Below are 72,089 nucleotides of genomic sequence, written 5' to 3' on the forward strand. Positions count from 1 at the left end.
ACAACACCACAAACATCCTCTGATGGGCGTCCTTTCATTTCATCCGTTTGGGGGAACGCAACATCTCTTTGGAGAGAGAACCACAATCCACCATATGCAAAGTGTAAACTGCTGATGGGAAACATACTTGGAGGGTGTAAACTCTTGCTATGGGCACAATGTTTACAGCAGCCAAACAAGTAGAAAAGCACCCTGACATGATATTTCATTTTAGCAGCAAATTAAAATACAGTCTCCCGCATGCATCTACACTGACATGACCAAAAGCAGGTTTGCAGGTTTATGGTTTCAAGCTGAAGACAAGGCTTACCCCTGCATGGTCCTTGTTAATACTGTACACCATATGATATTTGGCAGGTCTCCCACCACAACTCACTCCCAGTTATGAAATGCAGCTAGTCAGGGGAAACAGCTCTGCCATCAACTGACATGCAGAACGCAGACATGACAGACCCGTTGCCCATAAATCACACCAAACGGTTCAAGGGCAAAGCAATGCCACAGTTGTGCAACTGCTGTTTTCATCCACACTGCCGTGGCAGGACACTAAGGTTTGTAGCAGAGATTGCTGCCGGCAGAGATTGTATTTGGATTGGATGTGTTGTGCTCATACTGAATATTTGAATAAAAAATTAATTCTTTATATATTTGTTAAATTAATTAAAAAATTTAATTTGTAAGGCACAATTTTAAATTAAATAAATGCAATGGCTTGGAATTGAATTACTGATTTAAACATTTACCCCTAATTTGACATTGAGTTTGCCCGTTTCAAATACAGATCCACATCCATCCATAAGGGACTTGGCTGAGAAGATGAACCAGGCACAGTGTTTGGATTGTGGTTGGCTAAATGTAGAGCGTCGTTAGCCCACTGTTGGCAGCCTTGCAGGAGGCGACTGCCTTCCAGGCGGCATTCGGGGGAAAAAAGTCCCCTGGTGTCTGGAGGTGCCTGTCAGAGAGCTGAATCTGGATCAAATCTGGATTAGTGTAAAAAAAAAAAAAAAAAATTTGAATTGAGAAAAACCAATTGGTGGGTCAGTGGGTCTAAGGCTTGTGCCATGTGACCACAATGCCCTGGGTTTGAATCCGGCCCAGGACCTTTGTCGCATGTCTCCCCCCACTTCCCCAACCTTTCCTGTCTCTCTCCAGTAGCTAATAAAGGCAAAACAAATTACAAAAACAATATCTACTGTATATATAAAAGTTTTATTGTAATAATAATCACATTCATTTTCAAGCTATTGCATTACATTTCCAATTGTGCCTTGCAAATTGGATTCTTAAATTAATTTATGCAAAAATTCTGTTTTTTTTAAATTCAGCACTTCATATGAGCACGTCAAATTCAAAAGTATGCAATTGAAATACAATGTGTGGTGGCATTAATCTCTGTCCATACTGTACTACATAAGGAGGGCAGCCAATAGAAGAAAAAACAAACTCAAACAAAGTACAGTGATGTTGAAGACTATGCTGAATTTTCACTAAATCTGTTATAATCCCAGTATAAGCAACCGTCACTACGCCAGCCAATGGATGTTCAGCGGTTGGGAAGCCAGTACAAACAGCGGGAGTCGCCAAAACTCCTCCTCCCTCGAACGGACAGCGAGAAATGAATGTGATGATGTAGTGAGTGTAGGTGCTGTCTGTGTCTGGGCCATTAGAGGGGAGCTGAGCTGGGATGAGGAGATGAATACTTATGAGATCTTTGACCTTGTGGGTCCTGACACACAGAAGAAACCGTGAGTCACGGCCAACAGAATACATAATAAGACAGAGAGAGAGAGAGAAACAGAGGAGCTGATATGCCCGAATGATCCTAACTGCGCATTCACAAGCACGCATAAACACAGAGGGAAACACAAGGCAGAGTCTAGACAGCAGAGCATACCTGGCTGTCTCTATGAGGCCCGTGAATGTGGGCTAACTCTAACCAGATATGAAATGAAGAGTCGAATGTTCAAAGATCTACATAAACAAGCAAAATAGATGCTGTTCAAGTCCAACTGCATCTATCCGTCCGCAAGTCATCTCTTGCACTCACAGCAAAATAATTACGATAGCCAAGGCAATTGGTAAACATTAGATTTAGCACATTTACTACACAAGGCAAATTCATTGCGCTGCACAGTAAAACACACAAAATACATAATTTGTGAGGTAAAATATGATATTATCAACTCATGACGAAAGAAACAAAGAAACAAAGAAAGAAAACGTAAGTATATTGCTGACTAAAATAAACAACACCTATGTGGCCATGTTCACATTATAGGCAAATCCGCACTGCCACAAATCTGATTCTCAAGTCGGATCTGTGTGTCCAGACCTAAACAGCCTATCTGCATGGGGTGCTGTGGTAACGACGTGGGCGTCAGTAAATACGTACGTTGGTGACGTGGTTTTCCTGCGCAGAAGCATTTGATGACGAGTTGCGAGTGACGTTCAAATCAGATTTGGTGGATCTGCGCGTCCGCACTGAAGTCACATCAGTCGAAAGCAGATTGGAAACTACCTCCATATGTGGTTTGGGACAAGTGACACAAATCAGACTTGGAGTGTCCAGACTCATAAAATCAATCTGGATAAAGTCATTAATAGGTCACTAAAGTTCACAAATCAGATTTGGCCTCCTAGTCTGAACATGGCCAAAGAGCACTGGACGTTTCAATCAGTGAATATTGAGAGGTATTGGACAATTCAGGCAGTTTGTAGAGTGTGGGTAAATACTGTTTGAAAGGTGACGCAGAGACAGTCAAGTCTGGGCTAGCTGCAACTGGCCTCCTTTGAAGGAATCACTTAAGGTGTGTGTAGATTGTATTCACACACAATAATATCTTCCGACCCCTAGATGCACCTCTGCATGTATATAGCTACTGTAAACCACAGATTACAGTACATTCCTGCTTTATCGTTTCTGTGCATCGTAGCAGCTCCACGTTGCACGACGAGGAGAAGAGGGGAAAACACAAAGCCAGCTTGTAGGAATATGTGCCTTTTGAAGTTGCCTTTCTTCTTGGAAGCAGCTTTGGCGTAACGTGGCGAGCTAAGCACATCATTAAGCGTAATGGCTGCGGAGGATTGCAAAGCTTTATCTCTAATGGCAAGAACAAAGTTCTTGATGTTTGGGGGATTCTGGACTGGGATTTGATGGGAATTCCCCTGCCTGCTGGAACAGTTTCCTTTGCTCAATATCAGTTTTGATGTGTGCTAAACAGACAGGTGCTACCATCAATCTAAAGTGAGGGGAATACTCTGACTCATCTTTGGATACTGAGGGATTGAGGTGTATTGGGGATAAAGGTATCCTAGATAGATTATATCTAGATATCCAAGGTTCTCCCTCGTATTGATGCAAGTGTTATTACTCACTTTGAAATCATTCCAAGTGAATATCAGTGAAATATGGCACAGAATGAATGACTTCAATTATGGAAACCCTTGATACCTGTTGGCCTCTGCCTTGCTGTTGTGAAACACAACAGATGTGAAATACCTAAAGGACTTCTTTGCCTCGGCCAGAACAGTATGGAGTAAAGAGAGGACCACACGGCGCTAGGACATAATGGTGCTATCTGGGATCTGATACTGTAGGACTTAATGGAGGAAAATCACAATGGTTTTCGCTGGCTGACTTCAACTTTGACAAAATAGAGATTATGCAGAACAGAGAGCGGCGACGCAGGTCACCGAAAGAACGAGTTTGTCCTGAAGTGCCGCACTTCTTCAAAGGAAAGCAAACAACAACCAGAACAACAAGGCACAGCTTCATCTTTGCACGCCGTGCAGAGAGGGCCACGGCGGACATCTTTATTCATGAGAGAGAACAGTTGAGCTGTGCAAAAAAGCTCCGTTTTGAAAATGGTTTGTCTTCCTTTCAGTTGAGAAATCAGGGGGGGAGAATTTTGTTTGAGGATTATCGCCACTAAAATGATTTCTCCAGATGAGAACGAGCTTTGAAAATATCTCCCCTCTAGGCAAATAAAAGGCGAACGCTAACATTTCATTATTTATATTCCCTTCTCGCCTCGCTTTTGTCGGCGCCCTGCGCTGCTTTGCATTTGAATGGCTCCAAATCGGGGAAATCGCTTCCACCCAGCTCTCCGTGTTTATGAAAACACTAGTTTCCAAGAGCCTGCAATGAATTTATATTTGGTACAGGCTACGTAGTGCATCTCGACTCCCCTGGCAACGTGCCCCTCCACAAGCTTTCCATGGAGGTTGGTCCCCCCCACCCCCCTGGTTTCCACAGTGGCGACTGATTGATTTGCTCTCTAATGGCTTCCTGTGTTGGGCATGGTCTAGGAGGAACATCTGTAAGGGCGGATTGGGCACTGCCGGGTCTGTCTTGCTCTGCTACGCTCATCTGTGGTGCAGTAAAGTGAGGTATCTGCCTCTTCTGTGGCCTGGCAGAATGACGTGATCCATTCTAAAAAGAACTGACTGCAATGAAAAATGAGCCTTAGGTCCTGCATGACGGCCCGCTGGTCGGTGAGTGGATTACGGTGCCTCGGGGGATATAGTGCGGCCTCTGATGTTGATGCCTGAGAGAGGGGAACACTAGTAGCCGGGCCTGTGAGTGATAAAGTTATAGTGAGTGTTAATGTCAAGAGCAGTTTGTGTTTGGGGAAGAAAAGAGGCTACTTCTATGAATCCTCTGCAGAAGCTGAGGTTCAGTTTTGGGTCAACGTGGACTTAAGTGTGGATTTAGCCTGCTTGACCTGCCAACAGGCACGATACTGAAATGGTTGGTGACGTTGCTCGAGATTTGACTAAATCAAGTGGGTAAAACCTCCCTAAAGTGTTCATCTATGGTACGATTAGTTTACTTTGCTGAAATCTACTCCCGGGGGATTCTCTATCCTAGCTAAACCGATGCCCCCCTTTCATCGCAAGAGGGGGCGTCATCTTACAATGGAGTCATACTGTACGCCAAAGTAGTTGCCATCAGGGGCGGTTCTAGGCCGTTTTTGGGTGGGCTTTAGCCCACCCAAAAATAGTCTCAGCCCACCCAAAAAAATAGAGGCAAAAAAAACTTTTTTTTTTTTTTTTTTTTTTAATCCCTCTCCAAATCCATGGTGGTCATTAGTAGCAGTTTCTGACTACACTCAATGCGCTGTGTGCATGTTCCCCCCCCCCCCCCTATGTTCTTAGGGTGGGCTGAGACAAAAATTTAGGGGGGTTCAGCCCACCCGAAAAGTTTCTAGAACCGCGGCTGCGCAGGCGCTCCCTCCTCCATCTATCTGCCTAATCCCACATCACTTCACACAGGTCACACACAGTACAGCAGCGAAGTGGTCCTCCACAGTCCACACAATCGTTCTCCCCACTCATGATCAATGAAACTGAGGTGAGCATTGAGCAGTCAGAGTCGTTAGTAGTTACTTAATTAGCGCATATTGATATGCAAATTAGCACGTAACGTTGTCGTAGGCTAAACAAAAGAACTTGTCGCTGTGCCTGCCAGACAAACAGGTGGACTGGAGGAAGGTAGGTAGGCTACCATGGCACCAGCCAGCCATGTCATGCTAGCTTGCAGTAAGCGGGTGTAAATGGATGTGATGTTTTTTGAGAAACATATGGGCATAAGTGACAAACATTTTCAAACGGGTCCCTTGTTATCTGAATGAAATTAAGCCCTTCAGAATCGCAAGTGGCTGCTTTACACAGCCTGTCTGATGTGATGATGACGATAGCTTAACATGCGTGCATGGCATCACTTATGTCTTGCTGTGATGTTAGTTCAGTATCTCAATAAAAGTTCTTACAGGCTTGTTATTTCCCTCTAAGGCAGGGATGTCAGAGATATGGCCCGCGGGCCGGATCCGGCCCACGGGCAGGTTTCATCCGGCCCGCGAGATGTTTTGGAATATTAAAAAATATATATATATATATTATTATTATTATTAAATTCGCACCCCATTATCATGAACTACGTGTGGCTAATAAGCAAGCTAAGAGTTCATTCATAAGTTAATTAACCTGCACTACAAGGAAGTATGTCAGTAGGTCATCAGGTGTAAACAAAGCCGCCATGATGCCACGCTGGAATTGAATCGCGCATTCAGCTACCTACCAAAAAACAAAAGAATCAACAAGATCAGGCGCGGACTGCATAATCGGGCACATCGGGCAAATGCCCGGTGGCCTGGCCTGGCCTGGCCTGGCCTGCAAAAAAATAAATAAATTGTGCCCGCAGTCAGGCCACTCACTGAACAGCAAGCCAGGCGCCGCCTACTGGTTTACTAGTGGTTTTATTACTTTATTCAGGATTAAAGTGGGTGCATCTCATTGTAAAATTGGACGTGGCCCAAATTGGGCTTCAAACGGCCCAAATTGGGCTTCAAACGGCCCAAATCTGGCTTTAAACGACCCAAATTGGGCTTCAAACGGTCCACATCTGGCTTCAAACGGCCCAAATTGAGCTTTAAACGGCCCAAATTTTTCTGACGCCGGCACGCGCGTCGGCCCGTATCGGCCTGGCCTGCTTGGTATCTAATGCCCGGCCTGAATTATGATCCCAGTCCGCCCCTGAACAAGATGCTGTCGAAAAAGAGAAAGGTTGACACGGAATGCAGGCAGTTTCAAGAGAAATGGAAAGAGCAGTATTTCTTTTGTGAAGTAAATGGGTACAGTAAATGAGTTGAATTGATTTTAGTAAAAAAAAAATCCGGCCCCCATGAGGTCTCAGTTGAACAAATCCGGCCCTCTACCTAATATGAGTCTGACACCCCTGCTCTAAGGGACTGCAAGGCAGATATTTAAACAGCCTTGTTTGTGTACAGTACCAGTGGCATGGGAGTAATAAAAAGGGATTAAGGACCAGGACCCCTGGTGGTCAGTAAGATGGGCTGGTTGAGCCAATGTTAAAATGATCTTTATTTATTATTTATTTTTGCTTTAAAACTATTTTTTAATTTTCTGCTTAAAGTTCATGAAAAAAGTGGCATTCTTGTTTTTTCACACAATAATTTCATAATACCATTTGTAATGCCACCGTTGTAGTGCTGTTGTTCAAAATTAAAGTACATTTTCTCAGATTTATTGGTGTCTTTCTAGTCACACAATTTAATAGTCAGTGTTTACCATACACTGATGTATTTGTGGTGGTACACCCTACATAGATTTTGACCCCCACAAATACTGCCACATATTAATTTCAACTAGTTGACTGCAAACTCCTGCTTTAGTGCTTACAGTATATAATTATCTTGTCGGAATATTATTCCAGCCAATAAGTTAGGAAGTTCCCTTTTGATTTAATTTTACTTTTGTTTTGCCTACAAAGCAAAATGTTACTTTACTTGAAACTCCCCTGAAGTGATTTTGGTATTATTTATGCAAGCATAATTCTACCATATAGTAACCTGTATGCAGAATATATATAGTATATATAGGGAAACAATTATTTTTTCATTGCTGTAAAACCACAGAACGGTAAAGAAGATATTGATGTGTGTAGTTCTTCATAGATCTAGTCTCTTCATTTTGATCTCAAAGTGCGCCAGTTTGATCCATTTTTACTTGAAACTGTACAAAATTTTCTTCCGGGGGGGCATGCCCCCGGACCCCCCTAGGGGTTCAGTGGTCCATGACCTTTGGGTGGGCTGAGCCCACCCAAAGCTCTGATGCTAAAACCGCCCCTGGTTGCCATGCCACTGAAGTGTTTGCAACGATTAAAAAAATCAAACACAAAAATCTGTGTTGGGGCAAACATTCTAATCCTGAAATCAATCTTCATTCCAAGCCAGGCCTTCAAATTAGGAGTAGACATGCTACTGAACCACGGGGCAAAAACGTATCAAGAGGTGAAAGACAAAGCATACCTGCAAAGCTGGAAACGACATGAAACAAAAAACACACCCAAAACAAAAGCCTGGTCCAAAGCCGCCCCAAAAAGCCTTTCTTCATAATCCAGGGATATAGCACAGATCGCTAACGGGAAAAGTCCCATATGAAAGCAACAAGCTTCCACAGGGCGTATTAGCATTCCGACTTGCGTTTGAGTTTGATTGAGCTAATTACGCTGGCTTGTTGGGATGATAAGCGCGCAAACATCCAGGCTTTAGGACAGGCCCCCGCAGAGATGAAAAACCCTCTACTTTCATCCAGACGCAATTCATCAGCATCTGACGCTGCAAAACGGGCTCCGCGCCTCGCTCCATTGCCTCTCTTGTAAGCACAGACTGACACATGAAAGCAGGGAAATTTGCACCGAGTTAGGAGATTATACAGTCAGTGAGCCAATCTAAGCTGATACTGTAGAAAGACCTCAGACAGCGCGATAGGATACACGCAGGAGGCTTACGTTTCCTTTGTTGGGCCACGCAGGACCTGTTTTTCTGTGTGCCTTTTGCTGTATTACACAACACAGGGCATGTGTGCATGTGTGATCTATTTATTCTCGTAAAGCATGTTCATGTGTTTTTTTTTTTTACGTGAAGAGAGAGAGACCTGAAAGCGCAGCGACAGCAGCAGGCTCTGTCAGTGTGTGCAGGACCTGGTAATGGATACAGCATTGCACAGCTGCTAGTTAGGGACCACTGCAACTTCAAAGCCCCTCAACGTCCAACAGGCCACATTATTTCAATTAGGCCCCACCGGGAATCCCCCCCCCCCCCCCCCCGTCCCCAGCTGGACCCCCACGTATCACTCCCAGGGATCAGCCACACGGGACCATGTCGCTCTGTTCCCCCCCCCTCCCCCTCCCCCTCCAGGGGTTTGTTTTGGAAAGGACGAGTGAGTCAGGGTCAAAGTAGCAGAGAGGACCACGGGGTAACGTGAGAGGACAGGCTGTCCGATGGGGCATGTGGCTGTGCCAGACCACGGCATAACTGCTGGAATGAAGCTGGGATTTTTTTATGCCCCCCCCCTCCTTCCTGGTCTGAACAGTAGTGCATGTGCACACACAGACACACTATGCCACACAGGATAAACACCCGGTTTTCAAAATAAAACTACACAGGATATAAACTTTGAAACAGCGTTTAATTCCCTCATTGAGTCATGACGGAAACATTTAGGGATGTGTTCGATCGACAACCACTGGTTTCCAATGCAGATATCTGAGACACGGGGAAAATAAACACAGGAACACGCATTGACTTAGTGCAAAAGGTGACCTTTAGGTAACATTTTGTGAATTTTGCTGTTCAGTCACTCAGCAAACCCCTTCATTTGACCGAAGGCCCACACAAGGGCTGCATAGGAGTTCAAAGTCTTTCAACCTAAAAAGCATCAGGTTCACTTCACTTTCAACACGAATATGAACACATCTGGTACTATTTTAAACTAAACAGGAGAAGGGAGTGTTGATTGCATCGATGGTATCTCTGTGTAGTATTTACACAATTCTCTCTCTAGCGAAGATGGGACTATCAGTCATGCAAAACATCAAGGGAATATAAAAACACTTGTGGCATTTTTCCGTTAGCTCAATACTCAATACACTCAATCCTCACTATGTGCCATTGACCATGACCTGCAGCTTTTCCAGACTAAATAAGAGGAAAAACCCAAACAACAACAGGAATAAAGCCTAACTGCTGCCTGGGGTTTTCCTGATAAGGTGAAGAGATCAACAGACGACCACCGGCCTAAGGAACAACACAACTTAATGTGGGTTCCAAAAGTTCAGCTCTAAAGACGTTATATTGTCTCCGCACAAATTTGTTGTAGCTATGTGGAAATGCAGGAAAGCAATATCCACAGGCAAACTATAGGCCACATAGGTTTCAGCACAGAGTGTATGGTGTGATCCATAATCCTGAAGGACTTTGATGGTTTAGCAAGTCTGCTCATGAGTGGCCATCTGGTCCAGCTCCTCTTTTCTCTCTCTGAAAATACAGAGAAAATACAGAGAAAAACAACATTAGAAACAAAGAATTCAACTGTATGAACAACCAACTGACAGGCATAAAGCACTCAGTGAATTTTGTCGGTTTTTTACACCAATGATGATGACAAGGATAATGTTAGTTTTATGGGTGGGGGACAGCCATGCCTAACTGTATGTCCTTCTGCTCCATGGGAGTTGAGTAAGTGAACTAATGGAGAAACTTGTTTCATCAAAACAGGAAAACTTTCTTGTGAACTTCCATTAAGAGCAAGGATAAAAAAAACAAAAAACTATACATATTCTTATTTACAATGCCTATAAAACCTAGTTATTAATTTGGTACATTACACTTGCAAAATAGGCAGGTACATGTAACCCTAGTGTTCAGGAAAGCTGCACCATGTTCAATGCTGGATAAATAAAGGTAAAAAAAAAATCCTTCCCATGACATTTGTACTGCTAATGCATTTTATTAGTAGTACAAATTATTATTATTATTATTATTATTATTATTATTATTATTATATTTTGTTTAACCATTACTGTACATCCATTACTTTATAATGAAAATTCCCCAGGTCTTTGCACCTGGGCAAGCAAAGAGCAAGAGTGGACACAACTGAGGCATTGCTAATAAGTACCTGGTCTGCACTGAGGATGGCTGCTTGACCCAAACATCTGCTGCACTGCACTTTGATCTTCATCTTTTTGACACATTGGAAAATGCATCTGTATCTCATCAGAAACATCTCACCCTCGTTCTTTGATCATGCGCAGGTTTCCTACAGCGAATATACTTGTGTCATTTGTGTCGTACTGTATAAACAACTTATGAAACAACGTATGAACTTAAACATCGAATAAGACGCCAATGGGTTTTTATTCTATTCAATGAGTAGAATCAATTGATGAAAAGTGACGAAAAGTTGACAAGAAGTTGTGCAAAACATCTTAGCATAATTCACCATGACAAACTCGTGAACATTTATCGTACTTGCCGATTCGACTTCGGAAACCTTTTATGTGGAAGGCTCGTCATATTCCTTCAGACGTTGAAGAAGCCAACCGTTTCACAACGTTTAGTGTTGAGACGGTTGACATCACTTCGCTAAATGTGCTCTTCTTCCTCACTACTACAATCCATTTTCAACCCCCTGCCAGGTTCAGACAAGCCCCCCACCCCACCTGCCTTTTTGATGTGTCATAGTATAGCAGAGGTGGAGCAGAGATGATGGCACACACACACACACACACACACACACACACACACGCACACACACACACACACACACACACACACACGCACACACACACACGCACACGCACACGCACACACCTCATGGTGTAATGACTTTCTTGCTTCTGTGGTGAGCTGCCAGTAGACTTGTTGAGGCCCGCAGCGTAACCCTAGATGTGGAAAGTACCCCAGCAAGTCTGGGTGTGAGATGGGGGATAGTATCACAGCTTCTCCTCCAGACAGGCAACCCAGACATGATATGAAACACGGTAAGACCCCCGCTACTTCCACCCTGCTATGCTTCTGATGTTGCGGAGGAATCAATGTGTCTGCACTTGTTGCTACGGGCTTGTGAGCCGTGTGTGAGGAGGCAACACACACTCACCCGCAGTCGTATACGATTTCTCCTTACATGTGTAAGCTACCGTATGCACGGCATGTTTACTAGCTGCGTGTGTCCTACGCTAGCATGTGTGCCAGCATGTCCGCGTATGTGTGTGTGAGATCACCCGCCTCACATCTGCCGACCTTTGACACTGCTCATCTCTCATTACACCTGGCCTCCCATGATCAAGGCTTTGAGAGCGGGCAGGTGTGCTCGCTCCCTGCCCTCACGAGTTTGAAACCGTAGCCCGTTCCACCGCCCGCCCCCCCGCCCCAAGTGCCGCTGGGAGCGGGGGGGGGGGGGGGGCGTGGCTCGCGACTCCCTCCTCACACCCATCTTTCTTCTCTCCCTGCCGGAGTTATGGCGGGGGAAGCCCGTGCGAGAGTCTGCGAGTCCATAAAACAGGCCCTTTAATTTGCCGCTGTAGGCCCAGGAGCTAGCTACAGCGCTAGCTTCTCCTCTTTCTGAACTGCCGGGGATGAGTCTGTTCCCACGGGGTGCATGGGTTTATATGGTTTGATCAGATCAGAAAGGGAATTTATGATTTAGGGCTAGGAGGCTGGGGCACGTTGGATATCAAACAGGCAGGTGGGGTTCAGAGGCCTTTGTCTTTGTTGTCTTTGTTGGCGCAGTAAAGAGGACTTCACTATTGGGAGGAAATGGGAGGGGAAGACCTTGAGCTATATTATGGTTTTCACAAAATTCCCAATAGCCTATGTAATTTATCTGTTCAAAGATAGATGGTTCATGCATGAAAGATATATGGAGAGCCATGACTGGAGGCCTATAGAACAAAGACAAGTGTTTATCTGCATGGTAATGTATAGCATCTCTCAAACTGTGCAGTGCTTCCCCTCGACGGTTTGCAGAGAGATAGGGAGCAGGAGAGAGAGAGCACTGCTTCATGAGTCTCACACCTTAAAGTAAATAGTGCTGCAGTGACGTGCTGCTGTGCAAATGTCCAAACGAGATACAAAGGTTTCTGGGGAAATGATGCGAAATTGCTGAAATTGAATCACAACAGGAGACAAATGAACACAATCACAATTCTTAGTGATTAATATTGCCCATGGGTCATATTAGGGCTAGATAGATGCGCTGTGCCTACATCAAGATTCGGAGCTTTCTGGGAACTTGGGAATTGAGGCACCTATAAGAGAGGTCCCAGAATATGGGGAGTATATTTATAATGCAGGTAGCGTCATAATATTTAGAATGCAGACCGGCTCGTCCTTAAACTTCAAGTGAATGTGATCTCTTTTTGGAATTGGTAGAGGAAAAAATGCAATTTTTAGTGGCAATGAAGTGTAAAAAACAATTCAAATCCCCTCTCCTGACTCCTGCTGAGGAAGACAATGTAAGAACTAGCACTTATTAATTATTGCTTCGTGTGTGTGTGTGTGTGTGTGTGTGTGTGCGTGTGTGTGTGCGTGTGTGTGTGTGTGTGTGCGCGCATGTGCATGCGCCCGTGTGTGTGTGTGTGTGTGTGTGTGTGTGTGTGTGTGTGTGTGTGTGTGTCTGTGTGTGTGTGCGTGTGCGTGTGTGGAATATATATCTCAAGTAGCATTTTGCACAGTAGCACCTGTGGGGTAAAATAAAAATAAAAAACTAAAAAAGTGAATAGGGGTGTGTGTGTGTGTGTGTGTGTGCGTGTGCGCGTGTGAACGCACCTTTCTTGTTTCCTGTTGTGTAGCCTGATCATTACTCCCATGGTGATCAGTGCTGAGAAGGCACCGACAGCACCAAGCACAAACCCCAGGTCATCCTCTATGAAAATAACACCAAGACTCAATTAATCACTGCTACCAGCCATTGATTGTTCTGCACAATCCATCTATCCTGCACATCTTTTATAGTTCTGGATCAATATACAGTAAAGGGCAAATGGAGACCAGGATATCCTTGATGTTTGAAAAGCAGGTTTGTGACGGAAAAGTCTAGGAAAATATGGGTGGGGAAACTGGGAAAAGCTTAACCTGGCGGCTGCCAACAGTAGCATGGTTGGTTGTACTGGAAATAGGTGTAAGTGTTTGAGTGTGTAGCAGGGTGTGCCTCAAATCCAGCATGCATGCTCCATCAATGCTGTTTGGGTAAATAAAGGATTTATAAAAACCTGCTAGACCAATAGAAGAACATATCAATCACACACACTCTGGCGGGCACACTGGGGGCAGGGTTGCCAGGTCCATGGTTTTCCTGCCAAATTCGTCGAGTTTTAAAATTGAGGAACGGGTTGAAAAAACATAAATGCTGCAGATGGCAGGTTTTTGGGCACATTCTTAGACATGTGACGACCGCAATAGACAAGCGGTTGGACCAATGCCAGATGCTAACGTGAACCGGCCAGGTAAAGCTCCACAACTTTACTCAATAACGTTACCTGCCAGATAAAGCTCCACAACCTTACTCAATAACGTGACCGGCCAGGTAAAGCTCCACAACTTTACTCAATAACATGACCGGCCAGATAAAGCTCCACAACTTTACTCAGTAACATGACCGGCCAGATAAAGCTCCACAACTTTACTCAATAACATGACCGGCCAGGTAAAGCTCCACAACTTTACTCAGTAACATGACCGGCCAGGTAAAGCTCCATAACTTTACTCAGTAACATGACCGGCCAGATAAAGCTCCACAACTTTACTCAATAACATGACTGGCCAGATAAAGCTCCACAACTTTACTCAGTAACATGACCGGCCAGATAAAGCTCCACAACTTTACTCGGTAACATGACCGGCCAGGTAAAGCTCCACAACTTTACTCAATAACATGACCGGCCAGGTAAAGCTCCACAACTTTACTCAGTAACGTGACCGGCCAGATAAAGCTCCACAACTTTACTCAGTAACATGACCGGCCAGATAAAGCTCCACAACTTTACTCAATAACATGACCGGCCAGATAAAGCTCCACAACTTTACTCAGTAACATGACCGGCCAGGTAAAGCTCCACAACTTTACTCAATAACATGACCGGCCAGGTAAAGCTCCACAACTTTACTCAGTAACGTGACCGGCCAGGTAAAGCTCCACAACTTTACTCAGTAACGTGTCCGGCCAGGTAAAGCTCCACAACTTTACTCAGTAACATGACCGGCCAGGTAAAGCTCCACAACTTTACTCAGTAACGTGACCGGCCAGATAAAGCTCCACAACTTTACTCAGTAACGTGACCGGCCAGGTAAAGCTCCACAACTTTACTCAGTAACATGACCGGCCAGGTAAAGCTCCACAACTTTACTCAATAACATGACCGGCCAGGTAAAGCTCCACAACTTTACTCAGTAACGTGACCGGCCAGGTAAAGCTCCACAACTTTACTCAGTAACATGACCGGCCAGGTAAAGCTCCACAACTTTACTCAGTAACATGACCGGCCAGGTAAAGCTCCACAACTTTACTCAGTAACATGACTGGCCAGGTAAAGCTCCACAACTTTACTCAGTAACGTGACCGGGCAGGTAAAGCTCCACAACTTTACTCGGTAACATGACCGGCCAGATAAAGCTCCACAACTTTACTCAATAACATGACCGGCCAGATAAAGCTCCACAACTTTACTCAATAACATGACCGGCCAGGTAAAGCTCCACAACTTTACTCAGTAACGTGACCGGCCAGATAAAGCTCCACAACTTTACTCAGTAACATGACCGGCCAGATAAAGCTCCACAACTTTACTCAGTAACGTGACCGGCCAGGTAAAGCTCCACAACTTTACTCAGTAACATGACCGGCCAGATAAAGCTCCACAACTTTACTCAGTAACATGACCGGCCAGGTAAAGCTCCACAACTTTACTCAGTAACGTGTCCGGCCAGGTAAAGCTCCACAACTTTACTCAGTCCAAAATCCCCTTTTCTTTTCTAAATATGTTAATGGAGGCTGGAGGCGCCTAGACAGCGAGATAACGTTCTGATAAAGTGTTTGTGCCGTGACACTATTCAAAACATAGGCTATTCATTACAAATGTATTTAAGAATATCTAACATCTAAGAGAACCAAATTAGATTATGAATGCAATTGTGTTTGGTTTGGCAAAAAAATATTCTATTACAATACCAATGGCAAAGAAATTGTATGTCAAACTGACAAAATACAAAAAACATATACGGTATATACATAGACGATATAGATATATATATATATTTGCTAGGTTTTCCAATGCAGATTTGACTAGTATTCTCGATAAGTATCCCTATCTCTCAAAAGGCTGTTTGTTGCACCAGCAACCATCCAATGCATGAATATGTTTTTATAATTGCCAAGGAGATCAAACAAAACAAAACAAAAATCGTTCTACATTGGGTTTAAACAAACACAGATAGGCCGTTACATCCTCCAAGCGCTGGATTTTCCCAACAGTTGCTTGCATATTGTTTGCCCTCGCTTAGGGTCATATTGTGATCAAATTAGGACATCTGAAACTTTCCTTAGGGTGTTGGCAAACTCAGTGAAGCATTCTTGAGTGTATTTATTCTAGTATTCATATACTGAGCCAGGAGTAATTTTGACAAAGGAGGCAAGCATGCAGACGTTATACATAGATGACTATCAAATTGGCAATAATCACTAGCAGTGGTTCCCAAACTGGGGGTGTGCGTACCCCTATGGGTACATGGAGGTACAACAGGGAGTGCTTGAGAGAAAGAGGGAAATGGAAAAATGTCAGAATAAATCATGAAAATAAATGAAATGTTAATAAATCTGCTCAGGACTCTTTCACCCAAATTCTGTAGATTTTTGGGGGGATTTTTTCCTTCATTCGATAGGACAGTATGTGCTCGACAGCGACGGGAAAGCAGGGAGAGAGAAGGGGAGGACATGCAGCAAAGGACCGCAGGTCGGATTCCAGCCTGGGTCACTGCATGAAGGACTAAAAACGTTCTACCAGGTGAGCCACCGGGACACCCCTTTCACCCAAATTCTTATTTTGCAATGTTATATTCTTCAGTTATCATTCATAATATGCTATAGTTTTCCCTCGCAGTTTTCTGAACAAAATATTGTAGTCGGGTAAAGGGGATACTTGGATTCAGAAATCAGGGAAAGGGGGTAGTGAAGCCAAAAAGGTTTGAGAACCACTGCACTAAGGCATGGTTGTATGTGAAGTGTGGCAAATCTTTTTGACCTGTGTTGCAGGTGCACGTTCTCTAGAATATTGGTGTACGTGATATACACACATGCACACTGAAACACACTGAAACACACTGAAACACACACACACACACACACACACACACACACACACACACACACACACACACACATACAAATATTGCCCCAAGTTCCCAATCCAATCAGTGACCATCCCTCGGATGCTGCAGCGCTGGCATCAAACGGCTGTACTTTGAAGCCTTGGGCATCAGTATGACAAGCTGCCCAGACAGGTCCTGGGAGCATGTGGGGGGACTGGCGGGAGTAAACTCATATCCCGATTTCAGAAAGCTGGATAAGCCCTTATCCCGGAAACTGGGATACTGGTGCATGTGTAAGGGATAATGTATATTGAGGCAGTGATTACGGGGGAAATAATGACCGACAGGTGGATTGAGCCCGACGCGTAGCGGAGGGCTTAATCGTTCACCTGAAGGTCATTATTTCCCAGTAATCACCGCCTCAATATACATTACCCCGCTTAGAACACGGCCTACAACTAAATCATTCAATAATCTGACAAAAATAATTATTCAAATATATTTTTTAATAGCGTTTTCAACGACAAAGCGGTTTCATTCGTAATTGGCACACAAGACACCACAGCTGCAACTGGTTGGCCTAATTAGTAGTGGCTTGCTGACAAAAGGCTCTTATCAACTGATTAATCCAGGTGTGGCAGAGCAGCGGTCGGTTGTCGAGAAATAATGACCGGTGAATATTGTTGATTGACCAATCAGAATCGAGTAGGGGTGTCACGATACACTCAGTTCACGATACGATACGTATCACGATACTGGGTTCACGATAACGATACGATACGATACGATTTTAACAATATTTTTTTAAACTTGAATAATGACAATATATGACTGGAAAAGTAGTATTTTATTTGAAATGCACAAATACAAAACATGCTGTTGTGGGAAATTGTTATTACAATAACAACTAGAAAAAACATGAGATTGGAGATAAGGCTTATCTTGAAATAGAATGAGTTACACCGTCACTTAGATTTACTTTGAACTAAAAGGTTTCTCAGCAGTATAAATTCTCATTATGCATCTTCAGTTTTTCTTCAAACTCAAACAACAAGACTTTTCTTAGTCTATTTTTTATGCATCTTCAGTTTTTCCTGTCAAGTAAACAGTTTTGCCAGAAACTCAATTGAATGGTTTCTCTCCTGTATAACTTCTCATGTGTCTCTTCAGAGACTTGTTCAACTGAACTACTTTCCACACATTGAACTTCAACAAACAAAGACGTTTCTTTGTCTACTTTTGAAAAAAAAAAAAAAAAAAAAAAAAAAAATTTTTTTTTTTTTTTCACGATATGAGATTTCATCTCAACGATACATATCGTGACGTTTTACTATCGCGAAATTTCGTGGGACGATATATTGTGACACCCCTAGAATCGAGTATTCAAGAGAGCCGTGTTCTAAATAGTAGTATACACCTTATCCTGGTTTCTGACTGCAGCAGACGTCCTGCGCAGGCGTGGCAGCAGACGTCCTGCGCAGGCGTGGCTTCAGCCAGGTCTCACTTCTGGAGCGACGGGGAAACAGAGTTTTCTCTTTCAGTGATGAAAGAATTAAATATATTTGGCAGCTTAGATAGGAGAAAGAAATGCATCGAAACGCTGACCTATTCAAGTCTGTAGTATAGACAGACTACAGGACGAAGGTGTTGTGACTAAAATGAAAGAAAGAAGCAGCAGCGCGCAAACAGGGACAGACCACCGTGAAGAGGGGATCCAAGGAACCCCACACAGTCTTGGCCCAAAGAAGATGGATGATGTCACCCCGCCCCCCCTCAAAACAAGCGATAATAAAAAATAATAATGATACCGGTTTGTGTTGTAAAGATCACAGGTGCCTGCGCAAATAGCATGCAGTAATCAGTAACCCGGGATACTAGTAGCCTATCATACAGGGATATGAATAACCTGCTTTCTCTGTGTTCCATGTAAACGCCATATGCCGAATATGATCAAAACCAGGATAAGCCTCATAACCGGGATACTCAAGTCCATATAAACGCAGTCAGTGTTAATATTCACATTTGTCCTTCTGCTGGCTAAACCCCAAAGCTCATCTCATTACTCCACTGAGCCCCCCCCCTCCCTTAAAGACCGGCTAAAGTCATGTTTAAAGATGTATAAAATACTCTACTTTGAATAATAATTTGTATCTGATGGTCCCCCAAAAATGTATTAATTAAATTATCTTGTTAAAATCTTTAAAATGACTTCCCCTACTTCTGCCTCGTTAAAAAAATCCAAACCAACCAATCAGGGTGATTGAGAACCTAACTAGCCAATCACAGCATACAACACAGGCTTTCAACACATTCTCACTCCCAACTCGTGACAAAGTGATGACAAGACGGGTTCCTGACTGATCTGCAGTATATGACGATTCGGGAGTGAGAATGTGTTGGTCCTTTAACTGCTGAATACTGGACAGTGATTGGCTCCAGGATTCGTGATGTCACGAATCATGCTTGTTGAAAACGGCCTGAGCTCAGAGAAACTTTCCACTTTCAGCAGACGAATGTGAAAAACAGCTTCTAGTGTCAAACTCTGCACAGACATCACTCTGCACAGTGAAGCTCAGACATCCAACTGAAGGAACAAGAAGAAAAACTATTCTTTTGACTTTAAGGGGTCTTTAATCAAAAACAATAAAACCCCAGGGAGCAATAGCGCACATGGTCTGGACCACATTACATAGCCAGGGTTAAACATGACAGACATTACATACAGTGTAGCCACGGAGAGGGCTTAAACAGCCCTCGATGGGTTCAGAACAGGTGGAGGGAGAAGAGAAAAATGTCTTTCCGATATATTTTCTATCTATTCAAGGACAGCAGTGTCTTTACAGACTTATCATGCGGCTCACTGCCACTGTATGAATGTGTCACTCCGTGTCTACAGATGGAAGTGTACCGCTTTAATTAGAAGTTTATTCCTAAAACTCGTTGTGAATCCCAACTCAAAAACTTGGAAAATTGACATTTCTGAGCTCACCGTTGTTTAAATAGATTCGATCTATTCCAGATCCGTCGACTGTTTATCTCGCAAAGAAACGGCAAACAGATGATCCTAATCAGAAGTCCAAGACTGTTTTCATAAGCCTGCTGGCACACCCATCCGGCCCTGAGCTACGCTCTTATCACACGCAGCATTTCTTTGAGCAAGAGATGAGTTTGATGACAGAGCTGATAGCATCTTTCAAATAATTCTGTTGATTTTTCCTCCCAGGTAACAGTGTGCTTCTCTGTGCCAAGCTACTGTTGTCGTCACATCTATATCTCTGACTCTGATGTATCTGAATGTGTTGCAATTTGAACCTTGTGTCAAACTTCAGACCAAATGCCCCATGTACGTGCTTATACATGGTTGCATTAGTTAAGATACATTGTTAAGTTAAGTTAAGTTAAGTTATCCTTTATTGTCCCCATGGGGAAATTCATCCTCTGCATTTGACCCATGCTCCACTAGGAACCTTCCTAGAACTAGCAGCAGTGGGCAGTCACAGTGCGTGGGGGGACCAACCGCAGTTCGATTGCCAGTGGCTTGGTCAGGGGCACTGACAGAAGGATTAACCCTAACAGACATACCTTTGATGGTGGGAGGAAACAGGAGTACCCGGAGGAAACTCACACAAACATGGGGAGAACATGCAAACTCCACACAGAAAGGAGCTGGGATGGGCCAGGGTTCAAACCCGGGACCTTCTTGCTGTGAGGTGACAGTGCTAACCACTAAGCCACCGAAACTTGAACACAGACACAAACAAACCAGGATTACACTGGTAGAGTACAAGACTGCTAGTCTGCCTCTGACTCACTGTTCTGTAGCCATGCTGTTCTGTAGCCATGCTGTTTTGTAGCCATGCTGTTCTGTAGCCATGCTGTTTTGTAGCCATGCTGTTTTGTAGCCATGCTGTTCTGTAGCCATGCTGTTCTGTAGCCATGCTGTTCTATAGCCATGCTGTTCTATAGCCATGCTGTTTTGTAGCCATGCTGTTCTGTAGCCATGCTGTTCTGTAGCCATGCTGTTCTGTAGCCATGCTGTTCTATAGCCATGCTGTTCTGTAGCCATGCTGTTTTGTAGCCATGCTGTTCTGTAGCCATGCTGTTTTGTAGCCATGCTGTTCTATAGCCATGCTGTTCTATAGCCATGCTGTTTTGTAGCCATGCTGTTCTATAGCCATGCTGTTCTATTATATAGCCATGCTGTTGTGTAGCCATGCTGTTTTGTAGCCATGCTGTTCTATAGCCATGCTGTTCTATTATATAGCCATGCTGTTTTGTAGCCATGCTGTGTTGTAGCCATGCTGTTCTATAGCCATGCTGTTCTATAGCCATGCTGTTCTGTAGCCATGCTGTTTTGTAGCCATGCTGTGTTGTAGCCATGCTGTTCTATAGCCATGCTGTTCTATAGCCATGCTGTTCTGTAGCCATGCTGTTCTATAGCCATGCTGTTCTGTAGCCATGCTGTTCTGTAGCCATGCTGTTTTGTAGCCATGCTGTTTTGTAGCCATGCTGTTCTGTAGCCATGCTGTTCTATAGCCATGCTGTTCTGTAGCCATGCTGTTCTATAGCCATGCTGTTCTATAGCCATGCTGTTTTGTAGCCATGCTGTTCTGTAGCCATGCTGTTCTATAGCCATGCTGTTCTGTAGCCATGCTGTTCTATAGCCATGCTGTTCTGTAGCCATGCTGTTCTGTAGCCATGCTGTTTTGTAGCCATGCTGTTTTGTAGCCATGCTGTTCTGTAGCCATGCTGTTCTGTAGCCATGCTTGCTGTTCTGTAGCCATGCTGTTCTATAGCCATGCTTTCTGTTCTGTAGGTCTGTAGCCATGCTTTCTGTTCTGTAGCCATGCTTGCTGTTCTGTAGCCATGCTGTTCTGTAGCCTTGCTTGCTGTTCTGTAGCCATGCTTGCTGTTCTGTAGCCATGCTTGCTGTCCTGTAGCCATGCTTGCTGTTCTGTAGCCTTGCTTGCTGTTCTGTAGCCATGCTTGCTGTTCTGTAGCCATGCTTGCTGTTCTGTAGCCATGCTGTTCTGTAGCCATGCTTGCTGTTCTGTAGCCATGCTGTTCTGTAGCCATGCTGTTCTGTAGCCATGCTTGCTGTTCTGTAGCCATGCTTGCTCAGAGATGATATCCAGACACTCTCAAAGGAGACTGAGAATATATAGTCTGCTCACGGCAGCAGGAGCAGCTCTGGAAGATAAAGGTGTCCAAAGCAATTACACTCAGCTTCTACAGCCAACCTTTCTTCTGGTCTGGGACCCTGGGGCCATGAGGTGTGTGTGTGTGTGTGTGTGTGTGTGTGTGTGTGTGTGTGTGTGTGTGTGTGTGTGTGTGTGTGTGTGTGTGTGTGTGTGTCTGGCAGTCTACTTAATTAAAGATGCTTCGTGTAGCAGAATAACATCAATACATTATTAGCAAATTAACTGTGATAACTTGGTATATTTAACGTAAACAACTGTATCGGCTCATCATATTATCTATCATATCGTTAGTGCTTGTGTTTGTCAAATTAAGAAAACATTTCCCATAACCCCCCCCCCCCACACACACACACACACACACACACACACACACACACACACACACACACACACCCTCCCTGGTGCCTTTGACTCTTTGACTTTGCTGAAGAGCATCTTGTAAGTTACTTTTCCATCAGCTCTTCCCTCTCACGGCATCCATCTGTGTTGGGAGAGCAGCACCCTCTGTCTGCTTTGTGCGGTAAAACAACCTCCCTTTGTGCCATAAAGCAAACTAGCCGATTTCCTGTGAAAACCGACCAGGTGGAACACAATATAAATGCAGCATGGTAATAATGTTGCCTGGTGGCCAGCCCCCATGAATTGCAGTTTTTAGTTTTTAGTCTGAATTTACATGGTGATTCATAGCGGTCTGGACGTAGAGCCCGAAACGCACAGGGAGCGGTTTGGGGCTTAAGGCTATACACCATCAATTATTTAATGTCACAATGTCTATGACATGAGAAGTTGAGCAATTGTGCGCTGAGTGATGTCACTCGAGCACGCCATGATGTCATCAGTGATGGTCACCCGAGCAACTGTGATGTCACTGATGATGTCACAATGTCTATGGCATGCAAAGTTGAGCAATTGTGCGCTGAGTGATGTCACTCGAGCACTCCATGATGTCATCAGTGGTCACTCGCGCAATTGTGATGTCATCAGTGAGTGATGTCATCAGTGATGCGAGGTGGAGCAATTGTGCACTGCTGAACCGTTTGGTTTGAACAAGTAATGAAACAGCAGGTTAGTAAAGAGTGAACACCTTTTCTAGTCGTCAACACTCTTACAATACAATAAGTTCTGCATAAGCCCCAATGTAACACTCTTTGGAGTGGAGGCCAAAGGCAACAAGGAGCTATAGTTAGGAATAAGAAATGGAGGAAGAGGTAGAAGGTGAGAATGAAGGGAGACAGAGGGAGCGGTGAGGAAGCCTGTTTAGTGGACCTTCTCCAGACAGGGACCTTTGTGCCCAACAGAAACCACAGCATGAAGACACCGGAGTCTGGCGGACATGACTCGTTTAAAGTCTCGGGCTGTCCTCGGTTGGCATTTCAGCAACTCGTTCTCTACGCAACCTGCATTCACCAGCCACCTCGGTCTCTCTTTGTCTCTCCTCTGCTGTTGTATCTCTGGAGAATCTGAGGAGAGCTCCGCAGGCGGAAAATCGAGTGAGACGTTGCCTTTCAACCCCTGTCGCTTTTTCCCTGTGAAAATCACTCTCTCTCTCTCAGCTGTCACCTTTCCTTTAATCACTTTCCTCTCGTCTGCGCGAGGAAATCTATTCATATCGTAACGCCGTGACAATGAGGAGATCCTTTTATTGCTATGCATACTCTGCCAGGGCTGTTGTTTTCCAGAGGATTGTGACAAAGTCAATTCTAGAACCCTTGACTTCTCGAGTCCCCCCCCCCTGTTCCTGTTTGTTACTCGCTCAGATCAAAAACATCCCAAGGACTTTCTCTCCAAACCGCAGCCTCACCTCTCCTCAGCAGCACGGCGCGCATCTTCCCACAGTGCCGACTAGGAAGGCATTCTAATGGATCGTCACAACACAGCGCATCCCCCTATCGAGTGTGAGTTCAAAAGCACATTGACGAGCGCAATCGTTTTTAACGGCGGCCAATTATAAACCGTCTCGGATCGCTCCGGCGCTGATCCAACTTTTGAAGAATGGGGCTTCCTGTCACCTCGGCTGACAGGTGCCATCATGTCAACAGGGACTTATTAAAGTGACTCAGAAGAGGAGTCAAACTGGATGCGCGGTGGACTTTGTTCTTCCAGCGGCACGCCGCTGTCATCTTAACTACGACTATAATTTGCTGGCTGCTGCTTCTGCTGCTGCGGTGACTCATAAAGGGGAGGAGGGGTGTTTCCTGCTAGCTCTGTATTTTTGTTGACATGGCCACAGGTCACAGTATGAATGGCGGGGGTAACAGCTCGTGCAACACCTGCCGGTGAGCACCTGGGGGCGTGTTGACAGTTGTTACTTCTGATTTGTGTCATGAGCGGCAGAGCAAATGCGATCGCCGTCCCGCATCTAAAAAAGGACGAGCTCTGTGTGTGCGTTTGTGCACAATGTGCATGTGTGTGTGAGGCTACACTTCCATCTTAGTTAGGCTACCACACTATGATGCATGTGTGGGCGAGGAGTTATATTAATCTGCAGACACACCCGCATCACTCGGCCACTTCTATAGGATAAACATTCTTTCTCAAACCACCGTCTCGTGTGAAAATGTCCGATCGGTCACTACGCTACGGCCCCGACGACTATAAACAGCAGCGAATGCTTTCCGTGCATTTTCAAGAGCAAGGGTTATACACAGCCGTGTCCCGTACAGCAACCACAGCAATGTCTGACACCAGTGGTGGGATAACGAACACCCTTCGGTCTTTCTTCACATACACGTCACTATAAAGAGGAGGAATGAAAACAAAAAAAAATGCAAAATGTTATAAATCCTCTTCGAATGACTCACAAAAAATGAATTGCCTGGTTTAATAACTAACATGAATCTAAACAGCTATTTAAAACCAGGTTATAAAACATGTTTGCTTTGATGGAGGGGGGTGAGGTCAGGTTTTATTGTGTCCAGCTGTGACCCAGCCAGCGGTTACAGGTACATGCGTCTGAAAATGCGATATATGAAATCTATTCATCTCTGATAGCTATCGAGAGGAAGTCTCTGTTTGCTGCTCTAACAAGAAAAGGATGAGGAGAAGTGGGCTGAAGCCACGAGGAGATCAGCGATCAGCTGGGGGGGGGGGACTAGAGGTAGATCACAAGTCAAGCAGCTTCCTTCCTCCGTCTCCTCTCATTGACTCGAGCTGATGTGTCAGTGAAGCGGAAAACTACACTGATATTCTTGAAATATGAGAGTCTGTGTGTGTGTGTGTGTGTGTGTGTGCATCTCAGCCTACAAGTGTCTTCCCTTGGCGATCTGACTGATCAAAGATCTAATCTCATCCAGTCCCGCTGACATGGCAATGTGAACACTTATCTATCCTGTTACCATCTTTTGTATTCTGTTGTTTGTCAAATCCTTCCAAATGCGGACCTGCTCCACGCTGCACACTGGAACAAAAGCAATGCAACCATTAACGTGTTCTCTCACAAACACATTAATACATTTCAGTGGGAAACATTGCCACCTGATGGCGAGAGCTGAGGACTACAACACTACTCATTCACAGAGATCAGTGCAGGAGCGATGAATTGAATCATTGGAGGGGGGGCCAGGTGGTTCCAATTTGCAAACACAAAGCCAATCCAATCCAGGTTCGTAGCTAATGGTCTGCCTGAGCAACTGAGAGCACAGCTGAATCTCTGCTTTCAAAGAGTCTGAGTAAAAAAAAAAAAAGAGGTTTACCAAAGTCCCTCTTAGATTTTATAGGAGGACGCTGCCAAATATAGTAGTGAATATAAAACATGTGATCCAAGCAGATCAGGATGAATTTATGAATGAATGAATAAAGGCAAGTGAGAAATGAAGCGAAAAAGAAGTTCATTTGTGCATAAAAAGGACACCATACTTATTGTATAGTCTAAGGGATGTTGTCTTAGGTGTTTATAGTATTGGGGCTTTTGTTCGCACATGATCTCTTGGGATTAATCACATGAATGCGTTTACACGTGCACATTAATATTTTCAATATGAGTCTTATATGGCGTTTACATGGAATGATCAGTAACCAGTGTTTTCATGTCGAATTTCTATGTTGAACTCTGCAAGCTGCAAAAGAATAGCTTTACTCTACTCTAAAAACTACTACTACCTCAACATCCCGAATCTACATCCAAAATAGACATGAATTTAGTTGCATATTAGAGCCCACCTGTCATGCAGTAGGGTTGGACTCCAGTCCACGTCCCATCGTCTAGACAAGTGCGCTCTGGTGAACCGTAGAACAGGTAGCCTTCATTACAGGAGAAGCTCACAGTTTCCCCCTCGAGGTAGTGAGTCCCATCCTTCTTGCCATTCCTGGGTGTGGGCAGCCAGCCACAGGACACCACTATGGGACAACCATATGAGACACATTTTAAAAATCATTATCAAAACCAATGTGTTCTCTTGAATAGTGGCAATCAAATAGGGTTGAAAGATATACCAATTCCTGAATTTAGGTAACTTACAAAAATCACGTTTTTTTTGCTTCATTTAATTTGGTGTATGAGTGAATTACCGAGCAGAAAAACACAAGCTTTTGCTGGACCTGTATGCTGCATTTTCAGCTAATGAAAATGTATGCTAATCATTTAGAGATAAATGATGGTAAAACATAAAACACGCCAACAGAACAACATGTCCCCAACAGATACTGCAGCCCCCCTTCTCTGTAACAATTATGTCGCCTTGTTTTGGCCTGTAATTGTAGCGCCCCCCTCTTTGGCCAATCAGTGTAATTTTAAAAATGCCACGATGCCACAGTGACGAGGTAGCTGCAACATCCCACCAAATTTGGTCAACATTTGATCAGTGGTGTCTTGAGACATGGTATTTACTGGACAACACATGAATGGATACCTGGCTCCAAGGCTTGTGTGAGGGACTTGTGACTCCGGTAGGCCCTGAGGGTGGCATTTCCCAGGGCCAGGCTGCGGGTCGTCAAGGTGTCATATTTGCAGAACTGCGCTCCATCCCCAAAGCACACGTTCAACATTTCTGCCACCAGGGGGTCATCGGGTCTCTCCGGTGGCGAGAAGGCGGGAACAAAGGCGGGGTCGTGCGCTGGTGGGTAATAGTACGTTTCCAAAAGATACTTGGAGTCGTACGTGAAAAGGGACGTCTCCTTTGAGATGTTCCCTGCGGACACAAGTGAAACAAAACAACAAAACGCCATTGGGTATTTACTATAGGGAGGCAAAGTGAACGTCACTTCCTGCTTCAGCGCTGTACCCGATATTTTCATCCGCCATTTATTTTCCCATAGACATTTCGTAAAATGCTTATAAAAAGAGTTTTTACTAGTTCAAACCAAACGGTTCAGCTAACGCTATAATCGGGAGAGACCATAGAACATTTCACTCGGACCAAAACTTATATATATATATAAATATTTTCTTCAAACCTGCATTTTTTTACGTTTTGGTCCGTGTGAAATGTTATGTGATCTCCCGTTTCTAAATATATCTGTACCGTTTGGTTTTGAACCAGTAAAACTCTTTTTGTAAGCATTTTACGAAATGTCTATGGGAAAATAAATGGCGGATGAAAATCTCTGGTACAGTGCTGAAGCAGGAAGTGACGTTCCACTTTGGCTCTCTATAATTTGGGGTTCTTGGTTAGAAGAACAAATAACACGTGTGTGTGTGTGGTCCTTCGTTATCGACCAAGCCTTATCCCAAGACGACGGAGATGGAGAAACGGGTAGTGGGAGTTGGGAGCTGACATGTGTAATATATGCATAGTAATACAGATCTTTTTTCTTCTTCTCCTTTATGGGAATAATTTGAACCGTTGGAACATGTCTTCGGCCAATCAGATTGTTTGGCTGAAATTACTCGTTGTATAAAACAGCAAAATCAATGACAGAAATAATACGAGGCACACTATAGTTTGGAAGCGAGAGATCTGTGCAGCATGTATGTTGCATGCAGACATGGCTGTGAGACTTACACAAAAATGGCCCTTTATTAATGCCCATAAATCTATTAGTACCCGCAAGCGTAAATAGACGGCGTGTTTACTGCAATTACATGAACGCAGATTTCAGTCCAAGGTCAAGTGAGGTCAAGTGTATGAGAAGCCAGTGACTCAGTGTGAAGGATATGTAATTACAGCTGGGACGTTATTATCAGGCATGTCTGTGGTCTGGCCCCGACTGGGTTCCAGAGATGTGGTTTCACTTGCACAGTATGGTCACAGCCCTTGATATATCTCTGTAATCTATTCAAGGGCCTGGAACTCTAAAACATGTGTTTGTGTTCTTCCAGTGCACTCTGAAATTATTTGTCACAATTCTAGCCGAATGTGGCTCAAATTAGGTAGCCGCTTATAAAGACACAATGATGATGGGTAACTAATGAATCAGCAAATGGTAGCGGGCCTTCAGGTGATGTCGTGCACCCTCTGGCTGCACATAGAGACACTGCATGAAATAGGCCACGCCCATCACGGGGGAAAGCTCTCCATTCACTTCCATACACCAGCGTCATTTTCCTTGAATTAAACATAGCTAAAAGTGGTGGGCTGCGCAGACAACAAATGTAAAAAAAAAAATCACAAAAAATTGTGTACTCCCGAGCAAAACAAGGAAGCCATTGAGAATTGGGGAGAAGAAAAATCTTGATCTAGCTGTCAAGGAAGTAAGTTGGGGTGTTCATCTTCCGTATATATGATCTTTGTGTGCAACACGTGACATAGGAGAACGCCAGGATTGGGGGGGAGTTTTTGTTCCCCTCCCGTTTTGGCCGTGGTTTCTGAACGATGACGCGCTCCGCAGTGTCTCTATATTGGAGGTCCTCAGCTCTTGGGCACCACTTGCTGTGAACACATGATTGCTTTTCAATTTCTTTACATACAACTTGGCCATCTATACAGAACTGAAAGGGTGTTTCATTTCTGTGCTGTTTCTGACTGAACCTTTTAGATTTGTGCTTAGATAACGTCAGCTTACTAGCCAACTAGCCACAGTATCTGGCCAGCTAGCAATCACTGTCCTGCTGTAAATGCATCTGATCTGCACACAGGCTAACATAACCTAGTAGAAGCTAGCTTTAGTAGTCACATGTTAACATTAACATCAGTTGCTTTGCTAAATTAGCTGCAGATGTTGCTTTTCAAGCTATAATAGTGCTTTGGAGAAGAGACTAGGTCCAAAGGGGCTAGGGCTAACGGCAAGACAGTAGTGTTTCCTATTATTAACCTGGATTTCAAGACAAATCTACTTCAGCAGACTATTCATTTTTACTTACAGTATAAGGTTAATGAATGGACCTATACACAGCACGGTAATCCTTTTTCAGGCATCTCTCTCTCTCTCTCTCTCTCTCTCTTTCTCTCTAGCTTGTTACATATTTAGCCGTTTGAGTACCTTGATGATGGCACCAGATGTGGTTGCTAAGAAATAATTGTTACAAAACTGCATTGAAGCGTCTATTGACACATTCTCTTTGGGAATCTTATCAGGCCATAGCCACCTTGTGACCATGTCAAGACCTTGACTTTTAGACTCACAGCTAGCTCCGAAGGTAAAGATTTCCTCAGCCGTGGTTTTGTCTGAGGGGATGACCTCTCCCAGGGGGGTCTGCAGGTCATCTGAAGGGTCAGAGTTCATCTGGCCGAGGAGACCCTGGGTGTGGTTGTTAAACTCTGGTGGCAGCAGGACGGTCACTGCCATCGTCCCTTCAAGCCTACGCACCTCCACCCCAACACCAGAGGAGAACATCACCGTCACGTTCTGCGGACTGGGGGCGAACACGAATACGCCTACAAAAAAGAGAGCTTATGTTTGTATTTCCAATCACTTTGTCCTTTCCTTGATCATATTAAAGCTATTAATAATCATAATGTAGCCTATCAAAAACCTGAACCTGACACTAAAATCTATGAACCTGCTAGCTTATTACAAAATACACATCACAGTAAGACAAATGAGGCTTAAGGTAGATGTCAGTGCAGTTAAAGCTGCAATAGTGAAGATTTGTATGTAAATATACAGCCATTTAACCAGCCTAAATAATAAACTGGCTCCTCAAGTATGGAAGGGAATATTTTTGGTACAGGAAGTGATAGATCAAAACTTAAGAGTGAAATACTTTCTTCATCCAGACAGAGAAAGATTTTTGTTTTCTCCCCAAAGTCCTTCAAACTTTCCAAAACAGTTAAAGTCGAGCTGAACCCAAAAATGATTTTTCTTTTCTTTTAGTTCAAATACCTGGGTATGCAGTGCACCTATTTAATAATGTATGCAAACAAAATCACAAAAGTCTAATTTCTTTCGTTTTTCACACTTTTTCACATCAAAAGTTCATTTTTCAAGATTTCATTGATAACAATAATATACAGTATAGTATACAACTACTAACTTGGCCAATTGTTAGAAACATGAACAAAAAACAAAAACTATAATCTCTAAGAATGCAAAGAAATGTAACTGGCTCGTTAAAACACGCATTCCAGGAATATTATTTACATTTATAACGATAATGGCGCGCGCCTCCGAGCCTGACAGCCTCCCTGGCTGTCAGGGGTCGTCTCTCGGAGATTCCAGGCGGGCAGGCAGCACCCATGCATCGGATTGTCTGCTCGCTCCGCACGAAGCAGCCTGGCTGCCTGGTACTCCGCGGATCCCACTCGTGTAGCACGACAACACGCTGAATCCCACCCGATTTGGGGGTGGAACACGCCAGGATTGGCTAATGCCAAAGCCAGTCCTCAGAATTGTCAAATCAAATAATCGACACCGTATATGGTCCGCCTCTCAATTTGTTTTCAGTCTGAAACGGACTCAGATGCACGTGAAGAACGGGTTCACCTCGACTTTAACTCTAGCTGCCACTGTGGACCGCCAAAGTGTGATGTTGCAAATGCCTAGTAGTGCATCTTTAATCCGGTCATCATGTGTCTTAACATCTCACCGTGTAGGTCCATCCATCCCTGCTCAGTGAAGGGCAGGACCTTTTGGTTCCTCAGCACTTCAAGGTGGTCCTGACGTTGCGCTAGACGCACCTCGATGACATCAGAAGCCTTCTCCTTCATAGCTACTGACGACAGATGTGTGGCTTTGGCCAAGGTACCTTAGCAGCCAATACAAACATAACGCTGTTGTTGCTGCACCACAGGTGAAGTATTCTGAATTTTCGCGTCGTGCTTTGAATGAAATTCCAACCAATAAACGAAACATCTGTTCTTCATCACCACATTTGGCCCCATGAGATACCGAGTGAGAACAAGGGGGAACTAAGGAAATGTACAGTGCCAAAATGTTTCACTCCCACAAGGATCTCACATCAGACCCACTCAGAACTGTATAAAAGACAACCTTATATGCCTCTTAAGAGAGAAGCGCTGAGCAAAAAGAGGACCAATCAAATCCAAGGTCTAATTACATCTGCACAAAAGCTAGAGGCAAGCATCCACTTTTCTGGCTGGTAAAAAAAACCCAGTAACCAATCAAAAAGAGGGTCTCTTGGAGGGAAGCCTGGAACGATGTACACCTGGACAAAGGGCTGGGGTGAAGAGAGAGAGGACGTTTCCCGGGGGAGGAGCGAGGGGACACAGACAGGGCTTTCACATCAAGTGTGAACTCACCGTTCTCCAGTTTCACCTGTTCTGTTCTGGCCTGAACACTCAGCTCTTTGTGTGCTGAAGACACTAGGTAGTACTCTCCTTTGCCGTTGAAAGTGTAGCGGAGGCCATCAAACGTTATCAAATGCGGGTCCCCGAGGACTGCACCTGTGAGACACCGAGCACAGAAGACTTTGATGCAAATACATATTTGGGGGGGGTAGGGCCGGACCGGGCTCGGGCCTGAAATTCTGACAAGCCGTAGGGCTCACATCGCGCTTGGGCACCGAACATGTAGGGGCCGGGCCGGGCCGGGCCGGGCCGGGCTAGGGCCTAGATTTGAGGCCCGTGCAGGGCTTTAGCTCCAACGGGTATCAAAACTAGTTCAAATTAAGTGACAATTAATTAGCTGTGGCACCATGCAGAATCTGTGCTTGTTTACTATCCTGGTTATAATCTGTTTCTTGTCCTTTGATCTCTGTAAAGCACTTTGTGACAGTCTTGTTTGTTAAAAGCACTCTGTAATCAAACTTGATTTAACTCGACTTGACTTCAAACAGCATGAATCCTCTTACCAGCTCTTGGGGGCTGGTAGGTGCGACACCCGGTGGAGGGCCGATGGCTGAAGTAGACATGGCAGTGATCAGACCACAGGCAGCAGTAGTAGAAGCTCAAGACGTCGTAGAGCCCGTGGGAGAACCCGGGCACCCGCGGGGGCTCCCGGTACGGAGGGGAGCCCCAGTCGTGAGCCCGGTCAGGAGTGCTGCCGCCGATCGAATCCCCCGTCAGAACCTGAGCTCCCGCGCTGTCGTAGCAGCACTGCTGCCCTGAGCCGTGCGTGGGGCTGGGGGAAATGACAGCCAAAATCATGTCAAACAAAAGAACGGGCTTACTGTTTAACAAGTTAAAATCGTGATCTGTCTTTTTCTCACTCCTACCTGGCCTGAATTGCTCTCACACAGTGGACGCTACCGGGGTGATAAGTGCACACACTGCCCTTCTCAATGTCACAGCCGTAGTCAGTCTGAAACAACATAGTGAATAAGAATCAGTCTCAATACAGGAAGGTGAGAAGCTATTCGATGAGTCCTAATAACGCGATTTAGATTCATAGCTCTGTTAATAACCCAAGCTAATACCGCAGCGGATTTAGAATCAACTGTAATAACTGGTGACAGTTTTATTATGTTCAGTGTGGCCCCTGAACTGCTGAGTGGGTCTGGACTCTAATAAAATAATTAGCCTTAACCTTGAACATTTACATCAAGCAATGTCTGTATGGATTTCATTTCTCATAATAGTCTTTATTTCCTTATGTTTACAGGATATGGATGAACTACAATCATTTTTACACATCGTTTTTGGTCATGATGTGCCTGTCAAATAACAGTTCCTTTTATTTTATTTTTTAATATTTTACTTATTTTTTTCTCTCTCTTTGACAAAACCTAGGTACATGGTTATTATTTTTGGAGATTTCAGTGTCCATGTACTGAATGTTGTCTAAACTCGAAATAATACTCTAGGTAACTCAGTTTTTTTTTTTTTTTTGGTGCAACTGGACCTAAAACAGACAGAAACTGCTTCATACAATTCTAAATGTCTCACATTGACTTTTGGCCACAAGTCATTAATTGCTGTAAAAAAACGAGACCATTGTCAAAAAGACTACCAGCCTCAACTCCAACATGCCAGGAAATTTGTTGGATTACTTTATGCAACAAAACAGGAAGAGGGCGCTGTTATCCCAGCGCAAACAGAGGTGAAGCTCTGTCAGATTGACTCACATGAAACCTGCCTGTGTCTGCACGGGCCTGGGCCAGAGTGCAGGGACAGTCGATGATCTCCTCCAGGAAGTTGGGCAGCCTCTTCTCCAGGTCGTCCCACCCTAGACACTTGTTCTCGGCCCAGGCTGCAGAGTCGTCTCTGAAGGCCTGCTCCAGGTGCCAGGCTAATGTATGGGCACTGCTCCAGAGCCCCTGCACATCCCTGCATAAGCAATTAGCATTGTAAGCTCAAATATAGGGTTCTTTTATATAGTCTATGGTACAACCGTGGTTTAACAATTATATATTTATCCATTTTTATGCCAAAGTATTCCAAAATATACCGGTACACAGATCCAGTGTGTAGGCCAGAACTTAATATCGAAAAAAGTGGAGAATTGCCTCTGAAGCAGCATTTAGATCATGTGACACTAACCCACCATACACTGTGACTAAACCATACTACCGTAATTAATAAATTATTTTAGCTTGGTTATCAGCTACTTAAGGCACAGTGAAGCAGGTTTCATCGCAGGTTTTACTGGCTGTCTTCTCTGAGGCCACACTGACTTGCCGATATCCGATTTTTATTAGAAGATTAAAAGTTGGACAAGGAGAAAGTAGATATATGATTAAGCATACCTAGCTCCATCTGGCTTGGAACTGGCGGTGATGCGGATGCTTCCCAGCTCCCACTTCGAGTATTTCTCCGACGGCTCAGGGATGAACCTGAAGGTGCCGGAGTTGGGCAGATCTTTACCGAGAGAGTACAGATAGGCGAACTCTGCCCGCAGAGAGGCTGATCCGTTCCTCTCTGCCTCTGACCTGCTGACCTCTGACCTGCTGACCTCTCTGTAACCCCACAGCTCCACATTGATCTCCTCTGCTCCAATCAAGGAGCTGTTCCATGTCATCTGCAGCGCTCCTGCCGTGTCCGGAGTGCCGTAATACTGCCACTGTGTTGCATTCACCAGAGTGACTCCAAAAGCAGGATCCACTTTACTAGGGTGGACTAAAAGAGTGAAATAGTAAACAATCTTTAAGGGGTCAGTGATGAATGAAGGAATGAATTTATTAAAACAGTTGTTGAAAATACACATGAACATATAAAATCCATACACCGGTATTAAAATTGTCAAGGAATAAAACACAATAAAGTCAATGGCTTGTTTCCATTGTCGTCCTCCCCTGATGTCTAGGCCTATTCCTTGTTTCGTACATTCATTCATTCATTCATTCATACATACCGGTACATACTGTATATATATATATATATATATATATATATATATATATATATATATATATATATATATATATATATATATATATCAAGGGAAAAGTAGGCTACTCGTGCACAATCCAAGCAGGGAGGTGCTGGTCACAGCAAGCAGGATCAAAATAACATAAAAACAGTCTCTACAGGAACAAGTCCATATGAAGTTGACCGCAACACTCCAGAAGAACAGGGTGACCAATGTTATATCAAAAGATCATATTTATTTTAGCAGAACTAAAATTGTTCTGCTAAAATAAATATGATCTTTTGATATAACATTGGTCACCCTGTTCTTCTGGAGTGTTGCGGTCAACTTCATATGGACTTGTTCCTGTAGAGACTGTTTTTATGTTATATATATATATATATATATATATATATATATATATATATATATATATATATATATATATATATATATATATATACATACATACATATATATATATATATATATATATATATATATATATATATATATATATATATATATATACATATATATATATATATATATATATATACATATATATATATACATACATACTGTCAAATTATTCCACAATATCTGCTTCATGACAAGCCACTTTAATTCTCTAGGAATGCAGTTCAGGTTCAGGTATTTCCAAACTCTGTGGTGGAAAATAATCAGGGTAATTGTCCTCACTTGAGCAACTTACCTGAGAAATACTCTCCAGATCGATCAAAGTTAAGTCCATCTGTTGAGACATCAAATGGCACCCACCCAGTCTCATACAGTAAAGGAGAGATACAGTGGGCGCGGCCCTCTGCATCGATGAATCCTTCTGTTTCAATCTCACCTTTGAACCTGCAACACAGACACACTTCCATGTGGAATGTACAACTTTTAAGAATCAATATCAGTTTATTCACCAAGTATAACAATTGTGTAGCAATTTATCTTGGTGCAGGAACACATCGACAAATCAAGGTATTGTTACACTGAGCATTCTAGGATTTGTTTTGTGATGAAGTGTAATTTACTTTTTTAGTGTAGCCACTGGTCTCAACTGCTCTGACTTCAGTTAGTGATTGCCTACATTTCCCAGAAAGGCGTTCACCCTTTACTTAAAACTCTACTTGCATTCTGGTCTATTGAGGCTGCTGTCAGTGAGATATAGTTATCTCTGCCTCTTCTTCTAAGATGGATTTGTCCCTGTGTGATTGTTGAACGTCTCTTGGTGCAAAATGGCGCCATGATGGTTACCATTGATCTTTTAGATCACTGAAAACATTTCTGCTATCAAACTCCATTGTTGCAACACTAGACGTATCTTTGTGCCAGTTATCCACAGGAATAACAAAAATACATGACCAAACAAAACATGGGACAACACCAATAGCTGCTGTTAAAGTGTTTAAAGGTGGATTAAGTGCATCATAATAGTACAAATGTCAGCAGGAGCAGTACCTCATATTTACATATTTAGTGTCAGTGGAGAATGCAGGACATACTGTAGTGTACAATAAACAGTAGACTATACAGTACATATCCATCTACTCTACATACAGTAAATAGAAAAACAATATTGCCATTACTGAATGTGCATTCATGCTCATAAGAGTACACCCCCAAAAGGTAAGGTACAACTCAATATCTTATTTTTCTGACAGAGTAGGTCGTAACCATGAGAGAGTAGCACTGGGTATAGGATGGAAATACATGGAATAAGTCTGTGAAAGTGTTAAAAGCATGACGTGTTACCAAAACAGAGTGTAGGTTTCAAAGGTCACTGTGTGCTGATGAACACAGACCTGCAGCTGAGGCGCTCATCAGGACGAAGGACAACACCGAGGATCATCAGAGCGCGTCCACCCAGCATGCAGCTGGAGTAGGGGCTCACCTGGACACACACCTGGCTGTAGTCTGCACAGCAGCTCAGCAGAGACACACACGTTGCATGGCAAGAGCATCCCTCCAATATGTCACCACACTTCCCCCTGCATGTCTGACCTGGTACAAAAGAGAAAACATGAACTATTTAGTTGATTTGTATTGATCACATTAATTATTGTTATTATTCAATTGTTTTTTTTGTTTTTCAAACATTTACATATTAATTACATATTATACCAACAACACAACATCAACAACATCCCACCCACCGCACCCCCGGGAGACTGGCCAACAAACCAAGAGGATGATGATGATGATGATGATGGTGGTGGTGGTAATAAGATTAATTTTAATAGCCATAAGTACTTAGATTGCAAACAAGGAATTTGACTTAGTCCAAGTATGCAGCGCAGCAGTCACACATCAAAAATAGAAGACTACTAGAAGACAAAGCAATATAGACAGACAGATAATGATGATGATAATGATAATAATAATAATAATAATAATAATAATAATAATAATAATAATAATAATAATAATAATAATAATAATAATAATAGTAGCCTATGTTAAAGTGAAAACAAAACAAACGTGCTAAAATCTGATCTACACAAATGATATCACATTGATGATGCCTCGGAATGTTCTTCTAATCTACAAGTTCATACTGAAATGAATGTCAGAAACATGGCACAGCATTATTGGTCATAATATCCCATGATATAGTGACTTACCAGTTGTTTTAGATAAGCAAATGAGAAAAACTCCATAGAGAAAAACGGTCTCTCTGAATTTGACTCTCATATTTCTCCCTAGAACAAAACACTGACTGCATCTAACCTCACGTCACCAGGCTCTTCTCGGCATCCAGTCTCATTTCTGAACGTCTGCAGTCGAGTCCAAAGGTCTTTCAGATAACAGACTATGGGTAACAGACCTGCTGTAAACGGACTTTTGCTCGTACAGTTGTGATTTAACAGAAGTTTAAGGAGATTTGCATGTCTGTCTATGGTTTACTTGGGTTTAACCATTGACTAACTTAGACTTACTAAACCATTGAGTAACTAAAGTACCGTGATAACATTCCCACGTGACGACACATGACAGTCAAAGCATGCAGTCAAGGAAGAGTAATCAAACACTCTCGCGAGAAGGTGCGGGATCTTCTACACTGTGCATTTGGCGCATGTGCAGATCGATCGATGATGCTCACTCACTCACAATCACATCTGACAGCTCCCGTCTTCTGAGAATGAAGTGGAAGAGACTATTCTCTATGGTGTTGGATTTGCTCTGGATAATATCAGCGAGGATTCCTTCGACTAAAAGCAAACTGGAGGAATAAAATGGGGGGAAATGGCGTTTTTCTGGCCAACTACAAGCTAACAACTTAGCTAACGTTAGCTTCAGCCTCACAGTCAGCACCATAACAAAAGCAGCGAGAGTAGCACTCTAGGGAAATGTATATCTTGTACACTATTATCGCTTCTTTGGTCGCCTTTTTCATTTTGAAATGGATGAAGAAGAGGAGATATTGCACCGACCTGAAAAGACTTGATGGCAAAACAGTTCTCATTACAGGTAAAATGTGTTTGCTGCAGTAAATACAATAATGCAAAGAAAGCTCAATGGTTGGTCAGTGGGCTAGCTTATAGGGTTTGAATTGCATACATCAGCATCGGTTTTTAATACCTACTTTACCTGCTATTACAATAACAATTTGATCACTGCAGGCAATATTATAAAGGCAGTAGAGCCCACCTCATGTACATGTATTTCATTCGTCAAGCTGCATAATTCTCAACAGTAATAAACTCATTGCTGGTTTTGTGTATGTTCTCTCTTACAGGTGGAAATTCTGGCATTGGCAAAGAGACAGCTATCGCTTTAGCACTGCGAGGCGCCCGCGTCATCATCGCCTGCCGAGATGTGGACAAAGCTGAGAAGGCTGTGAGAGAGATCAAGTTCAAGAGTCACAGTCTGAATGTGCTTCACATGGAGCTGGATCTGGCCAACCTGCGCTCCACCAGGGAATTCTGTCAGAGCTTCCTGCAGAAAGAGAAGAGACTTGACATCCTGGTCAACAATGCAGGTGAGTGTCAGTGTGCTGACACCAAGGAGGATATGCCTTCCCCACTAAAGACTATCTTTTCCTCTCCATATACACAACCTAGACATCTGACTTGCGAGAGCACTGCTGAGATAGATAAACAGACAGACAGACAGAGAGACAGACAGACAGACAGACAGACAGACAGACAGACAGACAGACAGACAATTAATGAACTTTATTCATCCCCAAATTGGGTCTAAAAACGTAGATCCCACAGCAGACATAGAAGCCAAATATAAAAGACAGATCACAGTCCATAAAAACACATTGGAAAAACAATACCAAGAAGACATAAATATAAATATTGCTGAGGAACCAGCCAGGACTACAAAAAAAAACTAGTGTGATTATGATACCAGTATAATGCGATGCCAATGATACATAAGACATATAGAGTCCTGCTGTTTCTCAGTCTCATTATCTGACCTCTTCCTTGCCCCTCTGTGGTGTTTCTCCAGGGATGCCCGGTGTCCTTGACTGGACGGATGACGGCTTCAGCATGTGTTTTGGGGTCAACCACTTGGGTCACTTCCTCCTAACCAACCTGCTCCTGCCTCGTCTGAAGGAAAGCGCCCCCAGCCGGGTGGTCACCCTCACCTGCTCCAACTACAAATACCAGAAGCTGGACTTCCAAGACCTCAACTACAACCTGCTGCCGTTCTTCACCTACTGCCGCAGCAAGCTGGCCAACATCTACTTCAGCCATGAGCTGGCCCGCATCACTGAGGGGAAAGGAGTGACGTGCTACGCTGTGCACCCTGGTGAGAGGCTGCGACTGAGTGGCTGCTGTGGAAGAAAGAAATATATCGCGGAGGAGAACACTGCTATAGTTTACATGAACTGCAGGTTATTTATTGATGAAATATTTATAAAAAAAAATCTTTTTTTATAAATAATCATCAGTAATGTGGATATAATGACTACCGTACATGGGTAAAGGCAAATACTAAAACAGCTAGAACAGTCTGGTAAGTTCTGAAAATTAAAAAAAACTCGGACAAGCCCGTCTTTTATTGTCACACGAACACCACAATACATGCATGCGGCCACAACACACTCAATGCTGACGGTGGCCGGTGAAAAGTGTCCTCTGCATTTAACCCATCCAGGCATGTCCTTTCCTCCGAGGGGCAGGCCAGGAGCAGTGGTCGCTTTCTCGTACAGCGCCCGGGGACCAACTTCGGATGTTGTCGTCACTGGTCGGATGACGATGACCATCTGATCTTCTGCATGTTTTTAGTGGGGGGGTTATATACGGAGGAACCCCCTGGGGGAGCACGGGGAGAACATGCAAACTCCACACAGAGAGAAAGGACCTTACGACGAGATAACCCACCTGGGCAGTAGGCACTGAAGATATGGGGGGGAACACAACCACAGCGCCCACAGTGTCCCAGGCGAGAATCGAACTCAGGACCTTCTAACTGTGAGGCGACAGCGCTACCGACTGCGCCACCGTACCGTATTACACCACCTTACTGTAATTTAGCCTTTAAAACCAGGAAAAACAACACTTGTGCCATATCACGATATCCAAAATCTAAGACGATATCTCTAGTCCCATATCACGATATGATATAATATCGCCGTATTGTCCAGCCCTATGGCCAAGATTATTCTGACACTCAATCAAAAAAAACAACAACTTTACTTTGAGGAACCCCCGGCACAAGGTGTAGTGCAAATTGTCATTGCTAGTTTCTAGCACTCAAAATGTATTTTTCCCCCCTTTCAATTACCACTGTGTTGATGTACTGACCCAGTGGTAATTAAAAGAAGAAAAAATACATTTTGAGTGCTAGAAACTAGCAATGACACTTGCACTACACCTTGGGTATATTGCTGATAGTCTGATCCTCCTCACCATGTTTCTTCTGTCATGTGTGCTCCAGGTTTCGTGCGGAGTGGCTGGGCGAGCCACTACTCCATCCTGTTCCGGATGCTGATGCAGGTGGTCATGTGGATGTTCTTCGTGCCGTGTGAGATGGGGGCGCAGACGGTCGTCTACTGTGCCGTGTCAGACGAGGCGGCCGAGCACAGCGGCGGCTACTTCGTGGACTGCCGGCACGCCGCTCTGCGTCCTTTTGCCAGAGACGCTGGCGTGGCAAAGAAGCTGTGGGAGGCCAGTGAGAGACTGGTGAAACTGCCCTGATGCTATCCTCAATTATTATTATTAAGTTATGTATTTATCTTTTTCTACTCACATCTTGTTTTCATGTCTTTTTCCCCTTGAACATTTTTGTGCGTCATGAAGGTGTAAAGATTCAGTGTTCTATCTTCATTTTTGAGTTTGAAATTCTTCTTTCTTTTTTATTATGCATAAATAAAGTTTATGTTCACTTTCACTAACATGTATCAATGCTGTTGGCATGTTAGAAAAACACTTGTCTGAATATAATTTTCGAATACTTTTTTTTTTTTTTTTGATGCATAACAGAATGCTGTTTGCTTGCATACCTGCTGTTGTCAGTCAACCAGTTCACCCTGCAACTTTTGGAAGAAACCAACATGATAGGTAAAGGGGGTGTGTAACTTTTTGAGGTATGATATGACATAAGAATGTTTGATTCAATATAAAATTACAACTATAGCTATTATAAAAAAATAATAGTAATAACATTAAAATATAAAAACATCCAGATATCAAAAATCGATGGGGTCATCCCCCCCCACCACACACACACACACAATTGAATGGGCATGAAGCCTCTGTTTAAACATTTTTGACATTGCTCAACAGGGCAGCAATGCCATTACAGGCTGTGAGATCTACTGAAAAACACATTTGGAGGATTAAGCAAGTTGAAGTGGATGTGATTTGGTGGGTCATGTGATTTGATGAGTCTTGCTGCTGTTGAAAGATATTTTTGATAACAACACAAATGGCGGAGAATACTGCTCTACTTGAAAACTTCCTGAATTGCCATGTGTGTTCAGAGACTTTCAGAGATCCCGTGTCTCTGGGCTGCCACCACAGCTTCTGTTCCAGCTGCCTGAAACAATTCTGGGAAAGAGCTAAAAACAAGAACTGTCCCATTTGTAAAAGAAAATCCTCAAAGGACGGTCCTTATATATATTTTAACTTTACACTGAAGGAACTTGCTGACTCCTATGCTGGGAGACAAAAAACTGGGACATCTGAGACTGCTAAAGCAGCGGAGGAAGTGCAGGTGGTCTGTAGTAAAGATCCAGAAGAGCCTAAATTGTTCTGTAAGGACGAACAAAAGGTGTGTCCTGTCTGTGAGTTCCCTCACCACCAAGGTCACAAGGTGGTTCCTATAGAAGAAGCAGTCTGTGAGCTGAAGGAGCAGCTGAACTTTGACTTAAAGTCTCTACAGGACAAGAGGAACAAACACAAAGAGGTTGAGAAGACATATAAACAAATTGGTTCAATACTCCATGAAACAGCTGTTGGCCTCAGAGAGGCGGATCAGAGCAGAGTTCAACAAGCTCCACCAGTTCCTGAAAGAGGAAGAGGAGGCCAGACTGGCGGCTCTGAGGAAGGAAGAGGAGCAGAAGGGGAAGACCATCACCAGAGAGATTAAGAAAATTCAGGACGAGATCTCTCTCGCACAGTATCTCTGCTGTTGAAGAGGACCTGAAGAAAGACAATGTGCCATTCCTCACCAGTTATAAACCCACTCAGACCACGGCCAGAGCCCAGTGCTTACTGTCAGATCCACAGCTGGTCTCAGGAGTGCTGATAGATGTGGCCAAACACCTGGGCAACCTGTCCTTCAGAGTCTGGGAGAAAATGAAGGAGAAGGTCAAGTTCAGTCCTGTCATTCTGGACCCAAACACCGCTAGCCCCTGGCTCTATCTGTCTGATGATCTGACCCGTGTGAGAAATAAAGGCATAAAGCAGCAGCCCCCTGACAACCCAGAGAGACACACTAACGCTGCCACTGTTCTGGGCTCTGAGGGCTTCAGCTCAGGGAAACACAGCTGGGAGGTGGAGGTGGGAGATCATCCTGACTGGAATGTTGGTTTGGCTAAAGAGTCAGTTAACAGGAAGGGGTGCATAGATGCTACACCAGAAAATGGAATCTGGTGTTTAGAGCATCGCACTGGAAGAGTCCAGCTGGACTACGACAGGGGGGATCTAACCTTCTACGACTCTGAGGACAAGACTCACATCTACACTTACAGAGACACTTTCACTGAGAAACTATATCCATATTTCTATCTTTCAAAGGCTGGTGATGCCAAGACCCATGATATCAGAATCCAAGGCAGAGGCTTCTCTGTGAGTAAGGGATGTTAGTGAGGTGTGTGTGTGCGTGCGTGCGTGCGTAGACCAGTTTTGTTTTGAGTTAAGAGTAGAATCAGGGGTAGCTGTGTAGGGGAGAATGGGGTAAGGTGAGCCTCTGATTGAAGTTGTTGTTCTTTATTTATCCATGGGGAAATTCATCCTCTGCATTTGGCCCATCCTCTAACAGGAGTATTTAGGCAGTTACACACAAAAGTAATAATTAAATTAATACGATTCAGGAATAGTGATTTTTTGTGTGTGGTAAACATCAAAAAATGTTTTAATGTTCATGGATTAGTTTCCCTGAATGTGATAAAGGAGAGCATGTGAGCAAAGAGGTAAATGTTAAAAATGTTTTTATGTCCACGTGTAACGATAGCCAGTGTAGTATAGTGCAGTGGAGTTAGTACACCTCACTCCCTCAGACCTCAAGAGGCACTCGTAGCGACAAACAGGCCCGCCGCACCCCATTACGCAGAGTACGCAGACTGCGTAGGGCATCATGTGACTGAGGGCACCAAAAAAATTCTTTTTTTTTTTTTTTTTTTTTTTTTGGTGCCCTCAGTCAGGCCACTCACTGAACAGCAGGCCAGGCGCTGCCTACTGGTTTACTAGTGGTTTTATTACTTTATTCGGGGTTAAAGTGGGTGCATCTCATTGTAAAATTGGAGTCGGCCCAAATTGGGCTTCAAACGGCCCAAATCTGGCTTCAACCGGCCCAAATCTGGCTTCAACTGGCCCAAATCTGGCTTCAAACGGCCCAAATCGGGCTTCAAACGGCCCAAATCTGGCTTCAAACAGCCCAAATCTGGCTTCAAATTGCCCAAAAAATTTGCCGCCGCCCTTCGGACGCCAGCACACACGTCAGCCCGTATTGGCCTGGCCTGCTTGGTATCTAATGCCTGGCCTGAATTATGATCCCAGTCCGCCCCTGCTTGCATGTACAGTTTAACAATCGCTTGCTGACATGTACAGTAATTCTAACAATTGTTTGTTTGCCACATGTAATGTAATGTGAGATACACTAGTATCGTTCATAATTAATGATTTTGCAGTCTTTCGTTTGACAGTTATTGAAAGTTTTGCGGGGGGGCGGGGGGCACCACAAAACAATTACGCTTAGGGCACCCAAATGGCCAGCAGCGGCCCTGGCGACAGATATAGGGCCCATGAGTGTGTTAGCCTCCTTATCGCATCCGGCTCCCATGCCGGAGGTTCCTGGTTTGATCCCCAGCTGGATGCACATGCAATTATTATTTGAAATCAATCAATACACATTTATTTTAAACCATAATAGCACAAACTATAAAAAGTGTCCCATCTTACCCTGTTCTCCTAACTGTAGATCATTTGCTCTCATGATTTTTCGAATGAAATATTTTTTAAAGTAATATTCTATGTTATGCAGAATGGACCAGATATGGCATGTTGGTGTAATGATCAGTGTTGGGCAAGTTACTTTCAAAATGTAATATACTACATATTACTAGTTACTTTCATTTGAAAGTAATAAGTTACATTACAATATTACTTTCTGTGTAGAGTAACTTGTTACTTATTACACTACTTTTGCATTACTTTCACCAAAACAACAGCAGCAGCAGAATGACATCGCTGCCCTGGAACCATCCCAAAAAATTATTTCAACTGCCTTCAAGTTGCAGTGTAAACAATCCAAAATTCTAAATGTTATTCTTTTCCTTTGTTATTGTCCTCTATAGTGGTTATTTGCATAAAAACACACCGTTTGATTAGGAAATGTTTTCTTTTTTAAATATGTGCTTTGATTTAATAAAATGTAACTCAATTTGTAACTTGAGTTACTTGACACAGTATCTGGTATAATATTCACCAGTAGTGGGTTCACTGACCCGCCCTGTACAATAATTCAGTTTTATCTAACTTATAAGGCCATTCTGGGTCTCTTTCCTTATTGTTTTTGCTCTTAGAAATGCACCCAAAAGTGCTTTTGTCACAGATTGCTTTTTCTTTTTCTCAAACATTTACTCTAGGCAAAATTGTAATATAATAAAAAATGACCAACACATATCGATCTACAGATCTTACAGATTAGTGAGTAATATAGCCAGCATTAAAATAAATGCCACCCTGCCCTACATTCCACATGTGGGAAATTCAATGACCATAATAGCAAATCAGGTAGATGGATCTGCATCAACAAGAGAGAGGGAGAAAGTGTGTGTGTGTGTGTGTGTGTGTGTGTGTGTGTGTGTGTGTGTGTGTGTGTGTGTGTGTGTGTGTGTGTGTGTGTGTGTGTTTTTGGGGGGGGGGGGGGGGGCAGAGGGAGGAGAGAGCAATCAAAAATCAAGCATCATATATGTTCAGCCAGAAAACATGATGCAACAGCCAAATAGTCTCCTTAGTAGGCTACAGAATATTTAAGGCTATAATTGATTTTGTTCAAATATAAGATTTAGATTTTTGTCAAATACAAATGTTTTACAATGGAATGTTTCAATGTATTATATGTTTTCATGCCTAGTGTGTTCTAATTTTATGATTGTTATTTGATGGCTGACTTGAATGGTTACTGGGCCATTTCAAAAGATAAAAAAAATGCTCTGCTTCCATATGTAATGCCTTGCTGTTTTATTTATTTATTATTTGTTGTTACACAAGACACCAGAGATTATTTTGGTGGTATTCCTATCACACCATTAAAAAGCCAAATGAACCTTTCCCCAAAGCCTGTGCAGTGAACTTTTTAGGTGGTAGATAGTTACTGTATATATTTTATATACTAATTTATCCTGCAGTGTAAGAGAGCATCTGAAAGAGAAAGTGGCTCAGAGAATATTTTGTGAAGGAGTCACAAACAAGTATAATAAAGGAAGAAGTTGGTTTTGGTTCCATGAAGTAGATGCACTGTGTGATTGTGCCCCCTACTGGTGCGCATTCATTCCTTCAAGTTCAACTGCTTCTCCTCTGATGTGCCATACAGCATGTCTTAATTTCCATGGATGCCCAACACCCTGAAGTAGCAATTGCTTGACATAGATAGACATTTACTTGAACCACATGTCAAACTCAAGGCCCGGGGGCCAAATCCGGCCCGGCACCTCATTTCATGTGGCCCGCGAGAGCTAACAAATAATACAATTTGCGCAATACAATTCTAATTCTAGTTATTTCTAACAGTTGTATAGGCTAGGCCTACTAGTTGTTATTTTTTGCTATAATTCTGCTTTCAGAGCAATAGTTATTAAGTTATTACTAAAAACCAATAATAATCAAATCAGAGCCAAAATGTAATATCAGATACATTTATGTTACATTTACAATCGGCCCTTTAAGGGGCAACCTGCTTATGTGGCCCAGGATGAATTTGAATTTGAATTGAGTTTGACACCCTGATATAACCATAATAGCACCAAATATCAAAAGTGTCTGAGAATAGTAAAGATGATATAAAATGCAAAAACGGCAATACTTTTGTTCCCCAAATCATCAAGACAAACAGTCACAATCTCAAGCAAAAATTGTGATGATCATTTTTGCCTTAATTGTGCAGCCCTAACGATTAAAATGGAAGCTCTTCTTCTTTTTGGTGTTTTATGGCACAAGTTGGCACTGCTTCTCATCAGTGATGTCACTCGAGTCACGATTGTGATGTTATCAGTGATGTCACTCGAGCATTGCTGTGATGCCATCAGTGATGTCACTCGAGTCATGATTCTGTTGTCATCAGTGATGTCAACAGTGATGTCACTTGAGCAATTGTGATGTCATCAGTGATGTCACTTGAACAATTTGTCCCTTCCTAAAGCCTTCCCCTTGAGAGTACCCTGACAGACCTGAAGGAATGGCTGCACGAGCAGGGCATGTTGATAGGCAGCTACACAATGCCGCCAAGGCAGGACACCTGGACAAACTGAGGATTCTGCTGCAGGAAGACCGCTTCAGAAGGCTGATCAATGAGCGGAGGATTGTGAGGTATGAGAGCACCCCTCTAGGGTTCGCAGCTACGGAGGGTCATGCTGCCTGTGTGGCCTACCTGATCACCCAGGGAGCCCAGGTAAATCTAACAGGTCACGGAAACTACCCGCCTCTCTACTGGGCTGTGGTCATCGGTCACCTGGACTGCGTCCGGATCCTCCTGGAAGCCGGAGCTGACCCCAACGGAAGCAGACACTGGTCAGACACTCCGGTCTACAGGGCTGCCTTCTGGGGAAGGCTGGAGATACTGCAGGAACTCATCAGGTTCCGTGCAGCTGTTAACCTGGACAGCAATCGCAGCGTTGGGTCTCCTCTCTACATCAGTGTGGAGCGCAACCACCTGGCCTGCTTCCGCCTGCTGCTCCAGGCCGCTGGCGTTCTGACCTGTGATGTGGCTTCTCGCCTGCTGGACGTGGCGCTGGGGTACAGGTGCAACGCAGCCTTCGTTCAGCTGCTCCTGGACCACAGCGCCGACCCAGCCCTGGTGACCTTGGAGCAGGCAGAGCTGGAAGTGAGGGCGGATCCTGAGGCGCTCAGGGTCTTTCTGGAGGCCAAGAGATATCCTCGCAGTCTGGCCGACGTGTGCCGCATCCGGATCCGCCAAGCGCTGGGCAGACATCGCCTGAACCAAGTCCACTCCCTACCACTAACACAAGTGACAAAGGACTTCGTACAACAACTGTCTTGAAGGACTGTCCATTTATTTTCATTTCCTAGATTTAGTTCTTCAGTGACTGTGTTTTTAAATACCATCAGTACACCACCTGTAGCCAATCCCACTGCTATAATTGGAGAGCTGTGTGTCCGTGTGCGCTCGGTTCATCGTCTCCAGAGTCCCCACCCTAGAATTGAGCGTGCATAGCGTGCTCTAGTAATCTTAAGAAATACTTTTTACTTTTATACTTGATTACATTCCAGAGCCTGTAATGTTTTACTTGTACTTGAAACAAGTAAACAAGTTGAATCAGTACTTCTACTTTTACCCGAGTTGTTCTTTACACAAGTAACTGTACTTCTACTTAAGTGAAGAATGTCTGTACTTTTCCCATCTCTGCTTATTATATTATCTTCTTACATGTGTTGCTACAGGGTTTATATAGAGCAGCTGGACAAGACACTACTCCACAGGGGCAGGGCTACAGGTGGGCCTGGGGAGGCCCTTTGAACAACAACAGACAGACTTTGCACAATGCATGAGCTGTATAATAGGAAGACAATACAAAAAGAAGAGAGAAGAAAAGCACATAAAAAAAATCCACTAAAATAAATAAATAAATAAATCTGAGGAATAACCACCAAACCACCAGCCGACTGCCTGGTCTCTTCTGTCTCAGAATGAACTGGAAGAGACTGTAAAATGCTAAATACCTGTTCTATGTTGTTGAATTTGCCCTGGATAACATCTTCGACTAAAAACAAACGAGGAATAAAAGGGGGAAATCACGTTTTTCTGGCCAACTATAAGCTAACCAGTTAGTTAGCTAAAGTTAGCTTCAGCCTGTCAGCACCATAATAAAAGCCGCAAGAGCAGAGAGCACTCTAATCTTGGGAAATATATATTTGTATTTGTATTATTGCTATTATCACTTCTTTAGTTGTGTTTTTCATTTTGAAATGGATGAAGAAGAGGAGATATTGCACCGACCTGAAAATACTTGATGGTAAAACCGTTCTCATTACAGGTAAAATGTGTTTGCTGCAGTATATACAATCATGTAAAGAAAGCTCAATGGTTGGTCAGTGGGCTACTGTACTGTAGGGAAACATAACAAAAAACAAAACAAAAACAGTAAAATGTAACCCTTATACACTGTTGGTACATTTTGGGCTAGTGCAGTGTAAGTTTCTGTGTTCGCATTGTTATAAATGGGATATAAATGGTCAAATGGCCATGAATTTTGACATTGGGCGGGGGATTGGGGCATATATCAAGGATTTTCACACTTCAGTACCTCAGCTCATTTTTGGCCCCAGGAATCAAATTTCTTTACTGCAAACATGTTATTATCCAGAAATGAATAGATAATTCCCCATTGAAAACCACTATAAAGTCCAAAAAAGTGCTATTTTTGAGCTCTAAGACACTTTTTACAAAAAAACATTTTTTTTATGACTTCCTCCAGATATTTTGGACATAAGGCTTCAAAATTATGGTTTTAAATATTTTTCAGCAGATTGCAACATTTTCTCATGTATGGCATGCATCTATTGCAATCAATTTAGCTGGTTTCTGTTTGTGCTGCATTATGGACCACTACAGCCCAATGGAATAAATAATTTCAGCTAAAATGGTGTTCATATGGATGTGTGTGTGTGTGTGTGTGTGTGTGTGTGTGTGTGTGTGTGTGTGTGTGTGTGTGTGTGTGTGTGTGTGTGTGTACACACACACACACACATCCATATGAACACCATTTTAGGGATGGGGTTTTGGGGGTGGGGGGGGACAAAAAAAACGTGCCTATATCGAAGTCAGCTCAAGTTGTTGAGCTCACACACACACACACAACTTGAGCTGACTTTGATATAGGCCAGTTTTTTTTGTCCCCCCACCCCCCCACCAAAGCCCCATCCTGATGTGTCCTGATCATGCACATACTAGGGTAGACAGAGTCTGTTTATGACCTGCATAATCAGAATGCCAGAATGCACCCTTGGCCGGTCAATGAAATGGTCAATTACTAAAAACTGGCATTGAAAGGGTTGAAATTCTGAAAAGTAATGAACATTGAGACATGAGATTGAACAAACATGAGATTGAGCAAAAAAGGAAAAAAGATTCTCCCCCTATTTTGTGTCCTTCACAAAATAGGGGGAGGTGTCCTTCAATGAAGGACACCTCTCTCTCCCCCTCAGGTGTCCTTCATTGGCCTGATGTACACCCCCGCCGCTGCAGCCCTAGGTCCGGCCGTCATCGCCCTAGCCACCTGTCGTCACCCTAGGCCATCTACCCGCTACTCCATCTACTGTCTGACACCCCGGGCTCTTCACCACCACCGACCCCTATCCTCATCATCCTGGTCACCTGCCTGCCTAAGGGAAGGGGGGGACCCCCCCCCCCCCCCCTTTACCCTTTTTGTCACCTAGCTAATTAACTAGTATTCTCTAAACCTACGAACACTTAAAGACTGCATTTTCTATTTTTTTTTGGACTCTACTTTTTAGATTTTCAACTCCCTTCCCTGATCTTAGGATAATTTAAAAATTACATTTTTATATCCCTTCTGTTGGACTCTTTTTTACATTTTCAATTTTCTGTTCTCTTGTACATTTTATTTCCATAATAAACCATTCACAGAGTTTCATTATCGGAAACTCTGTGCATGGTTTAGCCCGGCATCTCTCGGCCTGTCTCGGAGGGGAGTCCCCAGATGGGGGTCCGCTGCTGTGGCCTGGTGGGTGGGCCCGTCCCCCGCGTGGCCTGCTCTCACGCTCTCAGTCACTATGCTGGTGGCTGGGGGCTGGGGGGGCGGGTCGCGTGGGGGCTGGGTCCGCCTGGGCCGCAGCAATTGGCCCCTAGCACAACGACCTCACAAGGTTCCTCCTCAGCCAAGTCACTGGGGCAATCCATGCGGCGATCCATATGGTGGAAAGGTTTTCTTGCGTTCACTGGGGGTGAGGGGGTGCCGCTGTGTCCCGGCCTGGCCTTCCCTCCCACGCCATATGTGGGCGGGGGCCGGGTCGGGGGGCATCGGTGCTCTTCATCACTGGTCGAGGGCTGCCGGTTGGTTTAGAACAGCTTAGGTAGGCGATAGATTAGCTACAGCCTAAGGCTGACCTGTTAGTGTTCAGGCTAAAATCAGACTAGAGCAGGGTAGGATAGGCCAGATTAGGCTGTAGATTAGCTAGATACTATGTCCCAGTTAGCTCTGGTTAATGCTTAGAGTAGTCAGTTGTCTGATCTTCTCCCCCCCCCCTCTCTTTCCCCCTTTCCCCGCTTCTTCCCTTCTTCCCCCCTCTTGTTCTCCTCTCTTTCCATGCTCTTTCCTCCCCCACATCCCACCGCCCCCCCTCCCTTCTCCTGCTCTCTCCTCATTCTCCCCCCCCTCTGCTCCTTCTCCTCTTCTCCCCTATTTTCCTGAATCCCTGCCACTTCCTGCTCTCCCTTCTCTCACATTCCCCCTGCTCTCCTTCCCCTGCACCCTCCCACCTCTCCTTCTCTGCCTCTCTGTCCTCCCCCCTCTCTCACATTCCCCCTGCTCTCCTTCCCCTGCACCCTCCCACCTCTCCTTCTCTGTCCTCTCCTCCTCCACATTTCCCATTTTCCCCCCACCCTCGCCCTAATCCGGGCCCGTATCCTACTCCCTCCCTCCACCCTAGACCCTACCTCTACCCTCTGTCCTCCCCCCTCTCTCACATTCCCCCTGCTCTTCTTCCCCTGCTCTCCTTCCCCTGCACCTCTACTCTCTGTCCTCCCCCCTCTCTCACATTCCCCCTGCTCTCCTTCCCCTGCACCCTCCCACCTCTCCTTCTCTGTTCTCTCCTCCTCCACATTTCCCATTTTCTCCCCACCCTCGCCCTAATCCGGGCCCGTATCCTACTCCCTCCCTCCACCCTAGACCCTACCTCTACTCTACCTCCCCTGTACCCTTCCACCTCTCCTTCTCTGTTCTCTCCTCCTCTCTGTCCTCTCCCCTCTCTCACATTCCCACTGCTCTCCTTCCCCTGCGCCCTCCCACCTCTCCTTCTCTGTTCTCTCCTCCTCTCTGCCCTCTCCTCCCTCTCACATTCCCCCTGCTCTCCCTCCCCTGCACCCTCTCCTTCTCTGTTCTCTCCTCCTCCACATTTCCCATTTCTCCCCACCCTCGCCCTAATCCGGGCCCGTATCCTACTCCCTCCCCTCCCCCAACCCTAGACCCTACCCCTACCCTGGCTCTCCCTCCCCTGCACCCTCATCTCTCCTCCCCTGTTCTCTCCTCCTCCACATTTCCTATTTTCTCCCCACCTCCCCCCTCTCCTCCCTCCCTCCCTCCACCCTAGACCCTACCTCTACTCTACCTCCCCTGTACCCTTCCACCTCTCCTTCTCTGTTCTCTCCTCCTCTCTGTCCTCTCCCCTCTCTCACATTCCCACTGCTCTCCTTCCCCTGCGCCCTCCCACCTCTCCACATTTCCTATTTTCTCCCCACCTCCCCCCTCTCCTCCCTCCTCCCTCTCCCTCCCTCCTCCACTCTCCTGCTTTCTTCAAATGTTCAAATGTTATCTTTATTCTGTATATTCTTGTTACTGTGTGTTAGCTAGAATCAGCTAGACATACTTTCTGTGAAGCCCTCTGAGACATGCTTGTGAATTAGGGCTATATAAATAAACTTGACTTGACTTGACTTGACTTTTTGTTGTTGGCCAAAAATGGTTATTACTTGCCCAGAAGGACTCACTCTAATTGACCAAAAATGCTCAATTAGATGGTCTAAAAAATTATACAGTGCATCTTTTTTTTAAATTGTCACTGAATAAAAAGTAAGAATGGAACAAAATAAATATTGGTAATAATCTTTTACATAGACCCCACTGTGATAATCCCACCCAAAAACATTCCCTTTGGATTATATTTTGTGCAGAGATTGTGGAAATCTGAAAAAGTAGCAAGTGAAACTGTTTATAGTCAAGACAAACTGGCTTATAAAGGGTTACAATTCTGAAAATGAAAAAATATTTTTGGTATGTATAGCTTCATCTGAAGGTATAATGTTTGAAAAAAAAAAAAAAAAAAAAAAAAAACATCTGCTGATCACACCATAAATCAGTTACTCTTGTTCCAGTTAGCAGTGACTACCCTATACATATTTGATCTTAGCACTTATTCTATTACTTTCCAGTTTCCTATACTTGAATTATGCGTGTCTTCCTTGACTCATGATCTTAAATCAAATGGCACTGCATTCCCCATTAATAATTAACCCAGAAGTGAAATTAAAAGCAGACTTTGACATCGTTTTACAGAGCAGAGACGCCACAGGGTGTGAGATCACTACTGCAAAGGACATTTGGAGGATTGTAAGCAGCAGCAAGTTGAAGTGAATGCGGTGAGTCTTGCAGTTGAAATATAATTTGAATACCAAAGGAAATGGCTGAGAAAACAGCTCTTTTTGAAAGATACCTGAGTTGCCATGTGTGTTCAGAGACTTTCAGAGATCCTGTAACTCTGAGCTGCAACCACAGCTTCTGTTCCAGCTGCCTGAAACAATATTGGGAAAAAACTACAAACAAGAACTGTCCTGTTTGTAAGAGAAAATACTCAAAGGATGATCCATTTTACAACTTTACACTGAAGGAACTTGCTGACTCCTTTGCTGGGAGAGCTGGGTCATCTGAGACAGATAAAGGAGAGGAGGTGTTGTGTCGTGAACATTTAGAAGAGCCTACATGGTTCTGTAAGAAGGAACAGAAAGCTGTGTGTCATGTCTGTGAGTTCCCTCACCACCAAGGTCACAAGGTGGTTCCTATAGGAGAAGCAGTCACTGACCTGAAGGAGGTACTGAAATCTGACTTAAGCTCTCTACAGAACAAGTGGACCAAACACAAAGAGGTTGAGAAGACATACAGCAAAGTGATTGAACACTCCAAGAAACTGTTGGCGGAGACAGAGCAGCAGATCACAGCAGAGTTCAACAAGCTCCACCAGCTCCTGAAAGAGGAAGAGAAGGCCAGACTGGCGGCTCTGAGGAAGGAAGATGAGGAGAAGGGGAAGACTCTCACCACAGAGCTGAAGATCATTCGGGAGAAGATCTCCTCTCTCTCAGACAATATCTCTGCTGTGAAAGAAGACCTGAAGAAAGACAATGTGCCATTCCTCACCAGTTATAAACACACTCAGACCAGCGCCAGAACCCAGTGCTTACTGTCAGATCCACAACTGGTCTCAGGAGCACTGGTAGATGTGACCAAACACCTGGGCAACCTGTCCTTCAAAGTATGGGAGAAGATGAAGGAGGAGATAAAGGTCAGTCCTTTCATTCTGGACCCAAACACTGCATACCCCGGGCTCTATCTGTCTGATGATCTGACCAGTGTGAGATGTGGAGACACAGAGCAGCAACTCCCTAATAACCCAGAGAGAAATACCAATTATAACATTGTTCTGGGCTCTGAGGGCTTCAGCTCAGGGAAACACAGCTGGGAGGTGGAGGTGGGAGATCATCCTGTCTGGAACATTGGTTTGGCTAAAGAGTCACTTGACAGGAAGGGAGAGCGATCTACCACACCAAAATATGGAATCTGGTGTTTAGCGAATCGCAATGGACAATACAATAATGGGGTTGGTAAGACCGTCACAGTGAAGAAGAATCTCCCAAGCATCAGAGTCGAGCTGGACTATGACAGGAGGAAGCTGTCCTTCTACAACCATGATGAGAAGACTCCCATCTACACTCACAAAGACTGCACTTTCACTGAGAAACTCTACCCATATTTTGGTGTTGGAAAGGCTGGTGATGCTAAGACCACTGATATCAAAATATGTCAAGCTAAAATTTCTCTGTGATGTTATGGGATGTTAGTGAGGTGTGTGTGTGTGTGTGTGTGTGTGTGTGTGTGTGTGTGTGCGTGCGTGTTTTATTATGTGGGTTGTTTTGAGTTAAGGCAGGGTATAGCTGTGTGTGTCAGTGTGTGTGGGGGGGTAAGCTGGTTGAGCCACGAATGAAAGCACACAACAGTTATAATTTATTTAATCAGATTTAGGAATAGTGATTTGTCTCCCTTAGGGATGTCACAATACTAGAATTTCTACTTCGATACCGATACCCAGGAAAATATTGATACTCGATACCATTTTCAATACCACATGATGACGACACATCAAAAATAAAGTTAGACAGATGGACAAACAGACGCACACTTCTCCATAATCTAGGCCCAATAAAACGTATTAAAACGTTGCACTGACAGCAGATTACCTCTGCTCTAGTCATCAGCCTATCAGAACACGTTTAGCTTGTTGAAGCAACATATACCAACCAATGATAGGGAGGGAAATCACTGCTGGTATCGAAATTGTTGCGAATGAGTATTGTATCCGTTTACATTTTTTAGTACTTATCGATACTATCGATACCTGTTGCAAATGAGTATTGTATCCGTTTCAAATTTTCAGTCTTGATAGTTTTTGATAGTGTCGATACTTTTGACAACCCTAGTCTCCCTGAATATGTGATAAAGGAGAGCATCTGAGTAAAGTGGTAAATGTTAAAAATGTTTTTATATCCATGTGTAACGATAGCCAGTGGGTAGTGCTGTGCAGTGAGTACAGCTCACTCCCCGAGACCACTAGAGACTCTCTACCGACAGATGCTAGGACCCAAGGGTTTTAGCCTCCTTGCTAGAGCATCTGGCTCCCATGTCAGAGGTTCCCGGTTCAATCCCCAGGTTCAATCCCCAGCTGCGGAGGACTACACACACAGATTACACATGCGCAACCAGTAAATATATGCAGCAATTATTGTTTGAAATCAATTAAAATTCATTTTAAACCATAATAGTGCAAACTATAAAAAGTTTCTCATCTTACACTACCTCCCTTTCAGGGCTACTGCATTAGCTGCGTGAATAATCCGTTAATAATGCTGACTGTAAAAGTTCTACTCATAGTACCTTGTACTAGTGGGTTCACTGACCCAACCTGTACAATTGCTTGTCTTTTGTTGTTGTTTTGTTGGGTTTTTGTTACTGTTTATCCGGCAATCAACACCTTGCCCAGGAGCCTGCAGTTGAAAATTAGCTACCCAGGTAAAACTGGCACATTTGCAGCAATATTGATTGATGTGCATTGTCCCTGTACAACTAATAAACTAAACTAAACAATAATACAGTATATTCATTTAGTTTTATCTACAAGGCCATTCTGGGTCTACTTCCTTATTGTTTCTACTCCTATAATGTTAGCAAACTCAGTCAGAATTGCTTTCTAATGTCACAGAAATTGTTTTTAGATGCAAAAACATGAATTATCCAGTGGCAGCTCATTTTGTTGAATTCAATCATCCAATTTCCACTCTAAGATACATGTATATTGGTATAGAGAGGGTCTCACTCCCTCTTAGAGGAGGTAACTTGGATCTCTTGCGTTCCAGGAGGGAACATTATTGGATCCACCACCTGAGAACGCTGTCCCCTCATGGACTCAATGTGGACTTTAACCTGAAATGTTTCCTGTGAAATAAATTATTGGATATTTAAATAGTTGTTTATTATGTTTGTTGTAGAAAATATAAGTTCCATTGGCATTTCCTAATCAATAAGCTATAATTGCATACACATAATTAATGCTATGAGTTATTAGTCATAAGACATCTCACAAATGCATATTTGCACTATGCAGAGACACATAACTAGCTTATCAAGCAGGAGATTTCTCCCCTTTGCTCTGGCCTTCAGAGGACTCAGCATGACAATGGCCATGAGACAGGAACACTTGCTGATACAGACAGGAGCCCTGTTGGCTCCAAGTCAGGTCAGACTGCACGAGCACACACATTTATCCCCCCTCCTCTCTCTGCCTTCCTTTGCCTATAAAGCATTATGTCAAACTGTCAGTCATTACTGAATATTTGGACTCTGTACATTGATCAGATGGTACATTGAGATTCAGTCTCTTCTATAAATGCAGTTTATAGGAGAATGTTATGGTAATAAATATACTTTCATAAGACATCTTTCTGTACTCCTGGCTTCAGTTTATTTGGTTTATATTAGCTGCTACGTATATTATATTAGCGGATGAGGAGTGGTAATTCCATTCTCTAACAATGTTCATCTAGAGCTGTTTAAAACTCCCTATATATCTATTAGAAATGTAATTTATACTTGATTTTGTAATTGTATGTTTTTATTATTATTTTGAAGTGATTTGATTGACTAGGGTTTGACCTGTCAGTGATGTGGAGCCAATTAGCACCCCAATGCTTGTCTAACCTCCATCAGTTGTGTGAACAGGGTGTGGCCTAGCCCTAGCCTATATAACATCCCAGTACCTCTGTTGTCATTCATACTTTTGTTGATCTCGAAGAAGGCCGGAGGGCCGAAACGTCATACAATAAAAAATAGATGCATATGGAGCCAGAGTGTGCGACGCTTCTTTCTATATTAAGTTTGCTCGGCACCTCAACCACAACTTTTGGTGTGCGTTACTTTTTCTTTTATAGAAACAGAACTTTAGACATTTGGTTTTCTATTTAAATTGTCATTTTATTGATAACACCTTAACACATTTTCTTGAAGTTAGAGAAACACGTGTAGCACGTAAGAGAACAGAGCAATAATCTGAAGAATCAGAGGATTAATATTATTATACAGAAGAAACCCAAACTGACAAAAAGAGACACGGGGAAACTAGAAAGAGCCAACTGCAGAGAGATGACTGAATACGGTTAGAAACGGACAAGAAGGAGCCAGCTCAGTGTTGTCAGTGCGACTGCTATAGGCTAGGTCACTGGACAGAGAAAGAAGACAGCAGAGGTTTAGAGCAAACACCAAATGAACTCAGTAATACTTCATCTGACTAAAGAACTGGGAGGCAGCAGAGCTAGCATTGACCTCAAGAGTCCAGAGACAGACAGCTGTTGTAGAATCGGCTACAAAGGGCTGCATAATTAATCGTGTATATTCATATATCAGAGAATATTGGTTTATCGGTGGTGTTGAAACATTGTATTTGAGTAAGAATGCTCACTGTGGCTGAGAATAGTAAAGATGATGATATAAAATGCAAAAACTGCAATTCTTTTGTTCCCCAAATCATCAAGACGAACAGTCACAATCTCAAAAAAATAATAGCGATGATCATTTTTGCCATAATTGTGCAGCCCTAATTACATAACGATTTAAACGGAAGCTGCTTGGCACTACTGTACCTGGATTGTTTATTGGATTTGATGCAAAATTCAACTTATTGTGCAGCTACATTAAAAGAGACATCTCCCATATTTGTGTCCTATAAAATGCTTTACTCTGTGTGATTGCGCCCCCTACTGGAGCTCATTCATTCCTTCTGCTGCTTCCCATCTGTATTAGATTCAAGTGCTGTTCCTCAAAGTGACATGCAGGCTAAGCAGAGTACAATTCACCCTTGGTGCTTATGCTCCTCCTATTCTCTCAGCTATGTACAAAAGGCAGCCGTTCTGCACTGACAACACAGAGCCCCATAGGAAAGCATGCTAAATAACCATCACATCATCATCACCATCATCATCATCATCCCCAGAGTCATCCTTAGTGCCATAATCATTATTCTATAATCATCATAATTATCTTCATTATTTCATCTTGAGACAAAAATAGTTATATGCACTTAAAAAGCTGAGAAAATAGATAGATAAAGGTAGAGCATACCAGCATTCAGTAGAAAATGAGAAAACAAATAAAAAGGAAAACACAAAAGAAACAAATGTTCTGTTGACTGTCATGCAAAGAAAATGCCAGCTATGATGCAATTAGTTGCAGTTGTGTAAAACTGTGCACTCCCTCATTTTAAATATGTGAATCTTATTATAGTGACTTGCAAGGCTAGTAAACACACTAAGAAGAATAGAAGAACAACACCTTTGTACTGCACATGCTGCTATTTCTTCATTTTTTGGAGGGGGTGGGGTCATGTTTGGTTAGCACGATCACACATGCATGCCTTCAGATAACCTTTGAACTTTTAGTCTTTTAGGCATGAACATGGCTACTGGATGAGACACAAGTACAATACAACACCTCAGTGGTTCACCTTGAAAAACCTTCATTTCAAAAGCTTGATCACTCAGAATACAGTGACAAAACGTCTGTTTGGAGGGAGAGTTCACACAAAATACAAACCGCTATGATAGGAGTTTAAAGCCATAGATCTTCCCCTCAGGCAAAGCAGTACTTTGTGAAAACCATGGCCTGAGTGGGGGAAAATAATGGACAAAAGTTTGTGAAACACACAGTAAAAATGCTAAAATAACAACAAAAGCAATGTAACTGTCAAGTTGCCACAAAAAGTAGCACAAAAGAAAAGAAATGCACACCATGTTGGTCGTTCGTTACAGTAAAACACGTGCGGGCTGCAAATTGGGTGTACTATCCCTTTGAAAACGCTCATCTTTCACACAGAGCAATGTCCCTTTGAACAACAACAGACAGTACTTTGCACAATGCATGAGCTGTACAATAGGAAAACAAAACAAAAAGAAGAGAGAAGAAAAGCACATAAAAAATATCCACTAAAATAAATAAATAAATAATCAAAATAAATATAAACCTGAGGACTAACCACCAAACTGGCCAACTGCCTGGTCTCTTCTATCTTGGTCTGACCAATAGGGGCGAGACAACTCTGAAGGCAGCCAATGGCGGACGAGCAAAGGACTACGGAGACGACTGCAAGTCAAACCCCCCAAATCAGTTTTCAGCTCTGCAAAGTCCGCCTCTCCGTTCCTGACATCCCTGGCATGAGCACACATGTTATATAATAATAATAATAATAATAAAAAGCAGATAACACTTGATCGTAACACAAGTCAAAGAGCGTGATAATAAAAAGATGAAAAACATGATATACATGAAAAACAGATCAAAACATAAGAAAGGTCCTGGACTGAAGGCAGAGGGCCGATACGTCCTCTGAAATAAAGCCTTCTCCTTCCAACTTCCTTCTCTCATGTGACACACTCCTCCATCTCCCCCAGGTTTGTAAAGAGCACACACTGAGGGTGACACATGCACACACACACACACGTGTGCGCACGTGTGCACACACACACACACACACACACACACACACGTAAACCTAAAAGTCTTCACACTTTTATGAACTCATGGTATGGTGGACCGTGGATAAAATCTTGCATACAGACCCTTAAATCTTCCTTAAGGCCTCCTCCAGTGTAACACTGGCATCACTGATATGGGCCTAAGCATTACATGATGCCTCGGTGCTGAGCTGTATGTGTGTGCTGTGGTGTGTAGAAAAATGGACAGTCAGTAGCACCAGCATTTTGCACTATGGCTTTAGAAGTGAGCAAATGTCTACCGGGATGCGTTTTCCAGTTTTAGCTGGAAAAGGACCTGTTGTTGTGTTCCAGAGACAGCACTGAGAGTTTAGCAAGTTCAAAAATATTTCAGCTCTTAGGAACAGATCGCTGAGCTTCCGTGGGTTTTCAATAGTCTCCACACCAGCAGGAGGAGCCACAGAAAGATCGCTAGGCAACAGGTTCCCGGTGGAAACAGGAGCTAGGCTGCAACGCTGCTCACTAAGATTCCTATGAACCGTTCCTGCCGAGTAAGACAAGGCAGAAGTGCAAGGTCAGATTTTGGATGGGGACATGGACCAATGTGAAAAGCTGATATGTGTAATGTTATTTCTTTGTGTGATAGTTGCAACTGGCAGTCGGTGCGTTTCCACGATGATGCTGCAGTTTCAGACTTCACCATTAGAGATGCTAGAGAGCAGGGCGTGTGCCTACTAGCACTACAGCGCCAACACACTCCATTCATTCTTCTTCACGTGTTTTAACACAAAGACGACAAAAACTAAATTTGATCAAATGCGTTTTGCGCGCTCCTTGTCTCGTACGTTTGAAATGTTCATGATTCGACGCAGGAAGACACCAAGCTCTGCTAACCCCTTCTCACATTGCAACAAGGAAAAAAAAGCTTCCTCGAATTGCACATACGGTAGTCATTATTTTTGCACTAGCACACACTACAGGTATGTGCCTGCCTAACATAACCAACACACACAACCAGTCACTCTCTTACACTCATACTTGACACCCCATCAGACACAAACACCCCTTCCAAAAATAAAAAATAAAAATGAGTTTGGGCGCACTATAATAGATAACATACATGATGCAAATTACAAAAACTGCCAATATCATTTCCCACTTAATAGCCACAATAAAAAAAACAGCCACTGTGAATATTGGGCGGGGGAAAAAAAATCATGCTTCCTTAAAAAGATAGAGAAAAACAAACAAAACGATTTCCTTCAACTCTAGAAACCACTGGCATTAATTTTGAATTATACAAATTACATATACAATTGCAATTGTGTAATAATCACAATAATAATAATAGTAATAATAATAAGTATAGTAATGATAATAATAGATTTGACTTAAAACTTTACATACTGTATTTCCAGTGCAGTGCAAGTGTGGATTCACAGGAGGACATGAGGGGTGGCGTTACGACACTGGGGGGGGGGGGGGAAGAGACCCCCCCCCCCTCCACCAACACCCCCTTCAAAACCACCCAATGTGTAAGAGAGAATAAAAGGGGGTTGAGCTGTTGGCAAGATTCAATTTGGTGTTTGACGGTTGTCGGCGGGTGCTGTGGTGCAGGCGGCAGACAGTACTTAGTAGTAAAAGGTAGTAGTAAAAGAAGAGATGCATGCCGGGAGGGGGGAGGGGGGGGAGTTGAGGCCAAGCGACCAGTGAGGGAGGGGCTGGCGCTGAGGGCGTTGAACCCACCCCCTTCCTCTCCCCCCAACACTGGGCTTGTTCTTCCATCCCTTCCTCCTCTTCTTCCTCTGTCTCTCTTCTCTCCGGCAGAGCACTCTTGACAGACAAAGCTATGGCGTTCAACCTTAACGAAAAAACAAACAAACAAATACACTTAAATACAATTAAAATTAGACATGTGTGTCCAGCTGTTTAATGTTTCTTCGCGCTGCTGGAATCTAGACTCTTGATGATACCAGACAAATGGGGAGATATCTCCCCGCCTACCAATCGTCTGGGGAAATGCAAGATCGTTTCTCAAACGGCAGCGCGTATAGCCCCTAACAAACCTACGCCCCGCCCCCTCTTTTAGTGAAGAACACGCCCCTTATTTAAGCAAGGACACGCCTTACCAGAAATGATGCTCTCCCGCCATTCTCCTTCATAGTGAAACTAAGTGGAGATACAGCGGATCAGTTTGTAACACGGAGAGAGCTTTTTAAAACATTGAAAACTGATGTCCCGAGCAATGTTACAATGTTACATGATTTGATTCCACGACAAACATCAACAAACTTTGAAGGAGTTTTCTTCTGTGACTCACCAAGCCTACAATGCACATGTTGCTGGTACAACAGTGTTTACAAGCACATGACTTCTGCATGTTACCGCCACAATATGTCAAGTATTGGAATGGTTCTGCAATGTAGTTTTTTTACTCTCTAATTGTTTCCGCCCAGTTTTAACCTGTTAATCCCTAAGCCTATTTTTCAGCTCACCTGCCGAAAATGACATGCCCGAACTGAATGGAGTATATCTCCACAACTACAGGGTATTTTCTGAAAATTATTTTTTTCAAAAGCTAGCCAACACCTGTGAGATTGCTGTAGAAGTGTCAGAATCAATTACAAAAGTACTGTCTCAGAGTAAAATCAGTTAGAACATGGCAAAAAATTAAAAATTCAAGCTCCGCCTAAAAAAAACAACACTATTTTGGATGAAAAGCACCTGAAAATCATGGGTTGGTAGCCAAATTATTCTATGGAGCAGTAGACTAATATCTTATGAGTGCTTGTATCAAAGGAAATCCTTAGAAAGTGAACCAGAGCAATTTTACAGATGATTTACTACATGTAGGCCCAGGCGGACCTGATCTGGGCACATTTTGGGCATCATGGTGCCATTTGAGTTTTCTATGGTAGAAGACTGAAATACCTTTTTTTTCTCCTATTTACATATCACTATAGGTACTCAGTTAATATGCGTTATGGTTTGGATAACCCTCAAGCCTTATATCTGTATTTTTACTCTGTGAAATGCATCAAAAGGGCTTCTTCAATTTGCCTGCAAAGCCTGGGGCGATACGCAGAGGGATATCTCGGGACCCCATTGGCCTATTTAGATGATTGACACCTCTATGGAAGCGTCAGAGCCAATAGAATCGACGTGAACTGAAATAATTTACGTCAGGCAGTTTTTTCAGGAAATGCTGTCGACTGAACCCAAAGCTCGTCTATTCTGTGAAGATGACCACTCCATGTAAAATCCTCCATATGGCTTTGTAAACACGATGACTGTAAAAAAACAACGCTTTAAGATGATGAAGAGGCATTAGGAGTAGCAATTAGTAGCGTTTTTATGAAGTCAAACACAACTTTTGATTGGAAAACGGCAAAGGTAAGACATAACTTGTAGTTTTATCTGTAAAACGTTAAACACTTTTTTGCTGTTCTTTGACAGCCTACTGAGTGAGTTTTCATCTCTCAGAGACGAGCTATACCTCTTTGGAAAGAGGAGACTCCGAGCTTTCGAAAGCCGCCTCGTTTGGAGAGAAAATATTCACTCACAAAAACAAATCACCACATAAACGCAGGCATGCACTGTTTTCTTGTTTTTGCTACATGGTGATATTGTTGCTTGGGGTTGGAATTATTTTTCGTTTGAATACAAATGCTTGTCAGAGTTTTGTAGCCACGTTTCTTCCCGACATTTTGGTGTGCTGTACGTCTCCCTGCCTGCTTCCTAAGCTGCTATAGAGAGTCATTTGTGAGAGATGACAAGGGCCCAGCCCGCCGGCGGGCCCGCTAGGGGGGAAGAGGTCGAAAGCATAGATAGACTGACTTGTGAATCTAGACTCTCACCTACAGCTGCTGCCGACTGCATGCCACGCTGAATTAAATTACATAGCGAGAGACAGTTTTATTTTCTTGTATGTATGTATGTATGTATTAGGGCTGTGGCGATTCACTTATCTCCCGATTCGATACTATCACGATTCTTGGGTGGCGATTCGATTTATATTGCGATTCTTAAGTATTGCGATTCTACGATTATTGCGATTCGATATTACGATTTATTGCGATTTTTGTTTATTTTTTCTTTTCTTTTTTCAGTTTGTTTGCTTTTTTACACTAGATTAGAACATGGGAAAAGTTGAATCATACACTAGAGACTGTATATTATATCATGAGTAGGGCTGGGCGATATAGTTAAAAACAGGGGCGGACTGGGATCATAATTCAGGCCGGGCATTAGATACCAAGCAGGCCAGGCCGATATGGGCCGACGCGCGTGAAATTTGGGCCGTTTGAAGCCCAATTTGGGCCGTTTGAAGCCAGATTTGGGCCAGTTGAAGTCCAATTTTACAATGAGATGCACCCACTTTAACCCTGAAGTGCAATTATTACTTCAGACTAACTAATAAAGTAATAAAACCACTAGTAAACCTGTAGGCGGCGCCTGGCCTGCTGTTCAGTGAGTGGCCTGACTGCAAGCACCAAAAAAAAAAAAAAAAAAAAATTTTTTTTTTGCGATTATCGATTCTGGAATAAAAGATCGATTCAAAAAATATCGTGACATTAAAAATCGCGATACTTAGGTGAATCGATTTTTTCCCCCACCCCTAGTATGTATGTATGTACGTACGTACGTACATACAGTATACACCACACATGGGCAAAATGCAGTGCACCTGAACGCAACATGCAAGATACCCGCTGAATAAGTGTCCAAATGTTCATGTCATTCTGGCCAATACTCCACTTCTGTTATAGCATTTCAGTCTGGAATATAACTAACTTAACTTCTAACTTAGTTAGAATAACTTAACTTTACCACTATTCCTTCAGATGTTGTAGTTGTCATAGACTGTGTTGCATAGTTGATTGCTCTATTGCTGACAAAAATGTGTTATTGTAAGTCGCTTTGGATAAAAGCATCTGCCAAATGACGTAATGTAATGTATGTAATGTAATGAATATGGAATATCTTTCAATAATCTTTATGACTAAAAGGCTACATTGAAGTAGAAATTTAAATAATTAACTGGTTGGTTTTGGATTTATTTAGCTTCAAGAGTGCATTTTTGTTCGTGTGACCCTCAACACAGGCTTTGATCATCCCGGGCCACTTACTGATACTTATGCTTAAATTAACCCACTCATATTCTGGTTTATTTCAAGAAAAACATTTCGGCTAGTGGAAATTCTAATTGGCTGGTAACTTTAAAATCTAGCAGCCATATTGGCAGGTGGTAAAAAAAGTTAATTTCAAGCCCTGAGAGCAGGTGGTGACATAGGAGTGAGTGAGAAAAGGATCGAATATTGGTGTTTAAGAATGAATAATGACATCACAACTGTTAATTTAAAATGAGTTATTCCTCTAAACCTGGCTTCAAATTTTTCGTGCTGGCGCCGTTCGGCCCTCAGCAAAATCTGGTAGCGAGGACATTTTTTGTGGCCCTCTCTATCATCAAAGTTGCCCATCCATGGGTTACGGCATGACAATATTTGTTCGGCCCTTGGCAACAATCTGGGTTTCTCATGTGGCCCCCCATGAAAAATAGTTGCCCACCCCTGGTATTCACTGTATATATGTATTTCTTACACAATTAATGTATGTACTTCACTCTCTTGCACGGAACATGACGTCATGTTGTCCCAGTACCACATGTGTTATTATGTTAGCTGTCGAACTGTCTCTTCATGTCATCAAAACAAATTCCTGTATGTTCCATTTTACTTAACGAATAAAGCGATTCTGACACTGAATCTCGTTTGGCTCAGTGACATGAGAGTGTACTTTAAAAACTTTTTGAAGGTTGAAATTGATCCACAGAAAAATAAAAACTTTATCCATGGTGTCTTCAACATTTAAATGCCCTTTCAGCTCTTTACAAATATTTTCAGCATGTTCTTGTCATGAAAGACCCAACAGTATGGAACAGAAACGCTGGCGCACACCAACTCATGCTGCAGGTGTTGTTCCAGCTGTTAAACAGGCTTGTGCTAAACACACTAAAGGCCCAATTATACTCTATGTTCAAGACGGAGAAGGACAGAGCTCTCTGTCCGTACTCTGCGTTCATTTCGTGCGTATTTCTGTTCGTCCTCTGACAGCTTACAGGCTTACGGAGACGCATGAAACGGCGCAGAGCCACACACAGACTCACACATTTGACTCTCTACTGCCCACTGGTGGATGTATTGCGTAACATGATACCAACGTGAAAGATGGATGGAAGTACGTGGGCAGTGATGATTACACCGTTTGAAACGGACACATTTATTTTCGTATGAAAATGGAGTATAAATGGATGAATAATATAATAATCATAATTCGGCCTGAATGGTGCATTCACACACATTCACACACATTCACACTCTTTTTCTTTTACATGGAAGTAAATGGGGAGCAGCCGCAAGGAAGACATAAAGTGTCTGCTTTGGAAAGGCTCTGTGCCTAGCCCTAGCGTTTCTTTAGTTGAGAGAAGATAAATTAGTTTTTCTTAACACACTACACATGATGTCAACAGTTTTTCCCCCCCTGAGCCAATTAATCTCAACAAAGAGATGGGATTTCACATTGCACAGGCAGCTGACACTTTACTACAACAGCAACCAGCAACCAAATAAAGAAAGTGCCGTAGTAGGATAATTTAGTAACAGTTGCTAATCCTAAAAGGCAGCTGGTCATTATGGAAACACGATAGTGTTGTGCTACTTGCTTTTTCAAATGATCAGCACAAAATGCAGTTAAGACAAAACTTTTTCTACAAAAAAGTAGAACAGTGTGAAACTGCTACAACAGAAGAAGACATAAAGTGTCCGCACGGTCGATATCTTTAATTTCATTGTGGTTGTTGTTGTCTCTATGTATTAGCTGTCGTCTGTCGCCTTTAACCCATTGATACCTGATGCTGCATTTGCGTGCCGTGTATATCCCTCATTTGTGTGCGTATCCCTTTAAGACCACGAACCGTCTTAAAGGGATAAACACACATATGCTGCATCAGGTATCAATGGGTTAAAAGACGACAGCCGCAAGGCCTCTCCAAAGCAGGCAGGAAACAATGAGCCCAGAGACAAACACTGTTCTGCTGCTGTTAAATAGGCTTGTGTTGACACCCATATGACCCAAACACTGTACTCCGTACCTCACTGCAGCGGTGCAGCTGGTGCCCCTGAGCAGTGGAAGTGGACGTTCTGCCACTTGCTGTCTCTGCGATGCCAAACGCGGGTCTCCTCTGACTGGCTGGAGCGCGGCCGGCCCTGGCCGTCCACAAACTGAGTGAGGCGGATGTAGGCGATGCAGGCGGCGTCCTCGCCGATCAGGTGGACGTGGGGGTTCAGGATGGTGGTATGGATGGGCTTGCTGTTCTTAGCCAGAACTGAAGGGGAGGTGGGCGGGAATATGAAGGGAGAGGGAAGAAGGACACAGGAAGACAATGTGATGCAGAATGGAGTTTAGCAGCCATAATGCATAGTAGCATAATAACTACTGTATGTGTAACTTCATTGAAGATGTATGTGAGTACATTAAACTATTGATTGACTAAATAAAGGCTACTGTGATTTAAATGTTCTATGTCACAATGTCAAGAGAAAGAATACACAAGAAAACAGTAACGATACACATAAACATAATAATATCGTAATAAGAAAGAAACGTTATCTGGCATTATCTAAAAGCAGAGTTTACAAATTGCTTTACAAAAGAGCATGAAAACAAGGACTGATAAAACGAGGGGGGGGGGCTAAAAGTGGTGAAAGGTGCACTAGGCAATTTTGCACGTTGGCGATCCCAAATGGAGCAAAAATTAAGTGAATTTTTAGGAACCAGGCATCTCGGTCGCTACGTGCGCTCGATGCCTGGGCGAGGCCGCTCGTCCTCGCCTGTCCCAGCAGCTGTTCTGCCCTTGGGGTCAGTAGCTCCCCTGGCCCATGAAGTTTGCTTTTTCTCAGCAGCAGTGACATCATCAGTGACATCATTAGTGATGTCATAGCCTTGAAACACAGGGGCTGTTGCCTTGAGTGAAACCACTGATGATGTCATCAGTTATGTCATAAAACTGTACAATGATGATGATCTGATGACTCATCACTGATGACGTCGTCACTGATGACATCACATCGAAGATCCGGCTCCATCATCACTGATGTCACTATGGCATCACTGATCTTTTCACAATGCCTCCTTGTGTGTGTGTGACATTACTGACCAGTCTTGTCACAATGCCTCCTTGTGTGTGTGTGTGTGGGGGTGTGTGTGCGTGCCCTTATGACATCACTTTTGACATCATCACTGATGACATCACATCATTAGCTAATTAGCTTAATTAAAAGATCCGGTCAGGTCTCTGTCAGGTCACCCCCACTGGTGCCCTTTACACCCCCTGAAAGTTTCAGCCCGATCGCACTTGAAACGGCGGACGGACACAGAATTTAAACATACAAACATAAATATCGCCCCACATCCTCAATTTGATAGAAGACAGATGACGTAATGTGACATCAGTAACTCCTCAGACCTAAAGGTCTTCTTCTTTAGAATGGATGTTTAGAACATGGAGCATCTCAAATAGACGGGACGGGACGCTCTTCTCTGTAGCAGCCCCACTTTGTCATTTGGACTGAAAAGACAAGTGCATTTTTACATCTAGCCTAGTGCTACTTGAAACAATACAAGATTAAAAAGTAGGCCAAATCAAAAACACAGCAAGTCTATATTTAAGTGTGTAAGAAATGATATCCGCTAGTTGGTGATAGAAGTCGGCCACTCTTACGGTTCTCAAAGTAGAATCTGTGGAAGTCCATCCCCTCTACCAGGTTCCCCAGTGCCTCTGGCTCGAACGAGGTCAGTCCAGGGTCACAGATCTTACTGCGGAGGAGAGCACAGGCAGGGCATGGTGATGCAAAGGCTCTTCTCACGACTCATGTGCCACGAACCAAACGCACTGAAAACACTGACTTACGCGTAGGCCTCAAAGTCTCCATTGTTGACCGCCTCTATCAGCTGCTCGGTGATCTTGATGATTTCTTGTTTGCGTGCTGTAGGAGAACACAAGATCACAGTCAGTCTATAGCTAATAGTTAACTAAACTGAAGGGTTGTTATTTTGCAAATCATTGTAAGTAAGAAACACCGCAGCACAGATGCTCAAACAAGTGCAAATACTGTAGGACCCCAACACACGTATCTGTCTATTTGTCTGATTTGTTTGATGTGATTTGTCAGAAACTGAGAGGGAAAGTAATTGTGTATGTTGTATGTTCTATTGTCTTTTATATGATGAGCTGAGTGCGACGTGTGATTTACTTTAAGAGCAAGGTAGATTTACATGTACTATACACAGATACACAGAAAGACTTTTGTCATCATGAGAAGTTGGAACAAAATATCAACAGAATCCCATATCACACACAACAAGGCATCTGTTCATAGCACCACAGGCATTAGTGGAAAAATGCAATGACTGAAATCCAAAAGCATCACAACTAATGTGACCTGAAGCAGCCTGAACGCTCTGCAGTGTGCGGTACTGGTTTTGGCACACAGCAGAGGAGGTAAATATTAATATATAATATATTAAAAAACACACACATAGGCTACAGTCAGTTTCCGTTCCAACATAACAACAGTTTGACACACACACTTAAGTCGATGTACTCCAATCCACCCAAAACAATACACTGACTATGTTAAACACACTTAATCACCACACACAGGCTTGCACCGAAATGGCACCAAAAAGCCCCCCCCCCCCCCCTCCCCATCGGCTAGCATGTGGGGGGTGAGGGGGGGGGTCATGCTCGGTACTCACTCTGGGAGGAAGAGAGGAAGGGGCTGGGGGGAGAGCGGGGGGGAGGTGGGGAGGTGGTGTGTGCGGCCGGGGGGGCAGGCCTGGCGCAGGGAGCTGGAACGCCGTCACCCTCGGGTGCAGGGGCAGCCGGCGCCCTGCGGACGCTGCTTACCAGGTCTGTGAGCCGTGACACTGAGCACCATCCAGACCAGACAGAAGCAGAGCGGGGTGGAGGGTGGAGGGGGATGGATGGGGTGGTGAGACAGTAAGGATGGAAATAAAAGAGAAGTAAGCAAATAAAGAAGGTCCTCCAGGAATTTGTAATTTTGCGGTCACAATAAGCCAGACTTTTGCAAAATTAATGCAATCGTTCTGCATTCTACATGGCAAAATCAATTTTGTAATTTGTCCAATCATCGCACTTTTTCACATAAAATGGGTCCATGAAATCATACGTCAACAAACAAAGTCTACCTTGGTCTTCATATATTACAATCAACAACTCAGGAGTGGAGTTTTATCCAGGGAGGAGGTGGAGGAAGATTCAGAGGATAAGGGACTTTTATTAAATCCTACAGGTGGAAGAAATTTAGTGCACTTTGTTTTTCATTTAACCTGTACTATCATAGTACATGTACACTAATGACTTTTACTAGCCACTATTTTAGTGCAAACACATGAAACTTTAACAAACTTTAACAAACTGTATCTCCAATTTTGAGAATTTGAGAAAAGCCTCTACGAAATCAAGCATTTCTGCTCATAATAATAATCACACAGAACTGCTAAATTCTGGAGGGATTGATAAAGATGCAGAAACAACACAGCAGCAGAGAATGTATGAATGGACAGAAACCAGAAACAGAGTCCTGGAAAATAATGAGAATGTAGAGCTAAAAAAATAAAGCTGTATTTCCTCCAGTCCATTCCCACACAGGACATGACACAAAAGAAGTCCATCTTGTCCAATTCCTGGTTTTAAGACGCATGGCTACTTATTCTCTTTCGATTGGCGCCAACTTGTTACTCCCTGTTCCCCTGCTTTTCTACTTACTCTGCATGGGGACGACGGGGGTGTGTGGTGGAGAGGGAGCGCAGAAGGCTGCTGGAGGCGGGGTGCTGGATCCCCCCTCCCCGTCAGATGTGGGCCCTGAGCCCCTACGCACGGAGCCCAGCAGGTCCGCAAACTTTGTGGCAGCTGAGTTATTGAGGGAGGGAGGAGTAATGGAAGACAATGCACTTGAATGGAAGGTTTACCACAGCAGTGGCCCTTCTGATGATCAGACCTTCGCCTTGGAGAGCGCCAAGACAAGCGGGACACCCCGGCCAAATGTGAGAGAGGAGGAATGTTGGATTTATCAAACGTTTTGTGCAGCTACTTTGCCACCCAAACCAAGGTGCTTAAAGCAATGTTGCACTTAGTTTTAACTTGGGGTTATTCTTCAGCACTTGACCGCCATGAAAAGCAGAATGTAAACCACTCTCCAAGATCACATGCAGCTAGATGAGTTTGTAATGTTCTGATTTTTACTTCCCACTCATTTTTGAATGAGCCAAGACAGCTGACATTTAACACAACAACACATCCTGCTGCTGACTGTTGGCCCATCACTTTAGGACATAATTTTGCCAAATAACATTGTTATTGATAGAAGAGAACATAAGGGAGGGGGATACTATTTAGGAGACCTGTTTGAGAGACTGGATCTACATTTATTTTGAAATAGTAATTTGAGGGGAAACCAAGAATGGAAAATGTATAAATGAAGACAGATCTGTTGTTGAATCGGTTCATAAACGTGTTAAATAGTAATTTATGCTAGTAATAGTGTTTATGCTATTTTCGTGGACTCATTCAAATGCTACAAACTCATCCAGCTGCATCTGCTCTTGGTGTGTCATTGATATTCTGGTTTTCATGGCGGTCGAGTGCCAACTAACCCCCATGTTAAAACTAAGTGCCACATTGCTTTAAACAAAAGCACAAACCAGAAGGAAAGAAAAATGTTCAGCAACACTTGGTGGTAGACGGCCGAGGAAGGCTACAATAGCAGAAACGCGTTGGTTTAGTATGAGTGTAAGCAATTTAATCTGGCTCACTCTCACATTTTGGTAATTGCTGCAGTAAATCACTCTGGAGCTCTCCAAGACAAAGTTTGACTCAGACAAAGACAGTGACAGGAACTTAAACACAGCCCACTCATAAAAACAGGCACAGAGGTGGATTTCATGCTCAGAATGAAATATTATATATATATATATATATATATATATATATATATATATATATATATATATATATATATATATATATAATGTAACAAAGAAAATGACACACACTGTCATGTTGCAGTATAGATACAGTCAATGTCTCGTCACAGACGCTGGGGTAGCTGGCTGGGGGCGTGGTCAGGGTGGGGTAAATCCTCCCGTTCTCCCCATTCAGCATAGTTAGCATTTAGCTGCTAGTCCAGACCAGGCAGACAGGATCGGTGATTCAACCACTGCAGTAAACGCACATCTGAACAGACGTCTATGTACCTGCTCTACAATCCCCAATCCTGTAGTGTAGAGCCGCAGCACCGACCTTTGGTGAGTCAGCCCATTGAGATATATGGGGGTTCTCCCCCACTCGCGCGCCAGCCGTAGTAACATTTTGTATCTATTGTGTGTTGCTATTCCACGTATGCCCATTAGGGGGAGATGGTGGGTTATTCTAAACACACGTGTGGGCGGAACAGGACAGGTCCTGATTGAAAGGCAGGGAGAGGGAGGATGGGATAGTAGAGGAGGAGAGGTCAGGTCACACGCAGCATCTCTTACAGTGTTTTTCACAATGGCTTGATGAGCCATTAGAGGAGGCTGAATCTTCAGATTGTCAAGTGATGTTTTGAATTGTCTGAGAACAAGATGGAGGAAGTGTGGGGCCAAAAGCTAGGTAAAAAAGCAGAAACGGCAG

At 43.5% G+C, this 72,089-nt stretch overlaps 3 protein-coding genes and 1 pseudogene across 4 annotated transcripts in view; 2 read left to right on the forward strand and 2 right to left on the reverse strand.

Annotated features, from left to right (window-relative positions):
* Positions 1–9,787: 9,787 nt before the first annotated feature.
* susd2 (sushi domain containing 2) lies at positions 9,788–37,188 on the reverse strand (the record flags this gene model as incomplete). The annotated part of the gene is made up of 14 exons (XM_083645403.1): positions 37,060–37,188; positions 36,241–36,439; positions 35,145–35,293; positions 33,828–34,197; positions 33,207–33,408; positions 32,358–32,443; positions 31,995–32,263; positions 31,444–31,587; positions 30,771–30,929; positions 29,368–29,619; positions 26,716–26,994; positions 26,027–26,203; positions 13,134–13,230; positions 9,788–9,839 (listed from the first exon to the last, which is right to left on the reverse strand). Exons 1-14 carry the CDS (start codon positions 37,127–37,129, stop codon positions 9,788–9,790), a joined length of 2,505 nt encoding a protein of 834 aa, XP_083501529.1. The 5' UTR covers positions 37,130–37,188.
* A 372-nt stretch (positions 37,189–37,560) lies between these two features.
* On the forward strand, positions 37,561–40,689 carry LOC310783562 (retinol dehydrogenase 14). Its single transcript, XM_083644453.1, has 4 exons — positions 37,561–37,906; positions 38,175–38,417; positions 38,897–39,199; positions 40,331–40,689. The coding sequence occupies exons 1-4, from the start codon at positions 37,786–37,788 to the stop codon at positions 40,588–40,590; spliced, it is 927 nt and encodes a 308-aa protein (XP_083500579.1). The 5' UTR covers positions 37,561–37,785; the 3' UTR covers positions 40,591–40,689.
* A 631-nt stretch (positions 40,690–41,320) lies between these two features.
* Positions 41,321–54,126, forward strand: LOC310784400 (annotated as a pseudogene). Its single transcript has 4 exons — positions 41,321–42,684; positions 46,718–46,953; positions 47,077–47,158; positions 52,708–54,126. The product of its transcript is annotated as an uncharacterized misc_RNA (transcript).
* A 6,966-nt stretch (positions 54,127–61,092) lies between these two features.
* Positions 61,093–72,089, reverse strand: part of camk2b1 (calcium/calmodulin-dependent protein kinase (CaM kinase) II beta 1) — a gene marked incomplete at its 5' end in the record, with an annotated part of 105,344 nt that continues 94,347 nt past the window's right edge. Inside the window, 6 exon segments of the mRNA XM_083644343.1 lie at positions 61,093–61,196; positions 66,486–66,719; positions 68,115–68,209; positions 68,304–68,379; positions 69,152–69,322; positions 70,185–70,328. Coding sequence (XP_083500469.1) covers positions 66,487–66,719; positions 68,115–68,209; positions 68,304–68,379; positions 69,152–69,322; positions 70,185–70,328 — 719 coding nt within the window. The 3' untranslated portion in view covers positions 61,093–61,196; position 66,486.

Source organism: Poromitra crassiceps (assembly GCF_964638095.1).
Source record: "Poromitra crassiceps genome assembly, chromosome: 10".
NCBI lineage: Eukaryota > Metazoa > Chordata > Actinopteri > Beryciformes > Melamphaidae > Poromitra > Poromitra crassiceps.

Excerpts from the sequence above, each read along its gene's own strand:
- LOC310783562 (XM_083644453.1), top strand. The coding sequence starts at position 37,786 with ATGTATATCTTGTACACTATTATCGCTTCTTTGGTCGCCTTTTTCATT. Across the intron at positions 37,907-38,174 it reads CAAAACAGTTCTCATTACAG|GTGGAAATTCTGGCATTGGC; the intron begins GTAAAATGTGTT and ends TCTCTCTTACAG. Across the intron at positions 38,418-38,896 it reads CATCCTGGTCAACAATGCAG|GGATGCCCGGTGTCCTTGAC; the intron begins GTGAGTGTCAGT and ends GTGTTTCTCCAG.